This window comes from Pseudorca crassidens, chromosome 6 (assembly GCF_039906515.1).
Source record: "Pseudorca crassidens isolate mPseCra1 chromosome 6, mPseCra1.hap1, whole genome shotgun sequence".
Taxonomy (NCBI): domain Eukaryota; kingdom Metazoa; phylum Chordata; class Mammalia; order Artiodactyla; family Delphinidae; genus Pseudorca; species Pseudorca crassidens.
This window is the reverse complement of record NC_090301.1, coordinates 128380325-128450901: the sequence shown is the minus strand read 5'-3', so window position 1 is coordinate 128450901 and position 70577 is coordinate 128380325. Positions and strand designations below refer to the sequence as shown.

Below are 70577 nucleotides of genomic sequence, written 5' to 3'. Positions count from 1 at the left end.
GGAGGGAGGGAGACACAAGAGGGTAGAGATATGGGGACATATGTGTATGTATAACTGATTTACTTTGTTATAAAGCAGAAACTAAGACACCATTGTAAAGCAATTATACTCCAATAAAGATGTTAAAAATTAATTAATTAACTAATCATTTTTTTAAAAAAACCACAATGAAATATTGCCTCACACCTGTTAGGATAGTTTATTAAAATAACAAAAGACAACAAATGTTGTCAAAGATGAGGAGAAATTGGAATCCTTGAGCACTGTTTGTGGGATTTGTAAACTGATGCAGCCACAGTGGAAAACAGTATGAGGTTCCTTAAAAATTTTTAAATAGAACCACTTTATTATCCAGCCATCTCACATCTGAGTGTTTATCCAAGAGAATTGATCTGGATCTCAAAGAGATGCTTGCACTCCTGTGTTGATTACAGTGGTATTCATAATAGCCAAGATAGGGAAGCAACCCAAGTGTCCACTGAAAGATGAATGGATAAAGAAAATGCAGTCCATACATACAAGGGAATGTTATTCTGCCTAAAAAAAGAAAGAAACCTTGTTATTTGCAACAGCATGGGTAAACCTGGAGGACATTATATCACTACTAAGTGAAATAAGCCAGACACAGAAAGACAAATACTGTATGATCTCACTTATATGTGGAATCTAAAAAAGCTGAACTTGTAGAAGCAGACAGTAGAGTGGGGTAGGGGAAATGGAAGATTCCAGTGAAGGGTATCGAGTTTCAGTTATGTAAGATGAATGGGTTCTGGAGATCTAATGTAAAGCATGGTGACTATAGGTTACAACAGTGTGCAATATACTTGAAATTTGCAGAGGGTAGACCCTAAGTGTTCTTACCACACACACACACACACACACACACACAGTTACCTTGTGAGGGGATGGATGTGTTCATAAACCTGATTGTAGTGACTATTTCACAATGTGTATGTATATCACATCGACAATTTGCACACTTTAAGTATATACCAACGAAAAATGAAAAAGAAAACTGACCTATGTCACAAAAATCACTGTCTCCTTGGAGACCCATGTCTTCAGGCTTTACCCTCCTTCCCATGTTTGCATGTACTTCTCCCTCTCTCGCTGTCCCTTCACAGGTGTGAGCATGCTCCAGCTCCTTGGGCTTTGCTTCGTCTCTGGCTACCACTCGCTCTCTTTCCTTCTCACCTCACATTCTCCACTTGGTGATTTACACTCACTGCTGGTCTGAATGTTTGCATCCCCCAGATTCATATGTTGAAACCTAATCCCCAATATCATGGTCTTAGGAGGTGGGGCCTGTGGGAGGTGATTAGGTCATGAGGGTGGAGCCCTCAAGAATGGGATTAGTGCCTTTATAAAGAGACCCCAGAGAGCTCCCTCACCCCTTCTACCATGTGAGGACACAGCAAGTCAGCAGTCTGCAATCTGGAAGTGGGCTCTCGCCAGATGCCGAATCTGTTGGTGCCTTGATTTTGGGCTTCCAGACTTCAGAACTGTGAGAAGTAAATTTCTGTTTATAAGTCAAAAAAAAAGTTATTGTTTTATTTCTAGCTATGCTTTTGCCCCAATGTTTAAGATGAAAAGAAAACTCTTTAGTAACACTATCACAAGGAATACTTATTGGGGGCAATTTTACTGACTGTCAGATTTGTCATCACATTCCTTGGTAAATACAAGGCCAATATAAGTCCCTCATAAGTCTTTTCACTGACTTTTCAGATGTTCCTATAATCTATAAGATGTTTCCCCATCAGCATATACCTCCATGTTTGTTTACCACATTCAATTAATCTACTCAATTCTGAAGTTTCTATGATGAGAAAATGATGTTGCAAAACCAAATGGTTCTTGATTTTTAAAACGACTTTGCAGGAAACATGCTGTAATCCAGACAATGTTGTGCTTTTATATCAGATGAGTTCTCTAATATAACCATCTAATGACTCACATACAAAATCAAATTTCTGCATTGAAAGATCCCCTTTCTAGTCTAAATGAAATCTTGGGTAAATGGTTCTGTTCTGGGGATTTGCTGTTTAAATCTCTGCTTCTGACTCTGTTATTGTTGTTGGCTATATTGATTGTGTTCTATATCATTTATACAATCAATCTCTTTTGCCTCTCAACTTATATTCAAAACTCCAACTAAAATAATAATGTCTAAATGACTTGAAACTATTGATCATATCTATAGTTCTATATAAAATAATGGGCATGCACAATGCACATATGGGATAAAATTGGCATAAGTCCTATTGGACAACCTAGAATTGACTTTCAGTCCTTGCCAAGCATTCTACTAGACTAACCCCCTAAAAGGAAAGAAAGAACTGGGGCTTTTAAGACCTGGCATCGAGGGACATGATGGATCCAGGTCAGGTAAACAACTACCCTGGCATTGGGGGACAAAATATTTGATCACCTAATGCTTTCTATTGAAAGATTAATGACAAAAAGGGGGAAGATGATGAAATAAAATTTATATTTTAAGGCAGGACAAGAAAAAATTAAAACATAAAATTCTCCCTCTGTGTTTCTTTGGGCCTCCTCCCTCCTTCCCTAATGTGCAGTGTGTGTCTGCCTTACACATTAACTAGAGTTCCTCAAAGATGGGAGTGCCTGTTCAACTGTAAAGATCATTTTTTTTCTTTTTTCTTCTGATGCTAGAAATGTTATTTCTTAAAGGAATAGTGTTCTGCTTTCTGCCCGTGGACGCCACCAAGTAAGCATCATTAAAGTCTCCCCCCTCTACTGTTGTCATGTCTAAGTCAGAGTCTCCCAAAGAGTCCCAACAGCTGTGGAAGCTCTTCATCAGAGATTTGAGCTTTGGAACAACCAATGAGAGTCTGAGGAGCCATTTTGAGCAAAGGGGAATGCTCATAGACTGTGTGGTAATGAGGGATCCAAACACCAAGCACTCCAGAGGCTTTGGGTTTGTCACATATGCCATTGTGAAAGAGATAGACGCAGCCATGAATGCAAGGCCACACAAGGTGGAAGATGTGTGGAACCAAAGAGGGCTGTCTCAAGAGAAGACTCTCAAAGACCTGGTGCACACTTAACAGTGAAAAAGATTTTTGCTTGTGGCATTAAAGAAGACACTGAAGAACATCACCTAAGAGATTATTTTGAACATTTGGGAAAATTTGAAGTGATTGAAATCATGACAGACCAAGGCAGTGGCAAAAAGAGAGGATTTGCTTTCATAACTTTTGATGACCATGACTCTATAGACAAGATTGTCATTCAGAAATACCACACAGTGAATGGCCATGACTGTGAAGTAAGGAAAGTCCTTTCAAAGCTAGAGATGGCTAGTGCTTCATCCAGCCAAAAAGGTCAAAGTAGTTCTGGGAATTTTGGTGGTGGTCACTGAGGTGATTTTGGTGGGAATGACAACTTTGGTTGTGAAGGAGACTTCGGTGGTCAAGGTGGCTTTGGTGGCAGCTGTGATGGTGGTGGATATGGTGGCAGTGGGGATGGATATAATGGATTTGGTAATGATGGTGGTTATAGAGGAGGTGGCCCTGGTTACTCTGGAGGAAACAGAGGCTATGGAAGTTGTGGACAGGGTTATGGAAACCAGGGCAGTGGCTATGGAAGGAGCAGAAGCTATGATAGCTATAACAACGGAGGAGGCAGAGGCGGCTTTGGTGGCGATAATGGAAACAATTTTGGAGGTGGCAGAAGCTACAATGATTTTGGCAATTACAACAATCAATCTTCAAATTTTGGACCCATGAAAGGAGGAAACTTTGGAGGCAGAGGTTCTGGCCCCTATGGTGGTGGAGGCCAATAGTTTGCCAAACCACAAAACCAAGGTGGCTATTGCAGTTCCAGCAGCAGCAGCAGCTATGGGAGTGGCAGAAGATTTTAATTACTGTCAGGAAACAAAGCTTAGTAGGAGAGGAGAGCCAGAGAAGTGACAGGAAGCCACAGGTTGCAGCAGATTTGTGAACTCAGCCAATCACAGTGGTGTCAGGGCCTAGCTGATACAAAGAAGACATGTTTTAGACAATATTCATGTGTATGGGTAAAAAAACCTCAAGGACTGTATTTGTGACTAATCGTATAACAGGTTATTTTAGTTTCTGTTCTGTGGAAAGTGTAAAGAATTCCAACAAAGGGTTTTAGTGTAGGTTTTTTTTTTTTTTTTTTGCATCCATGCTGTTGATTGCTAAATGTAATAGTCTGATCATGATGCTGAATAAATGTCTTTTTTTTAAACGTGCTGTGTAAAGTTAGTCTACTCTGAAGCCATTTTGGTAAACTACTTCAAGAGTGTGAAGTTAGAATTCCTTCAGGGTGATGCCAGGTTCCATTCGAAGTTTATTTACAACGTATTTGGGTGGAGAAACCATTGTTTTCAAAAACCCTGGTGTAGTTGAACTGACAGTTACTGTGTTGTGACCTGGAGTTCACCGTTAAAATGGTCACCCAAGCAAAGTCATGGCGTTTTTAGGTTATTAATATGATTGTTGGGACTCCTATGCAATATATCTAAATTGAATTATGGTACCAGATAAACTTACAGATGGGAATGAAGCTTGTGTATCATCCATTATCATGTGAAATCAAAAAATGATTTAATACCCTCTTTAAAAAAAAAAAGGATGGTGTCCTTTCCCAGCTCTGTAAAGGGTCATGATGACTTTCTGCTCACTTTGTATGTGTTTACCTGCACTATGTATCCTTGGTGACCTTTATGTAAAATATCAGTATGCCATTTTGATATATCATCCTTTGTCTCAAAAATGTGTATGACTATGCCTTCAACTTCTAACAGGCAGAGCTTTCTGAGGATCTGCTTCCCATGTTATAATCCTTAGTTTGGCTCAAATAAAATTCTCTTTTTTCTTCTTCTTAACTTAATAGTTAATTGAATTTTCATCAACAATCTGAAGATGGAACATGCTCTGTATGTCCAAAATGGGTATTTACTAAACTGAAGTGTTTAGCAAAATTCCTAGAAGAGTCTGAAGTAATGTTAAGATCTTCATCTGAGACCCAAGGCCTCAGGTCAGTTCTCAGGGAAGCCCCTAGGTATGGAGGGAGAGTCTGCCTCTCGGGTCAAGGTAGTTGGTTCCTTCTTAGTTGTGGAATCCTGACTGGTCCTTGAATGGCTCATGTTTCATCTTATCTACCCATGGGTGATGATATTCACCTCTCAGAGTTTCTAGGAAGATTAAACAAGATGAGAAAAATCCTAGACACAGGATACCCTTGGCACATTAGTCACAACCAGTTCCCAACCTCCCCCTCCTCTCTCTTTCCCTCTCTCCTCCCCTGTCCAGGGCTGACGTCTCCACAGGACAGGATGCAGAGGTATTGGAGCTCAGCAGTCAGGGGATGGCCAGAAGTGGAGGGAAAATGTGGCCACCGCCTGCACCAGGCCTCCTGGGTCATGTGCCTGATGGGGACTGCAGGGTTTGTCTCCCCCTCCCTGCCACACCTCCTTCCTGGCCCAGACTCACCAGTCACTCACTAAACAAAGAAAGAGACGTTCAAAGGATTAAAAAGGCTAGTGTTTCTGTCCCAAATATTCCAGGTTGAGGGCCTGTGCAATCAGACTGTGGTTTTCCTCAACATCCAAAAAATTCTGTATAATGAACATAAATACAAGGAAAATTATTTCAGAACATGCTTTCTGAATATTTTTTTTGTTATGGAGCTTTTTCTATGGGCTAGATGCTTCACACATATTATCTTATTTATTATTGTAATGATACATTTTTAAATGAATTATTCCTGTTGTTAAGAGGGAAGGAGACCTTTCCCCCACCTTTCCTAGACCATTTCTGTGAGAAACTTAGTGACTGTGAATATTTTCTCTAATCTTTTGATATGTGTATAAATTTTTGTAAAGATAAGCCATTTGCCAGTTTGATAACCCAGAAATATTTTGCAGTTGACTGGGGTTCATCCCTTTTGAAATGTAAACACCTGAGAAGGTGACACCTCACTCTCCTGTCACTGTGGAGTTTAACCTAAGTGACTTTCTTGGAGCTGTAACCATCTGCTAGCAGGGAAGATTGTAACAGAAATTTATTATCCCCTTGGATAAAGGCGATTAACTAGACCAAGTTGTTCCTTGACTTCCAAGTGAGTTTAGTCAAGTCCTCTATGGGAAGGTGAGGTGTATTAACCATGAGAGTTTATGTATGTCGTGGTTAAAAATAGGGTGTCATAGAACAACTGTGGCAGTTTGGCGTATAAGTGAGTGGTATAACTGCCTTTGTTATCTCTCTTCACAGATAACCTGCAATGCACTGTACTCTGATATGCTTGTTCACTAGTAAAACTGCTTGCTTTCTTCTCTGTTTTGCAGAGAGCACTCTGTTTTGGTAGGAATTTACTTCCCCAATAATAATCATTACAGCCCTCATTTTACAGATGAGGAAACTGAGGTGAGGAGGTGAACAGGCCAGTGGGTGTCAAAGCTCAACAAGCTTCCTGAACAACAGTTCACCCAAGGCTTTCAGATGGCCTTGCTGGTTACATTGACAGCACACTTCATATTCCTATGACTGGACTTAATAAGATCTGCAGTTGGAAAAAGCCTGTGGAAGATTTACTTTGTAAATTGTGAAGTGCTACAAAAATGTCAGGCCTTCTTATGATACAGGCCATTAGGTGAACACCATGGACTTGAGAACCACTTCACCCTATATAACAAGAAGCTTCCAGGAGGATGGAGGGTCTAGCTTGGGCATTACAAATAAAATCAATAGAATGATTTTATTTAATGAGTTGTAATATCTGTATATTTGTAATTTAATGATTTGTAATAAAATCACACTAATGTAAACTTAAGTTTTCTTTTAGGTAAGTTACTAAATTTAGCTGGACTTCAGTTTTTTAATCTGAAAAAAGTAGGCAAATTCTAACCATTCTGACCAGAACTGTATTAGAGGGTTCTAGGTACTTTCACACAAAGCATTTTGTGGCAAACATTTCTGCCTCATAACTAATTGACCATAAGGCAATTTTGCCATGAAAGGTAAAATAACTGGTTGATAGTTTAGTTTCAACGGGTTGAAATCCATTAGCATTTCTTCCAGTTAATGACGTTATAAGTGGCTTTATCAAGCTGAAAGATGACAATGATCTGCCCCAAGAGTTGGTTTATTTTGAAACACACTACACTGGAGGAGAAAGAGGCCAAGGATCTTGAAGGTACAGGGTTGAACTCACATTCCCCATAGAACTTTGGAATGTCTATCAATGGACATGTGACAATATGCAAAGAACAAACACTGTAGAAGATTTCATGATGCAACACAGAGCTCAGGATGCATAAACATGCATTCTAGTGTTTGGAAACTGATGCCTCTCTTAAGGAAGGAAGACATTTTAGTGATAAAGAAAAAGTATGATGACAAATGAGAAGACAACAAATTGAAAAAATATATGTATAAAACGCTATGAACAAAAGACTTGGAAGACAAGTGCTAAGGTACAACCCACAGAATAAAATCAGTTATTTGTGCAGTATTGCCATGGATCTACACACATTTTATTTACTGCTACTTTTAAGGTGAAATTGCTTTATTTGTTATTTGGCAGAAATGTTTGTGGCAAAGATATCTACAGCAAAGACACTTACGATGAAAATACCAGACAGGGTATTAGAAATCCCAAACCTCTCAATTCTCACCTGGTGTTCTGGCAGTAGGCCACATTGTCAGAACTTCGGAAGCCATGAGAACAGAGATAAGGAGACAAAGTATCCTGACTAGTCATCATCTAGCACTTTCTAAGTAAAAATATGTTCCATGCCTTTCTGAGAATGGTCACACAGGTTGGCGTCCCGTGTGCGGCACTGGTCCCACTCCCAGAGGTCCTGATTAACTGGTCTGAAGTGCCCCTTCCTGTGGGTGTTTTTTAAACCTCTCTAGATCATTTTAACATGCATCTCCTTGCTAAGCAATGTCTGCCCCTCTTCCCAGTGGCTCCCTTCCATCAGAAGGCAATCCTCTGTGAGTTAGTGCAGAACAAACATCATTTCTAATGTGGCAAGTCCATGATTCTGAGTCAGGACATGTTCAGGGGCTGACTTAACTGAAAGTCTAAGAGAACCAGGGAGGAGACTGGGAGAGGTAGGAGATAAGACCAGCTGCTCACTGCCCAAGGTTTAGAGGCTGTAGATGAGGAGTCAGGCTTGAGGAAGTGACCAGCTTAAAAACAGGCAACTGGGGGAGCCATTGAGTGGTGGTTGAACCTAAGTCGATCTGACTCCAAAATCTTCGTGAATCCAACAATCACGCAAATAGCCTTAAAAATTGTAAAGCTCTAATGGGTCATTCGTGGGCCTTACTTCCTTGCATCGGTTCTCCCATTTTATCTTCACCACAACCCTATGAAATTGGTACTTTGCCTCCATTTTCTAGATAAGAAGATTGGAGACATTGAGATGTTAATAACGTGCCTGACAACACACAATCAAGAGCAAGCCCAGAAAGTGTGGCTCTGGAGCCATGGCATCCAGGGTGGCAGCCACCACCCACATGGGGCATTGAGATGTGCTGTAAGTGTAAAATTCTCACCAAATTTTGAAGACTTAGTACTAAAAATAAGTAAACTGTATAATTAGTGTTTATGTTGATTACATGTTTAAATGATATTTTTGATACATTGGGTTACATAAAATATATTATTAAAAGCAATCCCAGGTCTTTCTTTTTGCTTTTTTTTAATGTGGATACTAGAATATATAAAAACGTGGGTTGAATTCTGTTTTTAGTTGGGTAGTGCTGCTCTGGACCCTATCCTCCTAATCCCATAGGGCACTCAGTACAGAGGATGCTGGCATTTCTGGGCCATTTGGCTTCATCACCAAGTAACTTCATGATCTTGAGTAAGGCACTTTATACACCTGAGACTCGATTTCTTAATCTGAAAAATGGGGGAGGAAATATCCTCACCACAAGAGCTGCAAGAACAAAACATGATAACAGATATACACATGGAGGGAGCGACAGAGCCTGGCCCTGATGGAAGCCTGGCTGTGCTAGAAGCGCAGGACACGCCCTCTTCTGAACAGCACTCGGTGCAGACATCTCAGCGCAGCCAAGTGGTGAGCACATGGCCCAGGACTTATGTGCTTCCCAAACTGCTGGACACACTCTGCGAACTGTGAAATCAAGTTATTGGGATGTGACCAGCCTGAAAAAAGACATTAAGGCACTTCTCCAGTTAAGGGGAAGAATTGTTCTCAGGAACTTTTGATTTACAGTGTGTGCGTGTGTGTGTGTGTGTGTGTGTGTGTGTGTGTGTGTGTGTGTGTTGGGGGGAAGGTGAGGAAGGTAATGGACTGAGATCCAAAAACCCTTTATTACTGTGGAGAATGGAAAATAACCTTTGGAAGCCCCTGGAATTGATACGAAATAAACTTTTTACGGGGCTGGCAGAGGAGCAACACAGAGAAGAGACTGATGAGGGCTACCGGGAATGTAGGCGGAGAACTGGGAGAGGGGCTCCTGTGGGTGCAGGAGGGCAAGGGCTGCAGGGCGGGCACCAGGCGGGCCTGGACCATGTACGCTAAGGTAGCAAGGGGCAGGGGCGACTGGGGCCAGGGGCCAGCGACCAGGCCAACCCACGGAGCCTCACCACTGACCCTGAGAGCGCAGACTACATGCCCCATCTGCTCTCGCTAGCCCAACTTGTGGGGGGGCCCCGCAGGCCCCGCCCCGCAGACCCCGCCCCCTCAACGGGGCCCTCCCCCGCCGGGCCCCTGGGTTGATGGGCCTGCTGTCCTTACAACCACTCCCCGGTTACCTGAAGTCTCTTTCAGGGAGTCGGTTTGGCAATATGGTGGGAAAAGCTGCCCCAGGGCTTCGTCTCACGGGTCTCCTGGCCAGGAAGCCCTTGCCTGTGGCATGCAGGTGGCCTCCTGGGTTTCAGGCAGGTGTGGAGGGCAGGTGTTGGTGTGACACAAGACCTTATCACTTTGGAGCACTCTTTTGGAAAGATGCAGTGTACCTTAGCATATCAAAGGCTCCTGTGTTTATTTGAAAATACAACTTTTTAACAGAAAACCTCATTCCTCTTTTTCATGTGATAGCAATTGACATCTCTGGCAAGCAAATTAATGACCCCCCTAAGATGTCCCTATCTGAACCCTGGAACCTGTGAATATGTTAGTTTATACAGCAAAGAGGAAATTATCCAGGTGGGCCCAATGGAATCACAAAGGTCCTCAAATGTGTTAGAAGGAGTCAGATGGTCAGAGTCAGAGAAGGAGATGTGAGGATGGAAGCAAGGTCAGAAAGAGAGATCTGCAGATTCAGTGCTGCTGGCTTTGAAGATGCAGAAATGGAGAAATGGGCCTCAAAGCCAGAAAAGGCAAGGAAATGGCCCTCTGGAGCCTCCAGAAGGGAATACAGCCCTGCTAACACCTTGATTTAGCCTAGTGAGATCAATGTCGCACTCCTCACCTACCGAACTATAAGATAATTTGTGTTGTTTTTAACCACTAAGTTTGTGGTAATTTGTTACAGCAGCAACAAGAAACTAAAGCAACATCCTACATGAGGAAAACACTGGTCTACAGCATACTCCTGATCTACCTAATGTCTCAGTCAAAAAGGCAAACAGACGCCAGGCCTGTGTGCTTCTGAATAAAGCTGGGCCCTTGTCGCCATCACTGCTCTCTGAGCACTCACAAGCCACCATTCACAACCCACGTCTGGGATCCTGCCTTCAAGTCCCTTGGGTGCACAAAGAAAACCTAACTCATCCTGGTTAGTGCAAAGGTCACATTTCACATATAAAACAATGAGCATAGAATGTTCCAGTTGTTTAAAAAAGAGGGTTACACACACTACTTTTTTTTTTTTTTGTGGTACGCGGGCCTCTCACCATTGCGGCCTCTCCCGCTGCGGAGCACAGGCTCCGGACGCACAGGCCCAGCGGCCATGGCTCACAGGCCCAGCTGTTCCGCGGCATGTGGGATCCTCCCGGACCGGGACACGAACCCGTGTCCCCTGCATCGGCAGGCGGACTCTCAACCACTGCGCCACCAGGGAAGCCCTGCACACACTTTTGTGTGTGTGTTTTTAAGTATTTGTATAGTTTTACCAGGTACCATTTCTTTACATGATCATGTGCTCTTTTTCCTGTAAAACACAAACAACTAAGGAGAGAAAAGAAGTGCAGAATACAGTGGAGGTATGTGGATCAAGAGTGGCATACGTGAAAAGGCTTGGGGGAGTCCTCATTCAGCTGTGGGGGCCACATGAGCCAACATGGTGATCCATCTGTTATATTTCCACTGGGAGCCTCCCTTACTAAGCCATGTTGCGCTCCTTTGTTGGAAGACATGATATTCATGGTTCTGCAAAGGCACTGTGACCCACATAAGCATGGTGGTAACTGATGAAACTGCTCCCCTGGGCAGTCCACCTGGGCAAGAGAGCAGGTGTGAGAATCCAGGTGTCATGCTCTCCCATGGACACTCCCTTACAGACTGACAGTATGTCGTCTAGGCCTCCAACTTCTTACCTCAACTTGAGGAACACTGGACACTCAACCTCAAGCTAAGATGGAAAATAGGACCAGGTACAAAGCCCAATATGAAAAGTTTCTGGTAGTGAGAGTTTTTCAGCACTGGCCAAAACCACAAAAGGAAGTGTTAAAAATCCACTTCCACAGATCTCAGTAGCAATAAGATAGAGCTTTGCCTGCTGGGACTCTCAGACCTGTGTGTGAGGTGCGTCATCCCCACAGACACCCTCTACTGTGTTGTGGAACCAGCTGCTGCAGCTGTTGTGGACAGAAGGTCAGGAGCTTGTGCTCACTATTTCTACAATGTTAGCTAGCTTTACCATATCCCCGTCTTCCTCATCCTATGATGTTTTTTAACATCACTGAAAAACAAACAAAAAAAAAGGTTGTCAATGAAACAGTGTGTGCTAATGCAAACAAACAAAAAAGGTAAAAGTAATAAGTAAAATGTACTGAATGACATTTGATTAGAGCAGAGTCCTTTTATAACGATGTGTTCTCCAGGCTAACATATCCCTGGCTTTCCCTATATCCACCAACTTTATAGAGGAAAAAAGAGGGACCAGATAATGTAGAAATATGACAGGACTAGTATCCCCACTTTTAGTAGTAGTCTCTTACTTTTTCTAGATATAAAGTAGATGTGCGCAGGATGCTGGGGCAGCTGCAGCCAAATTTGGATGCTGAGACTGTCACCTAGCATCTGTGCTATCTGCTTCTAAGAGTTCCCCCAGAGTTGGTGTTTTGATCCAGGAGGTTAATTCCAAAGAATATTTATCTTAACACTTAATTTGGGGTAAGAGTCTTTATAAGGAAAGAAACAATCTTTTTCATTCTTGTGGATAAATTCTTGCTAGCCTATCATCTCTAACCCCTTGGTTTTCTGGCTGGTGTCTTCTGCTTAGAGCCCTGCCAGAGCTGGAGGCCCAGCACTTGCTCAGTGCAGCTCCTGGCCATTTGCAGCCTTGCTGACCCAGCACAGGGCTCAGAGGCAAAGCCACAAAGAGGTTGTGTCCCCGAAGTACCTCTGCTGATTAGAGGCCTATCTAAACTTAGTTTATTAAACAGAACCAATGTTCCAAGCAAAAATGTAGTTCCTCTACTCTCCTGTGTTCCCTGGCCTGTGATGTGTGTGATCCTGGAGGTGATGAGTTGATTACGGAGACTTTGATGAAAAGTATGTTATGTTAATAGTTTGGTATTAATTTTTTAAATTAATTTATTTATTTTTGGCTGTGTTGGGTCTTCGTTGCTGCTCGCAGGCTTTCTCTAGTTGCGGCGAGCGGGGGCTACTCTTCGTTGCGGTGCGCAGGCTGCTTACTGCTGCGGCTTCTCTTGTTGTGGAGCATGGGCTCCGGACACGCGGTCTTCAGTAGTTGTGGCGTATGGGCTCAGTAGTTGTGGCTCGTGGGCTCTAGAGCGTAGGCTCAGCAGTTGCGGTGTGCAGGCTTAGTTGCTCCACAGCATGTGGGATCTTCCCGGACAAGGACTCGAACCTGTGTCCCCAGCACTGGCAGGCGGATTCTTAACCATTGTGCCACCAGGGAAGTCCCAGTATTAATTTTTATATGCATTAAGAAACTATAACTAGCCCAGCAATCCCACTACTGGGCATATACCCAGAGAAAACCATAATTCAAAAAGACACATGCACCCCAATGTTCATTGCAGCACTATTTACAATAGCCAGGACGTGGAAGCAACCTAAATGCCCATCAACAGATGAATGGATAAAGAAGATGTGGCACATATATACAATGGAATATTACTCGACCATAAAAAGGAACGAAATTGGGTCATTTGTAGAGACGTGGATGGACCTAGAGACTGTCATACAGAGTGAATTAGTCAGAAAGAGAAAAACAAATATCATATATTAATGCATATATGTGGAATCTAGAAAAATGGTACAGATGAACTGGTTTTCAGGGCAGAAATAGAGACACAGATGTAGAGAACAAACGTATGGACACCAAGGGGGGAAAGTGGTGGTGGGGTGGAGGTGGTGTGATGAATTGGGAGATTGGGATTGACACATATACACTAATATGTATAAAATTGATAACTAATAAGAACCTGCTGTATAAAAAAATAAAATAAAATTTAAATATAAGAAAAAATATAACTAGCAAAATATTACTATTATAGAAAGAATGATTAGATTCAAAGTCAAATCAGAGAAAAATGTTAAGAAAAATAGAATTAAAACATAGATAGCCATGACAAACACAACGAGTTATAGGCCAGTGACTAATGCTGGGAAATGCAGGGTGTATGTATGTGTGGCAGGGCGTGGTCTTTTGCAAGTCTCGCACAGGCCAGTCCATCAGATAGCACATAGCGAGCTAGCTCTTTCACTCCGAGGCCCCTGCTTCCACCCTCTCCAGCTCCCTACACTTTATCTCTTGATTTGTTTAGTTTAGGGTTTTTCATTAGAAGAACCTCCTGCAGTTTTACCTCTCTTACACACCACTATTTTCAGTTTTCCATATTCCCTTCCAGGAAGAGGCCACTTAAATGAGGCTATTTGCATGCATATTTTTCCATGGTTGTTGTTATCATGCAGATAGTTTGCATATGGTTTTATTTCGTTCAATATTATATCAGACGCATTCTCCATGTTGCATATAGTTTTCATTTTTAAGGGTTAGTTGTTTCCATTTTTTTAAACTAAATATTATTGGCCACATAGCTCTTGCCTTCTACTGAAATTTTAGGGGTTTGGGGGAATAAATTCAGGTAAGTGGCAAAAATGGGTCAGAGCATATAAATTTTTATCAAATCTTAATTGTCCACACCCACTAACCTTGAGGCTTCTTAGCCCATAAAAATGATGATCACTTTGTTCTTATATGCAAAAAAACGTTTTCAAAGAAAAGGATAAAAAAACACTCGGCAGAAAGACGACAAAGGATATGAATGTTATCTCAGAGAAGAAGAAATACATTTGGCTATAGGCATATGATAAATTCTCAACCTCATTGATCATTAAAAATTTGCAAATTCAAGCAAAAAAAAAAAAAACCTAGCAAGGTCTGAAAAGCTTGAGGAAGGTAAGCTTGGAGAAACAGCCACTTTCATTAAATTTCTGCAGACATGTCAACTGACAAGATTTTAGGGGAGGATAATTTGACAATCGCTGCTGAAACTTAAAATGTGTATGCCTTCTGACCCAGCAATTCTACTTCTAAGACAAGATCTTGCAGACTCACAAAAGTACACAAAGGTAAATTAGCAACTGTATCTGCGTCAATATAAGTTTTAATAATGAAAACTGGAAGGACTTTAAGTCTCCACCCATAGGAGACCTAGTTGAATAAATCAGGGTACAAGTACTTCAAAAGCACTGCCACTGACAGGAGGAGGGGTCTGCAAGTGTAGTACAGACATTTGCCAGGGTCAAACCCAGGAGAGGCCGCTGGTGCATGTAATGTGAGCACAGTTGAGCCCATTTGTATTAGCATGGGGAGAGGGAAGCTTGCATGATTCTTCACTTTATATGCTTCATATTATTTGAATTATGTATAAAAAGAACATAATACTTTTGAAATATAAAACATTAAAGAAAAAAGGAAGCCTCTTAAGAACAATCAATAACATATATATTTTTTTAATGTATTTAGGAGTCACTTGGAAAATTATTGATGAAGGGACCACAGTATTTTCTTTCTCATTAGAACTTGCCAGTGAGCACATTCTTTTTCCCTTAGTGAGGCCTCTAGTGACCAAAGTATTAGCCTAGTTATGAGAAAACTAGCATTCTGCTGCTCTCACTGAATAAGTCACTGGATTCCACACTGTGCTAGAAGCTGGCTGAAAAATTAAAAAATCTTGTCATTTATGGATAAGAAAAATTGCAACACAAAGAATGCGGCTGACTGCCAGAGGGCATTGAGAAGGCAGTCTGGGAATGCTGGCCAGCGCTGGGTCCAGGGTTTCTCTAGCCTTATTCTCCACTGCAGGGAAACAGGACCTGTGTGCCAGACCCAACTTTATGTGCATGGTAGCCTCCAAGCTCTGGCCACTGTCTACAGAGGTTAGATGCAAGCCCACGTGCAAACATTGCTGTGTCCCCTGTCCTGAGACCCTTTGCTACACCTCTGACTGACTCCACCTAGATCCGGGCCTGCCAAAGGCCAGCCTCCAGAGCAGTGCTGCTGTCCAGTATCACTTCTGACCATGATGGAATGTTCTGGACCTGCATTCAACAGGCTACCACAAACCACAGATGCTTACTGAGCACCTGAAATGTGGGTAGTGCAACTGAGGGACTAGGTTTTTGGTTTCTTTCTTACTTTTAATAAACATGCTTTAAAATAGCCACGCGTGGTTACTGGCTACTGTATTGGATAAGTGACGCTCTAGAAGTGCACTGGGGGTGCACTTCTAGGGTCTGCTTTGAGAACTCTGACAAATCCAACAACACCATGTTGGATTGCGGTTAGCTGGACCAAGTAAATCAATTATCAGGGAATTCTGTATGCAGTACAAGAAGGAAGAATAGAAAGCAAAGAATTAATGGGAGAAACAGAAGAGAGGAATGAGAGAGTGCCTGTTTTTGAAGTGTGGCAAAATCATGGGGCCCCCAGGTTTTGTGGTTACATCTGAATGGCCATGGTCAGTGCCCCAGGCCTATGTGAAGTCTGGTTTTGCAGCCACCAAGAAGGGTCTTTGCTGCTTCCGGCCTCTCAGCATAAACTGTCAGAACTAGAGCTCATGTCTGTGCCTTGCAATGGGATCAGCCTAACCAGCACTCTCTGTACCTAGATATGCAACCCAAAATGTTATTGGATAGTTTGGTAAAAAGAGTCATTACCTCCCATATGATGGCTTATAAATCTTGATGTGCATAGAATGGATTTGCACAAAATGAAGAATAGCTTAGTTTCTCCATGATCCCGTCTGGTGTAGAGTGGGGATGATGTTTGCAATAACAACAATAGGGGGCGGTAGAGGAGTGACCAGCTCTACCAGTCAGCTCTTGTTTCTCCCTTGGGTTCCTGTACCATCTGTGGTATGCATCAATATTTCCCAAAATGAGCAACGAAGGGGACCATTTTCAAGGCAGGTACTCTTGAAAACAACTGAGAATTCATGCAGGGACCCCATTTGAGATGAGACTTCTCCAATTTGAGAGTAGAATTGTAAGCCAATTTCAGTTTACATATTTTTTCACATTTAAAAAATGCACCCATTCTTATTCATTTGTTTTGGTCACATGTGTAACTTACAAATATAGTCGTAAGGTAGATGATAGGTATATAGGTAGCCATTTTCTACCTTTATAATTTTTTTAATGTTTAATTTTTTAATATTTGTTAAATTTATATTTGTTAATGGTGGGAAAGAGAGCTGCCAATTCTTTTCCCCAAATTTGTAATCAGTTCTCTAAACATTAATCTATTCCTTTTTTTCCACCCATATAAGACACCTCCTTCAACATTTACCATATTCCCAGATGTACATAGGCTTTTTCTAGATCTAAGATTTTTGTTCCATTGCTCCATCTATCTCTGCCAATTTAATTGATATAGTTTTCAAAATTCCTCAAATTCTCCTAGTTCATTTTCTCTCCCAGATGAATATTAGTATCAGTTTGTCAAGTTTAATTTTAAAATCCTTTAGGTAATTTGATTGGTGATGTAGCATTTTCTAAGCCTACAAAGAAAACAATATGGTGGGAAGCTAAAGGTCACCATGGATCTTGCCTCCTCCTCTCCTACCAACCACCATTTCCACACAGCCTCCTGCTGACCCTGACACACCACACATCGCTAGCAGAGAACAGCACTCCTCACGCAGAGCACATCCTGTTTCTACTCACCCTGTGTTCCACAGGAGGACATCAGGGCCCCGCTGTGACGCCAGGCCAGCCCCTGCATGTCATGGCTGCTGTGGTCTTTCTTGCTGCCTTTTAACCCAAGGAGTCCACTTTTGGGGATCGATCCTAAGCAAATACATATTCATGCAAGTGAACATGTATGTACACCTCAACATTATTAATAGAGAAAATACCCCCTAAACATAGGCACAGTAAAGATGTCCTGTGAAGCAAATATATGCCACTAGCCATGCTGGGCAGACCAAGTATGGACCAGCCGGTGGAGTGCTCAGCCATAAGTGGCCACTGTCATATGGACCTTGGTGCTGCCCTCATAGTGATGTCTACAAAGACTGCAGATGGCCTGGAGACACTTCAAGAATAATGTTAAATAGAAAAGTGAGGCATACAGCTATAGGTATAAATATATAAACATATATAATCATATCAACAATGTAAAAGGAACTTATTTATTCATTCAATAAATATTTCTTGAGTATTGACTCTCTAGGGGAGGGATCCACTCCTAGTCCATCTTTTCCTCGGTGACTTATGGTGATATTAAATGGAGATGGCACAGAATGTCCTTAAGGAGAGGCTAGCTAAGCTCCTGGACAAGGCTTTGTGAGGTGTCACCACCAGCTGTTCAGGTCCAGAAACTGGATTTTTTTCCCCAGGTACCCAAAATTGATGAGGCTTCTGAGGACCAAATAATGATGGTAAACTCATAAGTCAATAATTGCCAAGATGGCTTGTGTATCACTTTCTTCATTGCTAATGGGGACTGAATTCTCCAAAAAGTGGAGAACTCAGTGATTCCTCAGGAGATTTCTGGTCCCAGAATAACCTAACTCAGCCTTGGAAGAGACCTGGCTGACCCTGAATTGGAGCCAAATGAGTGTCATGGAGGAAAGCCACGCAGGCCCCAGTGGAAGAGAGATCAAGCCCCGTGGCAGGGCTCCTGATCTAAAAGATCCACTTTGAGGGGGCTGCAAACAGACCATGTCCTATCAGGTAACACATTGTGTGTTTTACCTCTGCTGTGTAAAGCAAATCATCCAAACTTAGAAACGTAAACAGTAACACTCCCCATCTCAGTTTCCCTGAGTCAGGAATCTGGGTGTAGCATTGCTGGCTCCTCCAGGACAAAGTGGCTCCAGTGGCTCAGGCCACAACCTTGGGTCTGGGTCCATACATCATCTACGATGTATATTTTATACTTTGCATACTTATTTCCAGCAAAGCCTTTCCGTGACTAGACATCGAAGCACCGGAAGTTTCAACGCTAGCTTTTAAAGTCTGAGTATTCAAATAATTCCTGACCCGCCCAGTGGATTCGATGAGATCCGACCATGCACGTGGCAGGTTAGCACCCTGGCCGCAGTCTGGCCAGGGGGGTCGGTGTGGGTGGGCTGAGTGGGCTCTCCCAGCACCCTGCACAGCACTCCCTTCCTCCCAAGCCTCGCTCAGACGGTAGAGCGTCTTGCTCCTGGAGGGTGCCTAGTGCTTGAGGCCTGTATCTCTTAGTGCCAAAACCCTGTCTTACAGTCCAGAGGCCAGACTGGGGCAGAGGCTGAGCACAGTCACTCCCCCCACCCCTCCATGCACCACTGCCTCACGCCCCGCGCTCTTCCCTTCACACATCTGAGGCGCTGGCCCTGTGAGTGTGAACGTGGGGACAAGACTCAGCGTGGCCAAAGGCGCTGAAGCCAATTCTATTCCTTAACCTAGAGTACACCCCGTGGAACCAGAAACAAGGCTGGCAACTCTGACACTGGAAGCCTCCCGCCTCTGCTCTGCTCTCCCTCAGCCAGGACTCAGGTGCAGCCTCGCTGGGCGTACTGCAAGAGGCCGCCAAGGATGTGGGCTTGTTTCCTGCCCACATGCTGGGAACATCTTCCCTGGTCATCCTCAAAACACATACGAATTGCAGTATAAATGAGACTGATTAATCAGTCAGTCCTGCTAGGCCTAGACCCACAGGACAATACCTCCTGCTCTTTCTGCCCTGAGGGGCAAAGATGCTCTGTGAAAAATGCACTCTGCCTCTATCAGTGTCAGCTGCCAGGAACTCAACTCATGAACCTGATTGCCTACAAGCGACCATCCCGAGTAAGGCAACCAGGCTCCTTTCCAGACTGCAACTGCACTCCCATTGCTGTGCCCTCATCCTCGTTCACATCCACTGATGCCTGTCTCCCAAATGATGTCTTTGTCACCTCTACCTGCCTCCTTCTCTCCCAGTTCCCTCATCCAGAAAACATGGTTGTTGCTAGTTCGAACATACCATGATTTTTTATCTTTCCCTTCCCCAAACACCATGCCCTCAATTCCACATTAGAGCTAAAATTACCAATTCATCTTAGAATCACAAAACTCAGTTGCTTAAAAGAAAATAACACGGGTCTCTTTGAAAAACTGAACATATCAAGAAACTTAGAATTTGGGGAAAATGCAGAAATAGCTGCCCACAAAGGTATGGCATGGCCTCAGAAGGACGCTGTGCAGGAGCTCTGTAGGTTTTAGCTTCCCCTCTGAAACAGGAAAGGGGGGCACGGGTGACGGCTGATCCAGTGCACACCTGAGTCTCCCCAGTGGGCCGCCAGCTCACACAGACAAGTCTGCCTTTCATGATACTTCCAGGAGAGTGTTTTATTCGGCTGCTTTTAGCAATCACATAGCACTGTCCCAGAGAGTGACCCCCTTCACGGCCAGACCCTCCCCACACCTCAACTCCAGAGAAAACCATTTTTAGTTAACTTTTGAGAATACATCCAGAGAGTAGACTCCTAGTGAACTGGTTTGTTAAAGGGTAGGCATTATCTAATAATTATTGAAAACAGTTACCTCAATATATTTTCCTGTTGGCAATATATGAAAGGACCAGTTCACATGTTATGGGGTCCCTGTGGTGCCGTTTCAATGACCAGCTTTCACTGGTAATTAACTTAGCCCACAAGTAACTGAACTCAGTGAGTATAGCTCAGCCCAGGTGTCATTTCCTCAGGAGTCCCTTCCTGACCCACCCCTCCTTTCTCATTTTTTACTGGACCAAGATACACTCACCCTTGCTCCCCTGCATTGTTTATTGTACTTTTCATACAGAATGGAAAGTGCTTCCTTGTCTTTCTCCTCCCCTCCTCCCTCTGTCCTGTGGACACTGTAGAGGTTTCCCCCACATAGGACCCATGTTAGTGTCCCTTTCCTCACATCTAAATACATCTGTCATATTTGGGGGAAACAAAAATATGGCTGAGTATTCTCTCCTAAGCTGGGATGTATTGATCATGAAGATTTCTTCCACCCCCCAGAACAAATCCAAACTGAGAAACAAGAAGCCAGCTAGAATATTCAAAGCAATTGTTTCCGATGTGTTTTTTCCAATACCACCAAACAATTCTGCAATTCTCAGCCGACACTGATTAGGTGTCCCACAAATTAAGCTCAATTCTGACATCAACCTGCAGATGGCATCAGACCCCACAGGTTAAGGGCTCAGTCTTACCGAGACTGCCCCCCGCACTTGAAATGCCAATCGCAAGTCCAGGCTGTTACCCGTGCTTCTGACCAACCGGCGATCAGCTGGAGGTTCCCCAAACCCCCTACTTGGGCTCAATTAATTTGCTAGAGTGGCTCACAGAACTCAGGGAAACAGTTTACTTACTAGATTACTGATTTATTACAAAGGATACGAAAGGATAGGAATAAACAGCCAAAACAAAGAGATACATAGGGTGAGATCTGAAAGGGTCCTGAACACAGGAGCTTCTGTCCCTGTGGAGTTTGAGGTGTGCCACTCTCCCAGCATGGGGATGCATTCTGGGTAACCAGTCTGGAAGCTCTCCAAAGCCAGAAGTTCAGGGATTTTTATGGAGGCTTCATTATGTGGGCATAATTGGTTATATCATTGACCACTAACGATTGAACTCAATTTCCAGTCACCCCCTATCCCCCCACACCGCCTTCCCAGGTGAGAGGTTGGTGCTGAATGTCCCAACCCTCTAATCATCTGATTGGTTTCCATGGCAACCAGCCTCCAACCTTAGTTACCTAGGGGTTTTCCAAAAGTCACCTCATTAATCTAAACTCAGGTGTAGTAGAAAGGGGCTTGCTATGAATAACATGACACCTATTTCACCCTTATGGCCCTGAAGCACTTTCAGGAACTGAGGGCAAAAGACCAAATGTTATAATAAAAGGTGCTTCCCTTGCTCTTATTGCTTAGGAAATTCCAAGAGTTTGGGGAGCTGGGAGCCAGAAACAATAGAGAAGTCCAAAATAAATATCTATTACAAATCACAATGTCACATTGTTGATAATTTTGATGTTCCTTGATTTTAAAGCATCCAGTGTACACGTGACAATGCAAACTTGAACCATTTTTTGGTAGCTGTAGAGCTGCTGATCCCACACTCTCACTGGGGCCCTTGACCTATTCCAAGGTCAGGGTGGAGAAAGTTCAACTTTAGGTTTTTAGGCAGGACTACACTGTAGAGTTCTTCCTCACCAACAGCTCTTATTAAATTCAGTAAATATTTATTGACCCCAAACTCTGCTAAACATGTGGGGGAACCCAAAGACTTTTAAAACCGGGGTCTTGCTCACCACAATAAGTTTAACAAGATAAAGTAAAATTCCTATGTCTGCCACTCGGAAAAAAGTCATGGTAGTCAGCCTGTTAACGTTGTCAGTAGTCATCAGTCCCCAGATAGCCAGCCAGATAGATAGACTCCTTGGAGAAGTCATCCTCAGAAGGAAGGCTGCAGGGCCATAGGTTTGCTTGAGACCTGTGGAATCCATTGAAATCCCTTTTCAAGTGCATTTTGTATTTATGTTTGGACACTCTTCTTAGCTCTTAAAGCCTATGAAATTGATCAGAATGCTGGTGTGGCTTTACAAACACTTGTCTTTCTCATATTTTCTTAGGGATTCATGTCCCCTGGACCAGTTTGTACATTTTAAAAGAAATGTGCCGTAAAGTAAGCAAATAAAACAATTCCCACTTACTACACTGACCAATGAACAATAGCTGCCTAGTGATTTCTTCCATGACTTTCACTGAGGCTGCTATTGGCATTCTGCAAGCTTTCCAACAAGGCCAGTTTGCAGGAACATGATTGAGCAATTCCACTTACTGAATAGAAATCCACACTTACTGAGCACTGCTCTGTGCAGGGTATGCTCCAAACACGTAGGCAGCAAAGAGGAGCAAGACACATCCCTGACACACAGAACTGTCCTGCATCCCCAGGATCCTGCCAGCCCAGGGAGGGATATGACAAGGGCTGACACCAGGTGCTCTGGGGAATAGAAGCCGAGGGGTAGGGTGAGAGAATGCTCCATCCTTCACTGGGCAGGTGAAATGGGAGCTGGGTCCTGTGGGATGAGAGAAACTGTGACTGAAGGAGGAGAGTAGGGAGCCCTGGGGAGACAGTGCATTTTGCCGGAAGTGCTGGCTTTGCGTGTGAGGGTGAGTAGAAGGTGAGAAGAGGAAGTGGGACCGGGCCCAGGCCAGCCCAGTTATGAGAGGCTTTTAGACTCTCAGCAGCTCCAGACCTCAGCAACCCCCTTCTATGTTAAGATTTGAGAAGTTCGCTGAGGACCCAAGGGCTAAACAGAAATTCTTCACCTCTTTCTTTTGGCTGCATGAGATCAGATATCCACTGCCCAAAGTCTGGCAGCATCTTTTAGTACCATGTTTTGCTTCTGAAGGTAATGAGATACATGTGCATAGGGGGTGACTGAAAAGAGCATTGAATTAAGAGTTAGGAAACCAAAACAAAGTTTCCAACACTGTGTAAAACACCTCTGCACCACTGGGATTAAAAACAACACATGTAGCCACAGATAGGGCCTCGTTTTTTTTCTCAGAGACGTCACAATCTAAAATAAGAAACAAACACCTTATATAGAGAAGAAGTCAAGTCAGAAGATGTTGAACACAGAAAGGAGGGAGGAATCACCGCAGGGTGTGTGGAGGAGGTGTCACCTGATACCACCCTACTTATACACTGACCACAGTGCATCCCTGTTTCATGGGTGCTGGCGGAAGACATGAGACTACAGATGAGAGACCAAGGGGCCCCCATCATGCTTGCATCCCCTGACCCCACATCCCACTGAGGCATGTGAGAGACAGGTACCACTCACACAAAGGGCTGTATCCCAGCTGAGGAACACTGAGCTCAGAGGGAGCCATTGCCTCCCTGAAATTTTCCTGCTGCAAACATAGCTCTGAGAAGGGCTATTCTTGGCACACCCAATATATGAGTTTCCTGTGGCTGCCATAACACATGATCATAAACCGGTGGTTTAAAACAACGGGTCTGGGGTCCAGAGGTCTTTACTGGAGGTGTCAGCAGGGCTGGTTTCTTCTGGAGGCTCCATGGGAGAATCTGTTCCAGGCCTCTCTGCCAGCTCCTGGTGTTTTCTTTGGTGTTGCTTGGCTTGTAGATGCCTCAGTTCAATCTGTCTCCATCTTCAGTAGCCTTTTCTCTCTGTCTCTGTGTCTCAAATCTCCCTCCCCTTTCTCTTGTAAGGACATCAGCCAGTGGGTTTAGGGCGCATCCTAAATCCAGGATGATCTCAGGGCACTTAACTTAATTACACCTGCAAAGACCCTTTTTCCAAATAAGGTCACCTTCACACATTCCCAGAGTTAGGATTTAGACATCTGGGACAGGGGAGGGGCAATATTCAACTCACAGCTAGCAAAGATGTTCAGGAAAGGAAGAGGCCCACAGAGGATGGCTCTCCCAATGCTGAGTACCTTCTCAACAAGAGGAGGGCTGTGTGTCAGCCTGAGGCAGTCACTAACATGGAAAGGCTAAGGGCACATTTGAAACAAAGTGTGATATTTTCCTAGAAATTGGGAAGCCTAGGAATAGTGTGACATAAATTAACTTGCACACCTACTGAGTGCTACACACTGTTCTAGGAACCAGGCATAGAGCTGTTAACAAAACAAAAATTCCTGTCCTCATGGAGTTTACATTCTGGTCAGGAGAGACAGATAGAAAACAACAAAAAGAGGTAAATTTTCTAAAATACTAGAAGTGGAATGTGAGAGAAAATCTTCCCTGGCAAAGAGAATAGCCAGTGCAAACACCTGAGACAGGAGTGCGCTTGTGAACAGACAAGGAAGGAGGCCAGTGGTGAATCCATGAAACCTCTGAGGGTGGCCCTTCCTTGCGAGCTATCAGGTTAGCTGCCCCAGTTTCATCTATATGTGACATCAGACCTCTGAATCAGAGAAACATCTTATCACTCGCAGTAAAAACAGCAGCCTGAATAAGCATCTTGAGTCAGTTTCCCACGCCCCTGCTCCCCACAAGGGGATGCCGGTGTCATCTGTGCATGCCAGGGGTTTGCATCACAGGACAGAAACCCTGAACTAAGGAGGCTTTGAGATTTTATCAAGAGGGCTGCTGCTGACCTGCCCATCCTCTCCCCCAAAAAGAACTCATTCACTGTCCTGTGATGTAAGTATCTTTGGGAAAGAGAGAAAAGGGTCTCTCAGCATATTACACTGGGATACATATATATTACCCAAGGAAAGAGGACTTCCCTCCTGGACAGCTGGGTGGAAGGTGGCAGGGTGGGGATTCACTCCAAGGCACTTTTTCTCCCCAAGGATGTGGGCAGGTGGAGGCAGGAAGGCCAGCCCTCACTCAGAACAGGGCATAACTGTGCTGGATGTGGGACCCTGGGGCACCACAGCAGTGCCAGTAGGACCTGAGCCCACCATACACAAATACCTAAGCGTGGAAGGTCTGAGAACGTGAAAGGAAGGCAGAGTGGTGGGTGGGAGCACCTGGCCCCCAGACAGTCAGTCCTCTGTCAAGTTTCTTGTGCTTTTTTTCAATCATACTTTTTGCATATCCAAGGAAAACATATCTATATATAAAAATATACAAGTATTTTTTTCTTTTTTTAATGTAAGTTAAATTGCATACGCTTTTCTTTATTTTAAAAAAAATTATCGAGATTCGTTCAAGATGGCGGAGTAGAAGGACATGCTCTCACTCCCTCTATCACAACTAAATGCTGAACATTCATCGACAGGAAGACACTGGAACTCACCAAAAAAGCTACCCCACATCCAAAGACAAAGGAGAAGCCACAATGAGACGGTAGGAGGGGCGCAATCACAATAAGATCAAATCCCATAACTGCTGGGTGGGTGACTCACAAACTGAAGGACACTTATACCACAGAAGTCCACCGACTGGAGTGAAGGTTCTGAGCCCCATGTCAGGCTTCTCAACCTGGGGGTCCGGCAACGGGAGGAGGAATTCCTAGAGAATCAGACTTTGAAGCTTGTGGGATTTGATTGCAGGACTTCAACAGGACTGGGGGAAACAGAGACTCCACTCTTGGAGGGCACACACAAAGTAGTGAGTGCATTGGGACCAAGGGGAAGGAGGAGTGACCACACAGGACACTGAACCAGACCTACCTGCTAGTGCTGGAGGGTCTCCTGTAGAGGCGGAGGTGGCTGTGTCTCACCATGAGGACAAGGACAGTGGCAGCAGAAGTTCTGGGAAGTACTCCTTGGTGTGAGCCCTCCCAGAGTCTGCCATTAGCTCCACCAAAGAGCTGGAGTAGGCTCCAGTGTTGCGTTGCCTCAGGCCAAACAACCAACAGGGAGGGAACCCAGCCCCACCCATCAGCAGATAAATGGATTAAACTTTTACTGAGCTCTGCCCACGAGAGCAGCAGTCAGCTCTACCCACCACCAGTCCCTCCCATCAGGAAACTTGCACAAGTCTCTTAGACATCCTCATCCACCAGAGGGCAGACAGCAGAAGCAAGAAGAACTACAATCCTGCAGCCTGTGGAACAAAAAACACATTCACAGAAAGATAGACAAGATGAAAAGGAAGAGGGCTATGTACCAGATGAAGGAACAAGATAAAACCCAGGAAAAACAACTAAATGAAGTGGAGATAGGAAACTTTCCAGGAAAAGAATAAAGAATAATGATAATGAAGATGACCCAGGACCTCGGAAAACGAATAGAGGCAAAGATCGAGAAGATGCAAGAAATGTTTAACAAAGACCTAGAAGAATTAAAGAACAAACAAACAGAGATGAACAATACAATAACTGAAATGAAAAATACACTAAAAGGACTCAATAGCAGAATAACTGAGGCAGAAGAACGGATAAGTGACCTGGAAGACAGAATGGTGGACTTCACTACTGTGGAAAAGAATAAAGAAAAAAGAATGAAAAGAAATGAAGACAGACTAAGAGACCTCTGGGACAATATTAAACGCAACAACACTCGCATTATAGGGGTCCCAGAAGCAGAAGAGAGAGAGAAAGGACCCGAGAAAATATTTGAAGAGATTATAGTCGAAAACTTCCCTAACATGGGAAAGGAAATAGCCACTCAAGTCCAGGAAGCGCAGAGAGTCCCATACAGGACAAACCCAAGGAGAAACACACCAATACACATAATAATCAAACTGGCAAAAATTAAAGACAAAGAAAAATTATTGAAAGCAGCAAGGGAAAAATGACAAATGACATATGACAAATGACATAACCCATAAGGTTAAGAGCTGATTTCTCAGCAGAAACCCTACAAGCCAGAATGGAGTTGCATGACATATTTAAAGTGATGAAGGAGAAAAACCTGCAACCAAGATTACTCTACCCAGCAAGGATCTCATTCAGATTTGATGGAGAAATTAAAAGCTTTACAGACAAGCAAAAGCTAAGAGAATTCAGCACCACCAAACCAGCTCTACAACAAATGCTAAAGGAACTTCTCTAAGTGGAAAACACAAGAGAAGAAAAGGACCTACAAAAACAAACCTGAAACAATTAAGAAAATGGTAACAGGAACATACATATCAATAATTACCTTAAACATGAATGGATTAAATGCTCCAATCAAAAGACACAGGCTCACTGAATGGATACAAAAACAAGACCCATATATATGCTGTCTACAAGAGACCCACTTCAGACCTAGGGACACATACAGACTGAAAGTGAGGGGATGGAAAAAGATATTCCATGCAAATGGAAATCAAAAGAAAGCTGGAGTAGCAATACTCATAGCTGATAAAATACACTTTAAAATAATGTTACAAGAGACAAGGAAGGACACTACATAATGATCAAGGGATCAATCCAAGAAGAAGATATAACAATTACAAATATGTATGCACCCAACAGAGGAGCACCACAATACATAAGGCAACTGCTAACAGCTATAAAAGAGGAAATCGACAGTAACACAATAATAGTGGGGGACTTTAACACCTCACTTACACCAATGGACAGATCATCCAAAATGAAAATTAATAAGGAAACAGAAGCTTTAAATGACATAATAGACCAGATAGATTTAATTGATATTTATAGAACATTCCATCCAAAAACAGCAGATTACACTTTCTTCTCAAGTGCGCATGGAACATTCTGCAGGATAGATCACATCCTGGGTCACAAATCAAGCCTCAGTAAATTTAAGAAAATTGAAATCATATCAAGCATCTTTCCTGACCACAACGCTATGAGATTAGAAGTGAATTACAGGGAAAAAAATGTAAGAAAGACAAACACATGGAAGCTAAACAATATGTTACTAAATAACCAAGAGATAACTGAAGAAATCAAAGAGGAAATCAAAAAATACGTAGAGACAAATGACAATGAAAACACGATGATCCAAAACCTATGGAATGCAGCAAAAGCAGAACTAAGAGGGAAGTTTATAGCAATACAATCGTACCTCATGAAACAACAAACATCTCAAATAAACAATCTAACCTTACACCTAAAGGAACTAGAGAAAGAAGAACAAACAAAACTCAAAGTTAGAAGAAGGAAAGAAATCATAAAGATCAGAGCAGAAATAAATGAAATAGAAACAAAGAAAACAATAGCAAAGATCAATAAAACTAAAAGCTGGTTCTTTGAGAAGATAAACAAAATTGATAAACCATTAGCCAGACTCATCAAGAAAAGGAGGGAGAGGACTCAAATCAATAAAATTAGAAATGAAAAAGGAGAAGTTACAACAGACACTGCAGAAATACAAAGCATCCTAAGAGACTACTACAAGCAACTCTATGCCAATGAAATGGACAACGTGGAAGAAATGGACAAATTCTTAGAAAGATATAACCTTCCAAGACTGAACCAGGAAGAAATAGAAAATATGCACAGACCAATCACAAGTAAAGAAATTGAAACTGTGATTAAAAATCTTCCAACAGGGCTTCCCTGGTGGCGCAGTGGTTGAGAGTCCGCCTGCCGATGCAGGGGACACGGGTTCATGCCCCAGTCCAGGAAGATCCCACATGCCGTGGAGTGGCTGGGCCCGTGAGCCATGGCCGCTGAGCCTGCGTGTCCGGAGCCTGTGCTCCACAACGGGAGAGGCCACAACAGTGAGAGGCCCGCGTACCGCAAAAAAAAAAGAAAAAAACTAACTAAAAATAGAATTACCATATGACCCAGCAATCCCACTACTGGGCATATACCCAGAGAAAACCATAATTCAAAAAGACACATGCACCCCAGTGGTCAGTGCAGCACTATTTACAATAGCCAGGTCGTGGAAGCAACCTAAGTGCCCATCGACAGACGAATGGATAAAGAAGATGTGGCACATATATACTATGGAATATTACTCAGCCATAAAAAGGAACAAAACTGGGTCATTTGTAGAGACATGGATGGATCTAGAGACTGTCATACAGAGTGAAGTAAGTCAGAAAGAGAAAAACAAATATCGTATATCAATGCATATATGTGGAACCTAGATAAATGGTACAAATGAACTGGTTTGCAGGGCAGAAACTGAGACACAGATGTAGAGAACAAATGTATGGGCACCAAGGGGGGAAAACGGCAGGGGTGTGTGTGTGTGTGTGTGTGTGTGTGTGTGTGATGAACTGGGAGATTGGGATTGACATATATATACTAACATGTATAAAATAGATAACTAATAAGAACCTGCTGTCTAAAAAATAAATAAAATAAAATTCAAAAAATATATATTTATTTATTTTTTAGCTGCTTTGGGTTTTCATTGCTGTGCACAGGCTTTTTCTCTAGTTGCGGTGAGTGGGGTCTACTCTTCGTTCTGGTGCACGGGCTTCTCATTTTGGTGGCTTCTCTTGTTGCGGAGCACCAGCTCTAGATGCACAGGCTTCAGTAGTTATGGTGCGTGGGATCAGCAGTTGTGGCTCGCGGGCTCTAGAGCGCAGGCTCAGCAGTTGTGGTGCACGAGCTTAGTTGCTCCATGGCATGTGGGATCTTCCTGGACCAGGGATTGAACCCATGTCCCTTGCATTGGCAGGGGGATTCTTAACCACTGTGCCACCAGGTAAGTCCCTTTTTTTTCATTTTTCCATGTGATTTGGAGATTCGTCCACACCAGTGCATAGAGGAGTTCTTCCTTTTTTAAACAGCTGCATAAGATTCCATCACAGCATTTATTTAACCAGGACCCCAGGGAGAACATTTAAAATGTTTCCAGGACTTCTCTGGTGGCACAGTGGTTAAGAATCCACCTGCCAATGCAGGGGACATGGGTTCGAGCCCTGGTCTGGGAAGATCCCATCTGCCAAGGAGCAACTAAGCTCGTGTGCCACAACTACTGAGCCCACATGCCACAACTACTAAGGCCCGCACGCCTAGAGCCTGAAAAGAAGCCACCGCAATGAGAAGCCTGCGCACCACAACGAAAAGTAGCCCCCACTCGCCGCAACTAGAGAAAGCTCGCACAGAAATAAAGACACAATGCATCCATTAATTAATTAATTAATTGATTTAATTTAATGTTTCCAGTCTTCTGCTACTACAGTGAATAACATGGTGTAACATGGGTTAATATTTTACATTTAAATCTTTGATGCATTTGGAATTTATCTTGCTGTAAGGTATATGGCTCAAACTTCTTTTTTCCTAAATGACTACTTATCATCTCAATAACCTATGTTGAATAAAACATTTTTCTGCCCACTGATTTAAAATGCAACAGTAATCAAAGACTGGAGCCACTAGATTTTAAGCAGGAGAATGTATAATTAAATTTGCTTTCATTTATTTTTGTCTTGGGTAAAGGGTGCTTTATTGTTTTGTTTTTTGTGGTTTTTTTGTTTGTCTGGTTGGCTTTCAGGTTTTTTTTCTGGAATCTTAGTTCCCCCACCAGGGGTCAAACCTGTGCCCACTGCAGTGGAAGCATGGAGTCCTATCCTCTGGACAACCAGGGAAGTCCCATGTCTTAGTTAGAGCTTTTGATATAATTATTTCAACTATACGGAATTCTGTTTTATTCTGGGGATAAGCCCTGAAAAAATAAGAAATCTTCCTTTCTATGTCCATTGTAAAAATCCAGATTCACAGTCATATATGTGGCAACGCTATGATAAATATAACTTTATTGTCCCATTTTATAGACTGGAAAACTGAAGCAGTGAAAATTAAGAAAGTTGCTCAATATCACACTAGTAAGTGACTGAGTCCAAGCTATTCACCATTATGATACAGACCTGCTTAAAGAAACATCAAATGATGGAAAGTTGCCTCTTCCTTCTACCATTAGCCCCCTCTACTCTGAGACACTACTGCTTTTCCCCTCTGGTCTCCGGAGTGCAATGACTTAATATTTCTGGCTTTCAGGTTGGTTTACACTCTCAATGACACCTCCAGCCTCCTCTGCTATCAGCAGCCCCGGGGCCTCCTTCCTGCCTCTTTCCATCAAGATCTGCTCCAACTTTCACCTGTTTCCCATTGAACTGGGGAATCTCTAGTTTCTCTGCAATTCCTGGTTTCTGCTGGTCGAACTGCTTCTTGTGCAGAGACTTTACATACTTGAAAAATTAAGTCACTGTCACCAAGCACTTTGTGGTCAGGGAAGGCAAGTTTCACCCTCCTTCTACCAACATTCAAAGGGCAAATGATTTGTCTCAGGACCTGTATTGAATGCAGGGCCCTGGAGCTAATTATGGCCAAACACTTATTGAGCAGATGGTAGGCTCTTTATATTCTCTTTCACTGAATTCTCACAGTAACTGTGTGAGGGATGTGGCCTGGCTGAGCAGGTGGAGGCCTTGGTGGTCCACGCTCGTCACAGACACAGGCCAGCTTTCCAACAGCCTGGAGAAGGCACTGTGTTGGGGAGGAATGACTGGGAGTCCTCCTAGATAAACCTGACATTGTCAGACAGACACTGCCAGAAGGAAGATCACGTCGGGAGGGAGGCTTACAGAGCAGGATCAGGATTTTGAAGCATCAAGTGTAAATTTACTCATCTTTTTGTCTACCTGGCGTTCCATCTCATTTGAAGGTTATATGGCTAGGTGGCCCAGTGTCTGTCTGTCCAGCTGGAGATCTGTGTGGCTCACTGAGTATCTACCTGTCTAGATGGGGTCTGGCTGGCTGCTTTCTGGCTGGGGGTCTGCATGTCTGTCCAGTCATGGGTTTGTCTGAGGATCTTTTCAAGTTAGGAGTCAGTCTGTCCGGAGTTTATTTTTCCAGCTGAGTCTACTTGGAGGTTTACCAGTCTATCAGTATGAGGTCAGTCCACGTGACTGTGAGGCTAGAGGGCTGTCTTGCTGGCTGCAGATTTGTCTGCCAAGCTGGTGGTCTGTGTGCATCTGCTGTCCAGCTCAAGGGCTGGAGGCTTGTCTGGCTAGAAGCCTGTGTGAACAGCTAGGGGTCTGACTTGTTGGGGTCCAGTCATCTGTCCAGATGGGGGTCTACGCGTTCATCTGGTTTGGGGGTCTGTTCATCCAACTTGGGATCTAGCTGGCCAGTTGGCTTGGGGTCCATTTATTTCTCTGGCTGAGGATGGTGTGTCATTGTGGCTAGGAATCTATCTGTCCGACTAGGAGTCCACCCATCCAATGGGGTCCTATGTATCTGAGGGCTAGGAGCCCATCTGGCTAGCAGGGATTCCATCTACCTGAAGATTTGCAGTGTGTGTCCAACTGGCAGATGGTCTGGGTAGTGGAGGATCTGTCTGGCTCATGATGCTTTTTCTATATGAGGGTCCATCTGCCTATGTGACCAGTTGACTGCCTGAGTGTCCACCTGGGTGTCTTCCCAGCAGAAGATATATCAATTTCTCTGCCAAAATGGGGGGTCTGCCCACCTGTCTGCCTAGTTGGAAGTCTGGCTGGCTGGGTGGGGTGTCTGTGCAATCAAGGGTCCGTGTGGCTAGTATCTGCCTGGCTGGAGTCCAGTTGGCTAGTTGGGAGTCTGTGTGACCAGGTCTGTCAGGCTGTCTGCCCACATGGGAGTGGGTCTGTGTAGCTGGGAGGTCTGTCTAGCTGAGAGGACATCTGTGTCTATTCAGCTGGGTATCTCTTTACATCTGCCTGGGAGTCTGTCTAGCCAAGGGTTTATCTGGCTGATGTCCGTCTAGCTGCTTAGCTTGGGGGAAGTGGTCTGTCTTTTGGGTGGTCTGTTTTGCATGGAGTGGTCTGTTAGGCTGTCAGTGGGTCACTCTCTCTGGCTGGAGGTCCACCCATGGACTGTCCCTCTGAAGGTCTGGCTGTCTAAGGGAATTGCTATATGCCTGTCCAGGTTGGGATTCCATCTGTCTGCCTGCCCATCTGGGGATCTTTTCACCTGCCTGAAATCAGTCTGCTTGGCTGTTGTTATGCCTGGCTTCCATCTGTCTGAATGGTGGAGGTCAACGGGGGTCCATCCATCTCCCTGTGTTATAAGCTGAGTGTCTGAGTGAGGGAGGCTCAGATACTGAGATGAACCAGTCCTTCAAGTGGTGAAGGGGACAGTCTCCAGAAGCGTATCTGTCCATCCTTCCCTTCACAGCCGGGAGCCCTGCCCAGACTCTTGGGGTTGAATTTATTCTTGAATATGCTCAGTGTAACCTCACCAGCCATTGTCAACCAACTACCTCCCCAAGCCTCACGCCTTGAACGTTATGATCACTGAGGCAAAGCCCCCATATTTTCCACACTGAGAAACTTTTATTTTGATTCAGCCCAGCAACCCCATTCCCAGCACGTCACAGAGTAGAGCACGGCCCTCAGCAGTCCAGGAACCCACGTGGACCAGGCACCCAACAGGCAGGCAAGGGCGCTGCACTCACACGCGGGTCCACTCGGCAGGCGGGTCCCGGGGTCCTTTAGGCCTTCCAATGCGCAGGTTGAAGCCTGGAAAAGGAAGGGCACCGTAGGGATCACGGAGAAGCTGAGGTGCAGAGAGGTAGGCAACTCGTGGAAAGTCACCCCCAAGCCTCCAGGCCCTCACGGTTTGCTGCTGACACATCCACAGGACTCCGAGGGCGTGTGTTTTCCTAACACCATCTTAAAGCCCCAAATGCCTGGGATTCAGTTAAAACTGTAGAGTCCCAGCGACCCAGGCTGTCTGACTTACCTAGCCCACCAGTCTGAGCTCCATCTACCACGTCCTCGTAGGCGCCAGGCCCTGCTGGGCTTTGGTCAACAGGAACTGCGGGCAGAAAACCACCTAACAGATCGGCTCAGGCCGCCCCTCGAAGTTCCGGAGAGCCACTCGGAGGCAAATGCGCATCCTCCCAGGCCAGAGAAGGCAGGCTGGGGGCCGGGCGCCGGGGCCCAGCAGGAGGGTGCGTGGCCAGGGGCGTGACCAAATCGGAGACCTCCGCCCAGACTAGGTGGTCGGGCCAGAGACCGCGGTTTGGCCCGGGACGCTTCCGGGCGTGACCAGAGGACGGGCGGTTGTCCCAGAGGCGTGGCCGGGGAAGCCAGGACGTCAGCCTCCGGGGCGTGACCGGGCCGGACTCGGTGGAGGGGGGGTGGGGGTCCTCGTGGCCTCCAGACCCTCCAGACCGCAGCCACAGGGGGTCGGGAGACGGAGCAGGTCGGGGCCAGCCCTCCCCAGCCCCGCGCCCGGGCCGCGTCGACTTACCGCGGCCGGGCAGCGGCCCGCGCCCGTCCTCCGCGTGCGCCTGGGGCCGCCGGGCGCGCGGCGTCACCTGGCTGTAGAGGGGCGTCTCCTCCGCGCCGCGCGCCCGCGCGCCCGCCCCTGTCCCGGTGCCCGCGGGGGCCGCGCGCTTCTGCACCACAGCGTACGTGTCGGCCATGGCGAGGCCCGGGGACCCGGGTACCGAGATGCTCCTGCGGGTGGGGAGGAAGTGAAGCGGCGGCGCCGAGGCTGGGGAGGGAGGGGGCAGCGCGCTCGGCGCGCAAACCACCGGCTTCCTTCCCGCCCGAGGCGGCGCGCAGTTACAGAGCGAGGAGGTGGAGGTGGTAGCGCCTCTGGGGAAAGGGGTCTCGTTTCTGTGTCCCTAGCGCCCAGCAGGTTGGGTGGATGAAGGAAGGAAGGGGCCAGCCTGGCAGGTGAATGGGGCAAGATATTGGTATTGAGGATTGGTCATTTCTGTGTAGTTGTCTGTTGAATAAATGAATGAGGAAGTGACATCTAAAGAGAAGCAAGGGAGAGTCTCAAAATGGAGGGCTGGTCTCAGGGACCAAGGGCTGAAGTCTCTGCTGCACCCGACATGAGGCCTTACAGTTGGGTGGCCTCAAAAAATATCTGCTGCATTAACGAGTGGAAAAGCGAGGAGAGAACTAACATCGGGAGCTAGCCTGAGGGGCAGAGGCAATGGATCTCTGGGATTAAAGAATCATCTTGTGGAGGGTTCCCAGAGGTCAGCTGCAAGAAAGGGCCAGTGAATATTTGGTGAACTGAACGGCAAGGAAGGGGCTGGTGTTTCAAGGGTGAGGAAAGGGCCAGCCTCCAAGGACGAGAAAGTGAAAATGGAAGACTGAGGGGAGGGGGCTGGGTACCTGAGGACCCCGCCGGATGGGCGGGCTGTGGCAGGAAGGGTGTGGGAAGTCCGGAGGGAGAAGGCATCATCGTAGAGTGGGGCACAATTCTGGGGAAAGGCAGGAGGGAAAGGCATGAGGCTTCGGAGGACGCTATCCAGGCTCCTAGTGGTGCGAGGTCACTGTGGGCTCTGTGGGGGAAGCTTAAGAGGGGACAGTGATAAGGGAGCAAGGAGGAGGACAAAGGTAGATATCATAGTGCGTCAGTCCCTGCTCCCGGAGGGAGTCCAAGGGCTGGATGCTGGCGCTGGTGGTGGCCATAGACCTCTGCTCTGGGTCCTGGTCTCTGAGGACTGGAAGGGGCCTTGGTACCTCCTTGAGGTTCTGGTAGTGAGGGCTGGCATTTTGGAGCGCTGAGAGGAACATCTGAGCCACTGTGTGGCACAGGAACCTGTACTGCTCCTGAAGGGGTGGGGGAGGGAAGAGGGGTCATCGAGAAGGAAAGACCAGAACAGGAGGGATATGTCCTTGGAACGAGGAGACCCGGCTCCCACCTCTGTCTGTATGGCTGCAGGCCGCTGCCTCCGAATCTCGAGGACCACACTGAAGAGGCTGAAGTTAGGTGGGATCATCTAGGGCAGAGAGATGGGCACTTGAGCAGGACCTCATAGGCACAGGACCCACACTGCGCTGTATGCCCTCTTCATACCTGGGTCAGAAGCAGCTGTCTCACATAATCCAGGGTGCACAGGACACCTGTTCGCCCACAGCCCGCGCTGACAAGTGAGAATCAGAGTGAGCTGGGTCAGGGCCTGCCTGCAACCCCTTTTAAAGGGGGCATTTGGGGCTGGGGGTGAGGGCCTTAATGGAGTGTCCCCTGCAGCACTTTTTGATTCCCAGGATCCCAGATTATAATTTGAAAGGAAAACCTTTCTAATTGCTTATATTTGTTGAGCATCAACTGTGTACTTACTCCCTAGCAGTCTGTGCTCAATAAATACTAACCATTTCAGCTGCAACTTGAGCAAGTGTGGCCTCAGGTTTCTTGAAACAGGCACTCAGACTGTAAGACTGGCTCCAAGCCCTGCACTATCCTCCCTGTCCCCTCTCCACCACCATCCCCTCTGTCTCGCCAGACCCCCATAAAGCCCATTTTCCTAAACCTGCAGTGGACACAGAGGGGGCTGGGGCCAGATCCCTGGAGGCGCCGGGCTTCCTCCACCATGGCGAGCACGTGGTCGGGATTGGTAGGGACCCCTCTGTCTGGCCAGGACATATACTGCAGCTGGTACACAGAGCGGGATTCCTGAAACATAGGAAATGAGGGGCAAAGAATAAAAAAAGAAAGAAATGCATTTATTGAGCCCCTGTTACATGTCAGCCCTAGTTCTCTACATCCTCCGTTTAAATGCAACAGATAATAACTGAAGAGATGGGTACTATTGTTAATGCACATTTTACAGATGAGAAAACAGAGACAGGAAACAGCTCTCCCTATGTAGGAGTCTCCTCCTCCCCTTTCAGTACCTTCTGGAAGGTGACCTGAAGAGTCCTGAGCGTAATGTCTGCATTCAGCCATGTCTCCCTTGTCTGTGGATATGGGGCATGTGAGAAGAGGGCAGAGAACAAAGATCACAGGTGCCAAAAGACATATTTACAAAAAACAAAGCATTTCTGATTAAAAATCAAATACAGGGAGTTCCCTGGTGGCCTAGTGGTTAGAATTCTGGGCTTTCACTGCCATGGCCTGGGTTCAATCCCTGGTCAGGGAACTGAGATCCTGCAAGCCACGCAGCATGGCCCCCCCAAAAAAAACAAAAGAAAAATCAAATACAAACAACATATTTTTAAAAATTAATTTAGCCCGAATATCTCCCATGGCTTTTGTGAAGGAAACATTTCACAAAGGGGAGAAAGAGGAACTATGATTAAATATCCAACAAGCTCATTTACAGTGAAACAAAGAAACGTCTTTTGTTCTAAAACAAGTTTCATTGTATTTATTCAATACCAATTGTATTTATGACTTATGAGAGATTTTCCTGAGTTCTTTTGAAAGGGTAAGGGAAATAAGAATTTTAAGAACCTAACCAGGCACATGAACATTTACAGAGATAACCATGATAGTAGTTAAAATGCAAAAACAGTATATAATGAGTTCTGACTATTTGCAATGCTAATACCAGAGCGCTCCCTGCAGTGTGAGTGGGACTGTGGGAAAACCGTTCAGGCCCAGCCCAAAAGCTTTCCACTCAGAATCATCTGTGAAATCTTCCACAACATCCGAGACTTCATAAAGTGCTGTTCCCACCTCTGCCCCAGCTCACCAGAGTGATGCAGAAAAGCCCAATCTGCAGTGGCTCCTGTTCTTGGGCCCAATAACGCTCACACTTTTTCTGCAAAAGGCACGGGGAAAAGGGCAGAGAGTGAAGAGGGGGAGTCTGCCTCAAAGTTCAGATCAACACGTGCACACCCCGCATGGGACAGCTCAGGTTGCTGGTGGAAGCACAGACAACTGAAACTTCAAAGGAGGCCAGGCAGCAGAACCTCATCAGAGTAAACACAGACAGACTCAATGGAGATGTGAGCTTCTGACTGTGCAGGAGGAAGACAGTCCAGAATATTCTACTTCTGTAAGCAACTGAAAACCTGGACAAAATATATGAGCCACTATTTTCAGACACTGGTCCACAGCCTTGCAGGACTGTGATCACTGAACAACGGGAAACACATGAGTCAAACCTTATGACCTCCCCAGCTTACTGCCAAGAGGCAGTAACCAGGCTGCAGAACCTGGAGAGTTTGATGAGCCCACTGAGTTGAGGAACCAGAGATCTTGGCTCGGGGAGGCCAAGGCAGAGGTCTTGAGAGAACAGCACTATGCAAACAAAAGCAAAGAACTCCAGAAGTCTGCATAGGGGTCCCCTTAAGTCTTTAGCTGAATAATGATCTGGGCACATATGACACGAAACCCCATGAAGCTAGGAAGGAATAACTTCCCTTGAAGGAATAATAGCTAGGGAACTATAAGATGAACATTTCCTAGGGCTCACAGTGGGACAGAAATAATTTACATTTCCTCCAGCCACAGTGGAGAGACCTGAGTGATTAGAAAGGGCATTCAATAGGGAACCTGAAGGATCAAACATTGAAAGTAGAAGAACTTAGTTCTAGAATAAAGGCTTCTCTAGACTCGCCCTACAAAAGCTTAGAAACAAACCTTAAAATGATCAAATATCTAAAAGTAACTTAACTGCCTTCCACAAAAAGTCCAACACTTTTTAAAGGAAGGTAAAAAATCCAAAATTTACTTTTGTAAAATTTAAAATATTGAGCATCCAATAAAAATTTACTAGACATACAAAGAAGCAAGAAAATATGACTTATACCCAGGAGAAAAAGCAGCAGAAAAAGACCCAATAGAGATGAGGAAACAAGCAGACAAAGACTTTGAAACAGCCTTTGTAAATATTATAAATATGTTCAAAAATGAAAAGGGAACCACAAAAGGGATGAAAGTGAAATAAAAGATATTAAAAAGACCTAAATGGAACTTCTAGAGAGGAAAAATAAAATATATGAAATAAAAAATTCACTGTCTAAGACCCATGAAAAGATGTTCAACATCAGTAATTATTAGAGAAATGCAAATCAAAACTACAATGAGGTACCGCCTCACACTGGTCAGAATGGCCATCATGAAAATGTCTACAAATAACAAATGCTGGAGAGGGTGTGGAGAAAAGAGAACCTCCCACATTGCTGGTGGGAATGTAAATTGATGCAGCCACTATGGAAAACAGTATGGAGGTTCCTCAAAAAACTAAAAATAGAGTTACCATATGATCCAGCAATCTCACTCCTGGGCATACATCCGGACAAAGCTATAATTTGAAGAGATACATGCACCCCTGTGTTCATAGCAGCACTACTCAAAATAGCTAAGACATGGAAACAACCTAAATGTCTATCGACAGATGAATGGGTAAAGAAGATGAGGTATATATATACAATATACTCAGCCATAAAAAAGAATGAAATAATGCCATTTGCAGCAACATGGATGGACCTAGAGATTATCACACTAAGGGAAGTAAGTCAGAAAGAGAAAGACAAATACCATAGGATATCACTAAATATCTAACATATGACACAAATAAATTTATCTACAAAACAGAAACAGACTCACAGAGATACAGAACAGACTTGTAGTTGCTGTGGGCAAGGGGGTGGGGAGGGATGGACTGGAAGTTTGGGATTAGCAAATGCAAACTATTATATATAGAATGGATAAACAACAAGGTCCTACTGTATAGCACAGGGAACTGTATTCAATATCCTGTGATAAACCATAATGGAAAAGAATATGAAAAAAAATTCACTCTCTAATAGCAGATTAGACACCAGAAGATCAGTGAACACAAAGGCATAGCAATAGAAACTATTCAAAATGAAAAAGAGAGAGAAAAACTGGGGAAAAAAACTAAGAGAGAGAATCAGATACCTGTGGAAATATATATCAAGTGGCCTAATGTATGTGTACCTGGAGTCCAGAAGGAGAGGAGAGGGGAGAATAGAAGCTATTTTTGAATAAACAATAGCTGGAAAATTTTCCAAATTTGATGAAACTATGAACCCACAGATCCAAGAAGGTCAATGAACCAGAGGGAGAATAATCATAAAGAAAGCCACACCAAGGTAGCTCATGATCAAATTGCTGAAAAACAATGATAAAGAAAAAAATCTTAAAAGCATCACACATAAAAAAGACACATTACATACTGAGGAATAAGGATGACAGCAGAATTTTGTTAGAAACTCTGCAAGCCAGAGAGCAATGCTGTGACACCCTAAAAATGCTGAAATTAAAAAAACTTTCAGACAAAAGCTGAGAGACTTTGTCACAAGCAAAACTGCACTATGAGAAATATTATAGTAAGCTTTTCATACAAAAGGAACCAGGTGGAATACAGACCCACACAAAGGGATGAAAAGTAAAGAAAAAGGTAAATATGTAGCTAAATGTAAAAGGTATTTCTCATTTTTAACATCTTTAAAAGATAATCTAGTGAATTTTACCAAAAAAGGAGGAATTAATAGGAATCCTTCACAAACTTTTCCAAAAAATTGAAGGAACATTTGCCAACATATTTTGAGACCAGTATTATTCTGCTACCAAAACCAGACAGATATCACAAGAAAAGAAAACTACTAAGCAGCGTCTCAAGAATATAGACAGAAGAATCCTCAACACAATATTAACAAAGGATTTTACACAGGATCAGGTGGGATTAATCCCGGGAACACATATATGAAAATCAATACATGAAGGTCAATCAATATCATATACCATAATAATAGAAAATGAAACAAAAACACATGATCAACTTAATAGATGCAGAAAAAAAATCTGAACAAAATCCAATACATTTTCATATAAAAATATGAAAGGAACTAGACATAGAAAGGAAATTCCCCATCTTGATTTAAAAAGCAAAACCAACAACAACAAAAAATATCTACCAAAACCTACAGCTAACCTAATACTTAATGGTGAAAGACTGAATGTTTTGTGCTTAAGATCAGGAACAAGACAAGAATGTTTGCACTTTTTTGTACTGGAAGTTGTAGACAGTGCAATTAGGAAAAAAGAAATGAAGGAAGGAAAGGAGGGAAGGTAGGAGGGAGGAAGCAAGAGAGAGAAAAAAGAAAAGGAAAGGAAAGGAAAGAAAAGAAAAAAAAAAAGATAGGGAGAGAAAGAAGAAGAAAGAAAGGAAGGGAGGTTACCCAGATTGGAAAGGAAGAAGCAAAAGTATGTCAACTTGCAGATAGCATGATATTATATATAGAAAACCCTAAAGAATGCGCGCGCGCACACACACACACACACACACACACACACACACTATTAGAACTAATAAGCGAGTTCGGCAAGGTTGCAGGATACAAAGTCAATATAGAAAAATCAACTGTATTTTCATATTTAAAAAACTATTATTTGCAATACCTCCCACCCACCCCCAGAATTGATAGATTCAATGAAATCCTTATCAGAATCCTAGAAGGCTTTTTGAAGATATGGGCAAGCTGATCTTAACATTAATATATAAACAATATGTTAACATTAATAAATGTGTTATGGATTCCCAAGACTGCCCTCAGTTTTGATGACTCAATAGGAGGGCTCACAGGACTCAGCATAGAGTTGTACTTGTGGCTACAATTTATCGCAATGAAAGGTTACAGGATAAAACAGCAAAGGGAGAAGGCGCACAGGGTGAAGTCTGCAGGAAACAGGGTGCCAGCTTCCAAGGTTCTTCTCCCAGTGGAGTCACATAGAATGTGCTTAATTCCTCCAGAATGAGTTGTGACCACACATGTGAAATGTCCACAGGGACATTTAGGAATTCAGTGCCCAGGGTTTTTACTGGGGGACTCTATGTGGTAGGTAGGCACCTCTGACTAGCATGTGACAAAACTTCAGACTCCCAGAGGGAAAGCAGATGTTCACATAAACCTACTGTCACATAGACACGTTGTTTGTATAAACAGTTTAGGCATGGTGAGCCACTCTTATTAGAAATCCAATTTCCAGTCAAGAGCCAACCTTGCAGGAAGTTCTTTTTAAGCATAATCATTTATGCCTGATATGTTAACTCTTTTCTGCATGGCAAGTGACCCAGAATAGCCAAAACAATCTTGCAAAAAGAAGAACAAATTTGGAGGACTCACACTTCCTGATTTCAAAACTTACCACAAACCTACAATACCGAGTAGTACTGGCACAAAGATAGACATGTCGATCAATGGAATAGAATTGAGAGTCCAGAAATAAACCTTTACGTGTACACTCAATTGATTTTCAACAAAGTACCAAGACCATTCAATGGGGAAAGCACAGTCTTTTTAACAAATGGTGCTAGGACAACTGGGTATCTATAAACAAAAGAATGAATTTGGACCGCTGTCTTACACCATATACAAAAATTAACTCAAAATGAATCAGAGACCTAAACATAAGAGAGAAAACTATAAAACACTTAGAAGAAAACATAGGAGTAAATCTTTTTGACCTTTCGTTAGACAATGACTTGTTAGATACAACATCAAAAGCACATCAAAACAATAGATTGGAAGTCTTCAAAATTAAAAATTGTTTGTGCTTCAAAGGACACTATAAAGAAAATGAAAAGACACACCCACACAATGGAAAAAAATATTTCTAAATCATATACTGATAAGGGACTTGTATTCAGAAGAATTCTTACAACCCAATAATAAAAAGACAAATAACCCAATTAAAAAATGGGCAAAGGACCGAAACAAATTTTCTCCAAAGAAGACATACAAATGGAAAAATAAGCACATGAAAAGATGTTTGGTAAATGTAAACCACAAATCCACCTCATTAGGCAAATGCAAACCAAAACTGCAATGAGATACCACTTCCCATCCATTAGGATGGCTAATAAAAACAAAAGTGAAAACAGAAAATAACATGTCTTGGTGAGTGTTTGGAAAAATGGAACACTTGTGCATTGCTGGTGAGAATATAAGGTGGTCCAGCCACTGTGGAAAGCAACAACAACAAAATTAAACACAGAATTGCCATATGATCCAGTAATTAATTCTACTACCCAAAAGAATTGAAAACAAGGACTCAAAACAGATACTTATGTACTAATGTTCATAGCAGCACTATCACAGTAACCAAAAGGTAGAAACAACCCAAATGTCCATCAATAGGTGAATGGATAAACAAAATGTGGTACATACATACAATGAAATGTTATTCAGCCTTAAAAAGAATGAAATTCTGATACACTCTACAACATGGATGAACCTTGAAAACCTGATAAATGAAATAAGTCAGACACAAAAGAACAAGTATTGTATGACTCCACTGATATGAGGTACCTAGAAGAGGCAAATTAATAGAGACAGAAAGTAGAATAAAGGCTACCAACAGCTGCAGGAAGGGGAAATGGGAAGAAACTGTTAAATGGATACAGAGTTTCTGTCTGGGATGATGAACAAGTTCTGGAATTGGACAGTGGTAACGGTTTGCAACACTGTGAGTGTACTTAATGTTCCCAAATTGTACACTTGAGATCATTAAAATGGCAAAATTTATGTTATGTATAGTTTACCACAACTGAAAAAAAAAAAAGACCCAATGAGTACAACTTCACATCAAACAGGATAGCAAAAATGAAAAAGACAGACAATAACAAGTGTTGGTAAGAATGTGGAGAAATTGGAACCTTCATACATTGCTGGTTGAAATGTAAAATGATATAGCCACTGTGGAAAACAGTTTGGTAGTTCCTCAAAATGTTAAAAATAGAGTTTACCATATGACCCAGCAATTCCACTTCTAGGTATATATCCAAGAGAAATGAAAACATACTTCTACACAAAAACTTTCACATGAATGTTTATAGCAGCAATATTCATAATCACCAAAAAGTGGAAACAGCTCAAATTCTATGAAGTGATTAATGGATATATAAAATGTGGTAGATCCATTCAATGGAGTGTTATTCAGCAATAAGAATGGGTGAAGTATTGATACATGCTACAATATACATTAGCCTTAAAATACAACCTTAGTGAAAGAAGCCAGTCATGAAAGACAACATATCATATGATTCCAGTTATAGGAAAAGTCCAGAGTGGGCAAATCTACAGAGACTAAAAATAGATTAGTAGTTGCCTAGGGTGGAGTTTGGTAGGAAATGCAGCATGACTGCTAATAGATACAAGGCTTCTTTATGGGGTGATGAAAAGGTTCTGAAATTCATTGTGGTGATGACTGTATAACTCAGGAATATATTAACAACAATTGAATTGCACACTTTAGATGGATGAATTGTATCTCAATAAAGTTGTTTTTTTTAAAGATAATCTGTAGGAAAAATAATAGCAGTGTGTTGTGTAGTATATTTTAAATTTGGGATCAAACCTAGGGCAACAATAGCTTGAAGCATGGAAAGAGAAAATTGAAATATGCTATTGTAAAGTTCTCACATTTTACATGAAATGATATAATATTATTTGAATATAGACTGTGATAAGTACACATTCCACTAAGAACACAAGCACATAATACAAAGAGGTATAACTAATAAGTGAATAATGACTGTGAAACAGAGTCATAAAAATTCGCAGTAAAAAAGAAGACAGAAAATAAGAAAGGAACAAAGAACTGATGGAACAAATAGAAAACAAATAGCAAAATCATAGATTTAGACACATTATTGGCACATTAAAGACTAAATACTCCAATTAAAGGCAGAGATTGTCAGACTGGATAAAAAAGTAAGTACCCACAATGTGCCAGCTATAACAAACACAGTTTAAAAATAAAAATGGGGAATTCCCTGGAAGTCCAGTGGTTAGGACTCTGCACTTCCATTGCAGGGGGCATGGGTTCAATCCCTGCTCAGGGAAATAAGAGGCTGCAAGCCCCGTGGTGCAGCCAAAAAAATAAATAAAATAAATAAAAATGAACACAGATAAAAAGTAAAAGAATTAAAATAGAGATATCATGCACACTCTAATCTAAAGAGGTTTAAATGGCTATATTAATATCAAAGTACACTTTAGAGAAAGGGATATTACCCTTTTCCTTTTAGAGATAAAAGGGACATTACATATTGAAAACAGGATTGATTCATCAGGAAGGCATAATCCTAACTGTATAAGCACTCAATTATAGAGTTGTAAAATATCTGAAGCAAAAACTGACAGAACTGAAAGGAGAAGTAGATAAATCTAAAATCAGAGTTAGAGATTTCAACACTCCTCTTTCAGCAAATAATAGGACAAGTAGATGAAAAAAAGTAAGAATAGGGACTTCCCTGGTAGTCCAGTGGTTAAGACTCTGCCCTTCCACTGCAGGGGGCACCCTTCCAGTGCAGTGGGCACAGGTTCGGTCCCTGGTCAGGGGAACTATGATCCCACATGCCACATGGCCAAAAAGAAAAAAAAAAAGGTAAGAATAACAAGATTTGAATAATACTATTGAGAAACTTGTCCTAATTCACAGTTATAGAACAGCTGGAAGTTTCAACACTCCTCTCTTGGCAATTGATGGAACATTTAGAGAAAAGAAATCAGTAAGGATATAGAAGATACAGTAAAGATATAGAAGATATTAAAGTGTCTTTCAAAAAGACACAATCAATTTGACCTGATATTTATAGAACACTCCACTCAACAAAGCAGAATACACATTCTTTTCAAGTGCACACAAAACATGTACCAAGATAGATCACATTCATGGCCACAAAACAAGTTTCAGTACATTTGAATCATATAAAGTTGTTCTTTGACCACAATGGAACTGAAAATTAATAACAGGAAGATATATGGAAAAGCCCCCAAATATTTGGAATTTAAGCACAGCCATGGTCAAATACCATTGGTCAAAGAAGAAATCACAAGGGAAAGTAGAAAATATTTTGAGCTAACTGAAAAAAAAGACACTACATACCAGTTTGTGAGATGTAGCTAGAGCACTGCATAGAAAAAAATGAATGATATTAAATACTTATATGTGGGGACTTCCCTGGTGGTCCAGTGGTTAAGAATCCATTTTGCAATGCAGGGGATGCCGGTTTGATCCCTGGTCGGGGAACTAAAATCCCACATACCACAGGGCAACTAAGCCCACGTGCCGCAACTAGAGAGCCCATGTACTGCAACTAGAGAGCCCATGTGCCACAACTACAGCCCACGCACTTTGGAGCCCGTGAGCCACAGCTACAGAGCCCACATGCTCCAGAGCCCGCATGCCGCAACTAGTGAGCCTGCGCACCACAACTAGAGAGAAGCTTGCGCACCGCAACTAAGAGCCCACGCACCGCAACAAAAAGATCCCCAATGCCGCAACTAAGACCCCATGCAGCCAAAAAGTAAATAAATATTTTTTAAAATACTTATATGTGAAAAAAATCGCAAAGTCTATTATCTAAGATTAAGGAACTAGAAAAAAAAAAAGAGCAAGTTAAACCTAAACCAGAAGGAAGGAAATGATAAAGGGAAGAAATTAATGAAATAAACATTAAAAAAATAGAGAAAATGAATAAAACTCAAAGCTGCTTCTTTGAAAAAATAATAAAATTGATAAGCCTCTAGCCCAGAGATTGGCTAACTTTCTATAAATGGCCAGATAATAATAGTTTAGACTTTGTGAGCCATACAATGTACTTAACTTGCAACTACTGAACTTGGCCATTGTAGCATGAAAGCAGGTATACACACTATGTAAACAAATGAGTGTGGCTATGTTCTTATACATTTTTATTTACAAAAACAGGTAGCAGGACAGATTTAGTACAACAACTAAAGTTTTCTTGTCTTTATTCTTGCCAGACCAATGTAGGAGAGAGAGACAGACAGATGACCAACTATCAAAATTAGGAATGAAGAAGGTACATCACTACAGATTGTACAGACTCCATGATCAGCCAGCCATCCCGGGGCAGTACTTACCCCACCCCCAGCCCTGTCCATGGAGCACGCCAGGATGCAGAAACCATGTGCCTTCAATGTTGACATACATTCTTTGAGTAACTAATTTATGCTAATGGGCAAAACAAAGATCCCTGCCCTCATGGAACTTTTCTTCTTATCAGGAAGACAGAATAAACAATATACATAACACATTTGTAGATTATCTTGTATGTTAGAAGTTGGTAAGAACTGTGAAGAAAAAAATGAAAATAGGACAAGGGAAGGAGAGTGAGAGTGCTTGGAGTTCCAAATGGGTGAGATCCAGGAAGATCTCATTGAGGAAGTAGCATTTGAGCCAAGACCTGAAGGTGGTGATGGAGCAGGCCAAGGGGAAAATGTCCCAGGCAGTGGGAACAAAGCATAGGACCCGAGGCAGAACAAAGGCCAGGGTGGTTGGAGTGGAGTGAATAAAGGGGAGAAAGGTGGAAAGAGAGATCAGAGCTGTACTGGGGAAGCCACAGTTATAGGGCCTTATGGTCTATGGTATGGAATGGGGCGGGAAGATCAGCAGGAGAGGGGTTGAGCCCCATGAATAAAAGGTAAAAGATCAACAAAAAAATTAAAGATAGTAATAGTGGGCTTAGCAGAGGTACAGTGAGGGTCACACCAAGAACTGGGCCATTGAGTCATGGCATCAGGGAAGAGGAGCTAGCAAGATTTCTCCTGTCTCCTCTCTGCACAAGGATATGCATTCTAGGGGCTGAGGACACCTACCTGCCCATTTTCAATCTCCTGACAGGCCATCAGGATCACCTAGACAAGAGGGGTAAGGGGAAAGGGAGGAGATTTGGTTTAGAGGGTGTGGTTATCAGGGCCAAGGGAGGACCCAGAATGTTGGACATACCTCACACCCCCCCAAAGCTGACCTTGACCCCAAACTCCCAGATCAGGCGCCAGAAGTCTAGCAAGGTGTGAGGCAGGGGTCCTTGCGTGGCGATGTAGGCCTGGCTTCCATCTGTGCCCTGGTAAAGGCTAAGTTCACTATGGAGATCCCGCTGTCCCCTCCACCACCTCTGCCCCTTCCCTAACGCCCAGCCTGACCCTGATGAAGTTGCCATTGATGTAGTCTCCATGTCCCTCTTCCTGGAGCAGGGAAAGGATCACTCGTGTCTTATCGTCTGCCAGCGGGAGAGGTGAGAAACGTGGAGTTTGTGGGTGACAGGGGCCTTGACGGCCTCCCAGATGAAAGCCAGCAGGGGACAGCATACCTAGCAGGGATCCCATCGAGGTGCACTCGCAGACTGCTGGAGAGAAATGCAGCCACAGCAAGGCCCTGGGAGGGAGAGTTCTGGGGGCCCAGTGGTGGCACGGGGATCCGGGCTAACACCTGCACTGCCTCGGGGTGTGGGCATGCAAAGCAGCACCGACTCCCTCCAGAAGGTCCCCACTCCCACCCCCAACTTACATGGCAGCACATCTTTGTAGCGGTTCTTCCTCACATTTTCTGGTCGACTGCCGGCCTCAGTGGAACACACGCTGTCTGTCTTCCAGGAGGCTGAGCGGGCCCGGATGTCCTGGTGGGAGGACAGAAAGAAGACCCGGGAGAGGGAGGAGAGAGCAAGAGAGGAGCCAGGTTAGGGTCCTGGGACACTGAGACTCTCACAGGGATACACAGCACGTGGCCTGTGAGAGGTGAGTGCAGTGCCCAGATAGCACAGGGCCTGCTAATTATGATTCCATAATAGTAGCGACTCAGAGTGCCTTCTCTGTGCCAGGCTCTGTGTGAGGGCATTGAACCACCTGCAAGGTCCCTCCAAAGTGGGTACTATTATTGACGTCCCCATCATGCCGGTGAGAAAGCTGAGGCACCACATGTTTGAGTGACTTGCTGAAAGTCCCACCCAGGAAGTGGCACAGTGAGTGAGTGAGTATTGAACTCAGACCTCTGAGCATCTACCCCCTGTACACTCAATGTGTATTTACATTGTATTGTGAACAATAATTGTAATATATTATGCATTTAAAATAACAAACATGGTGATACACAATATATAAGACAATATACAATGCATATGAATTATAATGAATAACACTACTTATGTAACTAGATACTATAGGTGCTTTACTACTGTTCCATTATTATAATTAGTGAATAGCATTACCATCATCAAGTATTCATAATCATGATGATAATAAGTAACACCTACCAAGCCCCCTGATGAGTGCAAGCCAGCATTCTAAGTGTTCTTATGCCCATCAAGTCATTTACATCCTCGTGGACACACTAGTGTAGTGGGTACCACTATTAATATTTTTACTATATAGATGAGGAAACCAAGGCCTAGAGAGGCCCAAAGACTCCTGTGAGTACAGGAGGCTGCCTGCAGGAGGGTGGCCTCCAGCAGCTGGCACTGCTTACTGTCCCAGACTGGACCCAGACCCGGATGGACATGATGTCATGTACTACCTGGATATTATGTTTACATTTATTATGTACATTTTCATATTGAATAAATTATATATTTTGCATTTATTATGCATTTCTTATATATGATTTTTATATTTGTGTAAATTTAGATTTATCTTAAACTTCTTTTATCTATTTATTACATATTTTATTACTTAGGAACTTCAATAACTGCTTATTTGATAAATTATAATTCTATGTTGTATTTATGTGTATTCTACTGTTTTAAGAAGTTAACTAATGTTATTGTGTAAATTATAGTTTACAATCATATTTATACATATTCACTATATATTTTCTATTTATTAATAAAATTATTTCATAAATGTTTGTTATCTATTTTTATTATACTCAACGATATATAGTCATTTATTAGATACATACATATATTTACCAAACTTATTTCTAAATTTGAGATGTCACCATATATTGTATTTGCATAGCACGTTTCCATGTTATTATATTTAAAATACCTCAGTACATGTAGATGCGATGCCTACGACGCTGCTGCGTTAGCATTCTTTACATACAGCTTGCACTACCCCATTGTAAAGTTTAGAATATTTATAACTAGTGACAAAGGCGCCTACAAAGTGAGAGCTCAAGATGTGCTAAGCGCTTTTTACCCACACCGGTTGTTTTAATCCTCAGGCCAGTTGAGTCATCAATGTCCGCATTTCACCCAAGGAGAAACTGAGGCCAGAGGGACCGGATAAAGCGCCACAGGCCACAGCGCCTATTAGAGCCGGCGTCCACACACTCGCCGCAGCGGGGCCTCTTGGTTCCTCTTTCCCCAGCCCCTTCCTCCCCAGGACCACAGGAGTGACTGCCTGGTCGCCTGGAGCGGCCGGGCGTCGCGTGTCCAGCGCAGGTGAGCGCCTGCCCTGCTCAGCAACCGGACGATTCTGGGAGCGCGGCAAGGGCGCAGGGACCCGAGGGCGTGTGCGGCCCCGCCCGACCCGGCCGTGGACATAGCCCTCTGGGACCTACTGGCAGAGGGTGAAGACAGACAGGGAGAGAGGGCGACAGAGAGAGGTGCTGGGGAGAGAAAAACAGAGAGATCTCGAGGCGAGGAGATGCCCCTGGAGGCCGAGAGAGAGACAGAGAGACAGAGAGAGACAGAGAGAGAGACAGAGAGAGAGAGGCAAAGCGCAGCAGGGCGCACAGGAGAACAGACGTCTGGACCATCCTGGGCAAGGAGCCGAAGCGCGGCGCGCTGCCGGCCAACTCGGCCACTCACGCTGAACTCGTAGGCGAGGACCGCCCCCTCTCGGACTCCCCGTGCCTCCAGTTGCTCCAAGAAGCTCCTCGCCGCGTCCAAGCTGCAGCTCATGGCGCTGCCGGCTAGCGATACCCAGTCCACCTGTGGCGCTCCGCGCTCCCACCTAGTGTAGACTCCGTGGGAGGCTGCCGAGGCCCCGCCTCAGATCTCGCCAGCCAATGGAAGTGCGCAGCGGCGGACAGGGCGCTCCCCTCGGCCAATGACACTCAGAGCCCGCCCCAGCCTCGCCTACAGGCTCCCGGACCGGGGCGGCTGCCTGAGCGCTTGGTTCACCCGGGGTGGGCCAGGGACGTGGATCCTGCTCTGGCTCTTCCCTTTTTTATGGCCTCCGCGTGAGCTGGCTGAGTCCGCACGGTCCCATGGCCACTTCCTCTCTCTTGGACCCGGGGTCCGCGCCTGGGCAGGGCGGATGGCTTCATGCCCTCGCCCGGCCTCCCCGGCTCTGTCTTCTGGGAGCTAGGCTGTGTCCGGATCCGAGCCGGGGTGGCGTGGCAGCTGTGAGTAAAGACGGTCGCCGAGACCGAGCTGCAACTCCTGCCTGGGGGACCCCGGGTGGGGACCATCCCGCGCTTTGCGCTTCGGCGGGGTCCGAGGGAGGTCGGGGGAGGTAGCCGCGGGGGAAAATGACACCCGGGCACCTGGGCTGTGAGAAAGACTGAATCCGTGTATTTCCTGAGGCTCCTTCTTTTTCTGGGTCGGGCTAGGATGAACTGGGGGCGCCAGCATCCAGTCCTAATTTGAGGATTTCAACCCGCATAAACCTTCTGGGAAACTGAGAATCGAGGCTCTGGGAGTGGGTTCCAAGGGACTAGGTGTTCTCAGTGCTTTTAAGGGGCTTATTTTCTTTCGTCCCTTGTCTTCAGAAAATGTGGAGAAGACTGGAGGACAGCTGCTGTCCCAGCTCCCAGGGCTACCAAGGGGAGGCTGGAGAGAGCAGAGAGAAGCCTACGGCCCCTGCCAAGGATTGGCCAGTGTAGATGGGCTAGCCCATCCTTCACCTCGGGGGTGAGGAATGTGGACCTAATTCATCAGAGTTAAGTCAAGAACAGGCAAACTGTTTCTTAAAGGGCTTGGGTCTCTGGTCCTTGTCCCAGCTACTCAGTTCCGCTATGCAGGGTGAAAGCAACCATAGGCAACATGTAAAGGAATGAGCATGGCTTTGTCCCAAACTTCGTGGACTTTAAATTTTAATTTCATGTGTCACGATTTGTGTGTGTGTTTCCTGCAGGCTGTGGGTTGCTGACCCCAGTTTAAGTGACTGAGAGGTCAAAAAGCCAGTTAGTGGGGATGTTTCACTTATTGAGGGGTCAGTAGGAGTCACTGTTGACTCAGTGTTTATCACTGTCATCTTTGAGAATTCAAAGGTGGTCAGCAGTGATCACTGAGGATGGACATTGATAGTGAATTCATTGGAGGCCAGTGAGAGTTCCTTGGATGTTCATGGAGACTGTCAGTAGACGTCAATGGCAGTCACTGGGAGGTCAGTGAGAGACTGAAAGTAACTGAGGAGCCATTGGGACTTGGAATGTTAGTTTACTAAATAACTGAGGGGTCAAAAGAGTCAGGGAAGGTCATTGAGGACCCCTAACCAGGGCTCAATAGTGAATGTCAGTGGAATCACTGAGATTTCTTGGATGGTCATGGGTTCTTGGAGACTCAGGGTGGCAGGATACAGAAGTATCAGTGAACTTTGAGAAAATATGGAGGCCCACTGGAGGAGTCACAGAGACTCAAGTCCCTGAGTAATCATGGATACTAATGGCAGTCATTTGGGTATAGTGGATACCAGAGTAAAGGGGGAACAGCCACTGTGGGATCAAGAAAGGGCTTTATGGACCCTGCTGGTAGTGAATGTCATTGGATGTCAATGATCACTGGAAACCAGTGCTACCTGGGGAGCAGAGGCAACATTGAGGGTCAGTGAGCCATCCATATCACCTATGGTGATGACTGGGAGGCAGGGCAACTAACCCGCAACTGGGTTCTGGCACTCTGGGATCTTCTGTTCCACTAGGGGCGGAGGGTCTATTTGTCTGACAGGGTGGGGTGTATATGTCTATCTGTCCCCCTGGCTTAGGAGACATCTGTCTATCCTGAGGACCCACCTGCCTTTCTCATAGGCTGGGTCCTACTGGCAAAGAGTAAGTCTGTCAAGCTGAAGGTCTGGCTGGCTAGTTGACTGGGTAGTGGAATGTCTTTCCATTGAGTTAATGGTCTCTCTGTACAATTGTGGGGCTCTGTCTAACCTTGAGGAATTCTGTCTTTTGGTTGGCTGGAAGTGGGGTGGGAGGGGTGTCCATGTGTCTGGACACAGGTCTTTCTGGATGCCTGGCTGAGCACCTTCCCACCTGTCCAATAATCTGTCCATTTGTCTGGCTGTCCTGCTGTAGTCTCTCTCTCCCTGGGACTCTATCTAGAAGTCTGTCTTGCCAGGGATCTATGTGTCTGTTTGCCTGCCTGTTTGGGAATCTTTCTGCCTATCTGGCCTGTGAACAGAGTGGCTGAGACTTTAGTCCACCTGCCATGCTTCCACCAGGGTTGGGTGTCTGTCTTTCTAGCTGCACGTCCACCTCCTACTACACACCCTCCTCTTGTTTAACCGGACCACCATCCTGACACTGAGCATCCCTCCATGTCTCTCCAACATCCAAATTCTCCTGGTTTTCCCTCTGCTCAGCTCAGGCTGGGTGTAGGGGATGGAAAGACCCCCCGAGACCTCCACCAGCAGCCCTGGCTCACCCCTCTCCATTGTCCCAGAGAACTGCAAGCTGTGTTCCTGCAGTGGGACTCACTGCTGCTGCTGGCCCTCTTGCGCACCCTACTGGCGGCAGTCCCAAGCAGTGGGAGCAGCTGGCACTGTCCTGAAGATCCTGAGCACCCCAGCGCCCACATGCCACATGCCAGTCTGCCACCTGCTTCCCAGCTCAGAGTGCTAGGCCACCCAACAGAGCCAAGTGGACAGGGTGCTGGAAGGTACTCGGAGAAGCTTTTGCAATACTGTGAAGAACCCAGCCTGCGCTGATGTTGCAAAGGGGAAATAGTAACTTTTAAAACAGTGGAGAAACCTGGCCGACACCACCCTCACCTAGAAGGCCTATGCGGAGATAGTCTGAGACTACTGACATCCCTATTGAACAGTTCTTCTGACTTCCTTTTTTGCTAGGCCACAAAAGGGAACAAAAAATTTGAAAAAATTCTCCCACTGCTCCACTCTTACAAACTTTTGGATTGGGTGTGGGCTGACCTGTTGGCCCACCTAAAAGTCTGGCATTTGGCAAAAAAGGAAAAATGCCAGTCTCTCCAGTTACAAGTGGCAGCTTGCATCCACCAGTGATTGGAGGTAGCTGCCTTTGGGAGGGCTTTTGTTCCAGACTCTGGAAGCTCCACAAGACAAACCAATTTCCTAACAGAATAAATTACAAAGAAAAAAAATTAAAAGGAGAGAATTCTATAGGATAAAAGAGACTTAGAACTTACACACAGATGCTCATAACAGCATTATCAAAATAGCCCAAAAGTGAAAAACAAACCAAATTTCATAAACTGATGGATAAATAAGGTATACACACGCAATAGAATACTGTTTAGCAATAAAAAAAGGAATGAAGTACTGACACATGCTACAACATGGATAAATTTTGAAAACAATGCTAAGTAACACCACATATCGTATGATTCCGTTCCAAGTTGAAGCTCATACTGCTCGCCGCACAACAGGCCAATAATCGAGAGACGAGTTGTTGGGACAAGAAATAAGACTTTATTTGGAAAGCCAGCAAACCGAGAAGATGGTGGGCTCATGCCCCAAAGAAACATCTTGCCTGAGTTAGAATTCAGGCTCCTTTTATACTAAAAGAGGAGGAAGTAAAATCAAACACTTCCTGGTTCCCATCAGCCTCTGGAGAGGATGTGTTAATTTCTTCTTCCCTGCAGTCATTTACAGGTGGACCTGGTCAGGATGTTTCCTGTAGGTTAAACAAAGGTATTTTAGCTCATTACCTGGGAAGCAGGGTTCCCAGAGATGAGCCATTATGTATAACTCAAGCTTATAGGCAACATCCCTTTAGTGATTAGCTTGTAATAGAATACAAAAGGTTCTTTCCTATTACAGTTCCTATGGAATGTCCAGAATAGGCAAGTCTATAGAAACCAAAAGTAGATTAGTGGCTACAAGGGGCTGGGGGCTGGGAGTTGGGAGACGGTTGGAGAGGAATGGGAAGTGACAGCTAAAGAGTACGGAGTTTCTTTTAGGAGGGACAAAAATGCTCTAAAATTAGACTGTGGTGATGGTTGTACAACCCTGTGAATATGATAAAAAAATATTTAATTGTACACTTTAAACAGGTGAACTGTGTGGGACATGTGCATTATATCTCAATAAAGCTGTTTTTAAAAAGACAAGAGACTTGTCTATCATTTGCAATGAATGGACCCAAGTTGGATCCTAGTTCAAACAAACATAACGTAATCAGGGAAAACTGAACATTAATATGTAGAATTCGGAATAATTGTTGATTTTTTAGGTGCGACAGTGGTATTATTATTCCTGTTGAGTCTTATCTTTCAGAGATATATGGAAATATTTATGGATGAAATGATATGGTGTCTGGGATTTGCTTCAAAATAAACGAATGGAGTGGATAAAGGGAGTGGGTGGGGCTATGAAGGAAACCAGACTGGTCAACATTGAGATGAGCTCATGGACTCACTGTACAGTCCTCTCAGCTCTTATGTTTGGAATTCTCCACAATTAAAAGACTTAAAACAATCAATCAACATAGAGGTGAACAACTGTTTCTATAAAGAGCTAACAGGTCACAGAGAATACACATACACTAATAGTCAATGAGTATTTGAAGATGCATAACCTCTGTCATAAATAAAGAAATGCAAATTCAACTGAGGACCCATTTTGCACCTAGAGCTCGGGCAAGATGCAAAGTCTGACAGTTCACAGTGCCTACAAGGACACAGGAAACACTCAGATCTGATGATAGTGGCTGGGAGAGACAGCCTCCTGGAGGACAGTTCTGCAGCATCTATAATCATTTTCAAGACACGATTCCACTTGCAGTAGTTAACTCATCAGATATACTCGCATAAATATGCACAGAGGTATGTTCAATGTTCTTGAAGCAACGTTTGTGGTAGTAAAAATAGGAAACAACTTGAGTGTGCGACCATCAAAGAGTGGTGAATCCACACATACCAGACATCCTAGATAACCTAGAAATATCCTTGGTAATCCAGGGAGAGCCTAAGGAGATCCTTAAAGGGAAAGATGGTCATTATAAAGCTTTCCACTGCTAGTGAGTCCAAGTGCACTGAGTTCTCTGAGGAACTTTAATTACACTCAAAGGAGGCCACAATGAAGTGAATAAATGGTTTGCCTCTTGTTTATTTTCTGTCTGTCTCTGGCTGAGAGCTGGCCCCAGCGCCAAGCCCTGCTCTAAGTGAGACTTCCGTGCTCACATTATTATCCCCACTCCCAGATGATGAAGTCACAGGCCCCCGACTCCTGAGTGACAGAGAGCAGCACCAAATCTCCCAGGGTAGCACCAAACCCTCTGTGGCCCAGGGGCAAGAAAGCACATCAGGCCTGCCTTGTCCTAGGCACGATGTCACCACCAGGCCTGAGAATGTCCCAGAGCTATCAGGTCCCCAGCTGAGGGGACCCCGCATCCTTCACGCTCAGCCTGACAGCCCTGTCCTAGCCACTCAGAGGCTAGCAGGGTGCTGTGGCAAGCAGACTTTATTCTGACCTCTCCCCAGCTCCCGGGTCCAGGTCCACATCCTGACTGGTGAGTGGGCTCACTCAGCACTCAGGAAGACCCTCTTGCGCGCGGTGTTGGTGTAGGGGTGCCAGCGCCACTCCACGTCTGCTGTGGCCTCCTGCTCCAGCGTGCCCAGACGGATCATGTACACTGGCGAAGGGGGATGAGATATGGTCACTTACACAGCCAGCATGCCCCTCACCAGATATGGGATAAAGCCGCAAACTCACACTTCAGCTCAAAGCGAGGCCCAACCTCGGTCAGCTCCACATTGCGGTGGTCTGTCTTCTTGTACACATGGTGCCTGGGGCAAGGGGGGCAGGGCAGGAGTGAGGGGAGGCAGGGAGCAGCTTCGGGGTCAACAACAAACAGCACAGGGACACAAAGGTCAAGACCCCATTCGGGCCCAGCCCACTGACCCACCGGAAGGAGATGTAGTCGTCCTGGTTGGCGAAGGTGATGACCCGGCGGCTGTCATCTTTGGGCACAGGGAACAGGTAGCGGAGTATGTCAGAGACCTGGGGCAGAAGGAAGAAAAGTGGCAAATGCCCAGCCTGGCACTCCAGGCCCCCAGTCCTCACCCCACGGCCTCAGACTCACCCGCTTACCCAGGCGGGAGGAGAAGCCATGCATAATCAGGTGAGGCTTGGCCTCCGACGCGGTGCCCAGGTCGGGGATGTCATGCCGCATGACCACGTTGCACAGCGTGAAGTATGCGGTTGGGCCAAAGGGCAGGTGGCTGACAATGAGCCCCACTGGCAGGGCCAGGTAAGCCGTCAGAGACCCTCTGCTCCCAGCCAGCCATCATGGCAGCACCCTGCTCCCTCCCTTCAGTCTTACCAGGTGTGCCTCGATGCTCATGGACAACCAGCAGGTCAGTGACCCCGTTGGCTTTGCAGGCTCGCACCAGTGCCCCTACCTCATGCCGGCCACGGTTCATGCGCTGGGCGCCTGGGAACACCAACTTTAGCTCCTGCATATGAACTCCCTCTGGTTAGGACTGGGGCTCCTGGGGCCTGAGCATCTCCCACTAACTCCCACCTACTGGTACCTTTGCAAACATCTTGAGGCGGGAACTGGGATCTCGGGAAGTAGTGATCATGATCTTGGGATCCTCAACCCCTGCCCATCGATACTCATCATCCATGTGGCTGGTCACACCTGTTAGGAGTGTGAGGCGCAAGAACATGACATTGTCTAGAGAAGTGAAATGCTAACTTGGGGTGGCCAAATCCACCTAGAACAGCACTGACGATACCTTCAAGGATGGAAAGGCTCTCTACCTGCTCTGGGCCAACAGGGTGGCCCCCAGCCACACTGGCTACAAACACAAGTGTGACCAAGGAACTGAATCTTTATATTTGATTTAATTTTAGTTCATTGAAGCTGTAGTAATCACATGGAGCTAGTAGCTACCACGTTAGCACAAGTCCAGATTCTGTTAAGGCCAAAGGTATCAGGCTCCATTCTCTCATAACAAATATTTATAATGTTTGTGATTCCTTTCATATTTGTTGAATGATGCAGTGAATGAGACACCTGAGTGCCAATGAAGTGCTGACAGCTGAGGACACAGCAATGAACAAAATGGACACTGTTCTGCCCCAGCAGAGCCCACCGTCCTAGTAAGGGAGACAATCAACAGACAAAGCAATGCAGAAAGTGGGGTAATACTGTGTCATGTAAATGGAATTGGAAGCACTCAGGGAGAGGTCCCCTGAGGTGTCATCTGTACAGAGCCACGAGGGCACCTGGGGGACAGTTTCAGGAGTGGGAGCTGCACAACCTTTCTTCAAGGTGTCTGAGGAATGACATGGAAGCCAGTGGGCTCAGCGGCAGGGAGTGAGGCTGGCTCACAGGGTCAGGGAAGGTCACCTTCGCCGCCGGCATCGTCAAACTCCAGGGAACCCTGTAAGGCCAGAGCCTCCCTGCGTAACTCGGTGGGAATCAGGCGGTTCTCTGCAGAGGGAAGACAGAGGGGCTAGTGAGACACATGCATGGAGCCTTCAGTTTATACAACACTGAACAAACTTGATGGAAAAATACCCCTTTTACTCCTTTCTGAGCAGAGAGGTGATACATAACTGGTGGAGAAGGATGAAACTATTTTTGGCTACATGCCAACCTGCTAACAGTGGTTATAGGAGATTTCATTTACTATGGTTCCTGAGTCTCAAGACTTGAAGGGTTTCTAAAATACTTAATCACAAGTATGCACTCCCTTCGTAGTTAGAAAAAAACTAACAATTAATTTTTAAAGAATAAATGGAAACTGCTCTTTCTATACAAAGGTGGACCAGAAACCCTGAAACCCTCTTACAATAAAATCATTAATCGTGATGCTCTGGGTCAGAGGTTTCCTCTGTGAACTAATGCTAGACTTGGCAGAGGAGCTAGGCTGTGGGCATGCCCACTTTGGAGCATGCCCTTGAACCCAGCAGGTCCCTCCAACATGTCCTGGACTAACTCTTGCACATGGAAGAGAATGTTCACAGCAGCAGGCCTGCCCCAAACTAAAAATAAGCTCAACACCACCCACAGGGAAACGGATGAAGACTCCATGGAATATTAACCTGCAGGAGCCCCACCTACACTCAATGGATCTTAGAAACAACACTGAACCAAAACAGAAAGCTGCAAAAGAATACACGCAACCTAATACTACCTTTACAACTAAAAATCGACCCATATGATTTAAGAATACAAACAAGCATGATAATCCTCAAAAAGAACAGCAAGGAAATGGTTCATTTTTAATCAATATTCAATACTGCGTTTATCTAAATTGGGGGAAATATTTCTGAATTTAAATATATTGATCATTTTTCATTTCTTAACACGGGCAGATAGGTCACAGGTGTTTAACTTTATGCTTGACATAAGTACTACATACACATACCTCATATACTTTATATGTCTAAAACCTAAGAAAATCAAAGTGAATCTAAAATAGAGATATGGAGTTGATGTACTATCAGATAGGAAACAGAGCTCCACCAACATGAGAACCAACAAAATACAGATAAATACGGCATTTCCAATCAGGCATGTGTGACAGGCTCTTCATTAGTACGGCAAATGGAAAGCGGGGAAAATATTGCAAAGTTAAATTCCTAATTTACAACGCAAATAAAAGTCAGTTCTACACGAGTGAACAGTTTTAAAATACAAGGGAGCCATAACATAACTAAAAGACAATAAGATATTCTTCTTATCTTGTAGTGAAAAAAAGTAGCAAGAATAAAAACGACAGAGGGGAAATAAATATAGGACCACGTGAAATGTTTAAATTTGGGAAGACCTAGACACTGTAAATAAAATCACTACGCAAGTTGTAAAATCTGGATACTGCAGCATAAATGACAAGTAATTCACACCATCATGCAAGCGACATTTGCAACCCATCAGGAAGATCCAACAGGAAAGGAAAATGACCAGTAAATACTTGAAAAGACACTCACCATACTAACACAAGTAAATGCTAATTAAAAGCGTTTGACACCACTGGCCTTTTTCCCGTTGGGTTTTAACAGGAAAGCCCAAGGGTCTTTACCGTGACTGCGGGGCGGGGACAGACTTACCCTCGAGCGCACGCCGAACCTTGTCCTTCCTCTCCTGGGCTGTTCGCCGAGCCTCCTCACAGGCCTTGCGATACAGGTACTCGCGGCGAAGGCGGGCCTCGCGGCGCAGCTGGGAAGCAGCAGATCCGCTCAGGCAAACCTTTTTCGCCGCGAAAGACCGGGCCCGGGAAACACCCGCCCCGAGCCCACAGGCCACATCCCCAGCCACCGCGAGCCCCCGAACTCCAAAACAGGAGCTTAAACATCCCTCCTACCATCGTGGGCGCAACTTCCACGTGAGTCCAGGAGTTCTCTTCTGGCGCCGCCGGCACCACGCAGTCGTCCCTTCCGCCCTCAACCGAGAAGGCCGCTAGAGGCCTCACTAGACTCTGCTGCTGCCGAGAATGCCCAAAGTTAAAATGGCTGGGAGTCGCAAGGCGATTGGCCAGCCCGAAGCTGGAGCAACCACTAGGCGGGGGGGGGGGGGGGGGGGGTGGTCAAGGTGCTGTCACGTGGCTTAGAACGGCCGTTAATAAAGGCGTCGGTCATGGTTTCACTACCTAACGTGCGGAACGCGATGTTAATTAGAAGACGACGAACAGCTAAAATAATCATAATTGTAGGCTCGAAACAGTGCAGCAACTGTAAAAGCTGCACAGCGATTGACCGGATGATCGCCTAAGCGGCCGGTTCTAGAATTGAATTTAAAGCCGCTCCTCCCTTAAAATGGTTGCCGAACAGCTATGCCTCCTTCCATCGCCACTGCGACAGACGTACTTTAAAAAACGGCCGATTCCAAAAGCGATTCGGAGACACCCACAGCTCTCGCCGACTGTCCGGGTGCCTGATCCCCTTCCGGTGCTCGCGTGACGAGGCGCTAATCACCTCCCCGGGCCGCTGCTCTGAGGGTGCTTATTCTGAAAGGAACTCAGCGAGTCGCCTCCACCCAGTGGGCATCTCGGCCCAAGGTTGGGAACGCCCCCTCGGGGGACGGACCTCACGCGCCTATTGGCTGTCCTTCTGGCACGGCGGACGCTGATTGGGCGACCTGGGGAGCCGGCTACTGACTCTGTGTGGAGCCCATGGCGGCGCGGGACCCTCGAGCCGAGTTGGACTCCCTTCTCCTGCAGCTGCTCGGGGACCTGGAGGAACTGGAGGCGAAGCGGGCGGCGCTGAACGCCCGGGTGGAGGAGGTGAGAGCCTGGGGCGGGCGGGCCGGCACGTGAAGGTTACTGAGTTTCACCGCTCTCCTCTCTCTTCCCAGGGCTGGCTCTCGCTCTCCAAAGCTCGCTACGCCATGGGTGCGAAGTCGGTAGGGCCTCTGCAGTATGCCTCCCGCATGGAGCCCCAGGTCCGCGTCTGCACCAGGTGAGGTCCCTTTCACGCTGCAGCGGGTGGGCAGGCAGGGGCCAGGTCGGGGCCGCCAAAGGTCTAGCCTCCCTTCTCGTTCTTTAGCGAGACCCAGGACGGACCCCAGAAGTTCTGGATGGTGAGAGGCGGCACCCAGACTCCAGAGGAGGTGGGACCCCGCGAGGCAGGTGGGTCCCCCCGCCCCTTCTTCCCGTAGGGCCCCTTCCGATGTCAAAGACAAAAGGCATGGGACAACAGGGGAGATGATTTTATTTAGGCTGTTAACGATAGAGAGAGCACCCCAGACCTGAAGATCAGAATGTAGAATGTCTCAGCAGAGTGGTTTTTTGCTTTAGACTTTTACAGGCAGAGAGAGAAAGTTATAGGTGAGGTCCTTTACAGTTGGGATTGTTTTGCAATCAGAGGAAGTCTCAGCTGCGCAGAAGATATTTTTGTCTAGCTAGTTTCAGCGGGACAAGCTTCTAATCTCAGTTAATCATTCGTGAGACAAAGAACAGGGAGTTGAAGGGTCTGTCTGGCCTTTCAGCATGTTCAGGCGAAATGGGAAAAGTCAGTGTGTGGCTTTTTCACGGGTAAACAAGGGGTGTCATTTGCTGGTTTTATGATAGTCAAGAGAAAGAGTGGACAGATTCACATGAACCACAAGGGGAAGGGTGGTTCTTTGTAGTAAGCTGTTTTCCAGAACATAAAAGGTTGAGAGGATTTTCCAACTATCGGTATTTTCTAGGATCATGAGCTCAAATGAAGTTTAACATTGTGTCACTGAGAAAACAAAGGCCAGGTAACAATCCCCCCAACCTCCAGCCTTTCTTTTTACAGTTCTTCGCAGGCGCAAGGGTCTCACGAGGACCCCAGAGCCAGACCCCTCCCCAGCTCCCCAGGACCCTCTGAACTGGTTTGGAATCCTGGTTCCTCACAGTCTACGGCAAGCTCAAGCCAGCTTCCGGGAGGGTGAGTGGACCCCCTATCTACAGGGAGCACTTGAGCACTAATGCCAAGGCTGGGATTAGTCTGCAAAGGGCTTTGCAGGTTTTCTCCATTGCAGACTTTTGTTGCACACCTTCTGTTTTTTCAAAAAGCGTTTATTCGCTGTTGGCAGAGTTCCAGGTTCATATTAGGTGCTGGCAGTAAACAAAAGGGACAGACAGCTTCATGGGATGTTTATTTTATTGAGGGCAAAAAAACAACATGCAAACAAATAAGTAGGCCCTAAATATAATACCAGGTAATGAGACTTGCTATGAAAAAATAAGGTAGAGTATGGAGTGGGCTGGGGAAGCTGTTTTTTGAATGGTAGCCTGGAAAGGCCTCTGAAGAGATGAAGGAGAGAGCTTTGGTGATCTGGGGGGACAGTGTTCTAGGTGCAGGGACCAGCCAGGGCAGAGCTCTGAGGCAAGGTTGTATCTGGAATAGCAGAGAGGAGGCCAGTGGTCTAGTGGAGGGGGGCGGGGGGAGGGCAGTGGAGGATCGGGTAAGTGGTGGAAAGCTGCATGTTTTTTCAAGTAAAAGCCACAGGATTTGCTGACAGATCAACTGGGCAGTAAGGGAAGGAGTGGAGTGAAGGATGAGCCCACAGTTTCTAGCCAGAATGCTTAAAAGGGTGGATACCCTCACCTGAGTGGGAGGGCTGCAGAGCAGCAACAGCCGAGGGGAAGTCAGGAGTGGTGTGGGGGTGTTCCTGGTACTGTGTGGTGGAGATTCTGATCAGATGGTTGGCCACATGCATCTGGAGTTTGGAAGAGGACTGGGCTGGAGAGAGAGGTTTGGGAACCCACTGCATAACACTGGTTTTAAATTCCCAAGTTGCTAACAGACACAGCATTAAGGTTGAAATGAGATAAGATCAGCAGAGGTCCTGGGAATGTGGACAGGAAGTAAGAGAAAAAAGAAGGGAAGAAACCAGTTGAGGAGACTTAAAAGCAACAGTGAGGCAGGAGCAACACCAAGAGGGTAAGATGTGCCCTGGAGGGAGGTGATCAGGTGTGTGGCCAGCTCTGCTGCCAGGCAGTTAGGCTGAAGACAGGACTGGCCAGTGGACTGGGTGGTGTGGATGGCCCAGAGGACTTGACAGCAGCTGCTCCAGGAGAAGCATCAGGTGAAAGCAACGTAGAGGTGGATCCAGAGTGTGGACCAATCTTGGGGGCAGAGAAAACAGGTAGAAGGAGAGAGGACAAGAGCAGTGAGGGGCTATGATAATGGAGAAAACAAGGAAGGAAATAAGGGCATGAGACTATATTATGATCTGTGAATTTTTAGTTCTTGGTGGGTGATATAAGGGGGTCAAGGAAGTATCCTGAGGAGGTGACATTTTAGCAACGACCTGAAGGACATGAGGGTATGGGTCCAGTGAGGTTCTCGAGGAGCCAATGCAAGGCTATACCTGGAATGTTTTAGGAAGAGTGTGAAGGCCAGAGAGGCCTGGGGATGTCCAGAGCCCCCTGAGTCATTTGTCACCACAGATACCATGGTGACAGTCTCTCCTCTTCTTCTAGGTCTGCAGCTGGCTGCAGACATGGCCAACCTTCAGATCCGCATTGACTGGGGTCGAAGCCAGCTCCAGGGGCTGCAGGAGAAACTCAAGCAGCTGGAGCCCGGGGCTCCCTGACCTGCCACCACAAAAGCAAGGCAGTGAGCACAGCTGTTCTTCGATGTGGCTGCATTATCTCAGGCCTTCTTCCTTCACAGATTGCCCCCCACCCCAGCTATTCCTCCCTCCTTAATACTTCTCTGGTCTGCATGTTTCCAACTTTGTTAGGTGGGGAAGTTTGAAGGGACAAAGTGAGTAATGTTGAAAGCCACTACTCTGAAACCACTTCTAGACTTCTGTTGTCTCAGGATGTATTCATGTGGGGCAGGCACAAACACCTGTTAGGCTAGTTCGTATCACTGAACAACTGTAACAACCTGATGCATAAATCAGCTGTGGTTTTTCATTAAAGGATGAAATATTGAACAGTTAATGGCAGGGAAGGACAAGAAGTAGGTGCTTCGGTTTCACTAGATCCTTAAAAGTGATTTTGGTGGAGGAATAAACCATACACAGCTAACAGATGAGGACAGAATGATTCCTCATCGATAAAACACACACACACCCAAGTAGATGGGCAGCGCTTGGCAGGTTTTAAGCCAGAAAGTAAAAAGGATCGGACCTAGATTTTCAAGGGAAATCTTTCAAGAGACCATTCAGGTTTTTAAAAACTTGCCTTTATCTTTCCAAGAGTGAGTCTTTTAATTTGTTGAAGGGCCAGGAACTCTGTGTCAATTCATATTCCTACTGGCTTGTTGATATTTTTAGCAGTTTCTAGGAGCTAATTGTTATGTTTGGTGGATGTTAGTTTTTTGTTCATAATATGAGATGTAAATTTTTTTTCCCAGTTTGTCTTTTAATTTTGCTTATGGTGGTTTTAAAAAAAAAACAAAGCAAACTTTTTATTATAAAATAAAACACATTACATTAAACTGCACAGACCAAATGAATAGCTCAAAGAGCAAGGTGAAAACTATCATGAGCATCTCTCAGCTCTTGTGTTTTTAAGTCAGTTTTCTTAGTACAGTTGAATTTATCACTCAGCTATTTTATGATTTCCTGCTTTGGGATTGTAGTTGATGTGACGGTAAGGGAATTCGCCAGTGTTTTCCTCAAGAACTTTTGTGTTTTCAGGTGAGGTACAGGGTGAGTCCTGCACTCAACTTCCTATTTTCTACCACAGATCCACATACAGGGGACCACCCTTATCGCTGATTTGTGATGCCACCTTTTTCTTTCGATTAATCCCAATGTTGTATACCTGTACCATGTTCTGGCGGTTCCATTCGGTTTCATTGATCTTAATGTCAGACACAGGAACCACACTGTTTTAATTCTTGAGCCTTTAATACATACTTTAACCGCTGTAAGCGCACATTTTCTGGTTGGAGGGAATTTTTTTTTTTGGCCGGGCCGGGGCTGGGCGGGGCACTACGTTGAGCTTGAGTTGTCTGTGAAACAGCCTAATCAAAGCACTGAAAAGGAAACGATGTGACCGGAGGAAAAAAGGGCATCCCTCCATCCACACAAAAGGTTGAATTTCAGGCCAAAAGCTGTTACCAACGAAGTGCCAACCTGTGAGATCTTCAAGCTTAAATGAGTTAAAGATAACACCCCGTTTTTGTTTTTTGAGGAAAAGATTTTTCACGGGGAACCCGGTATTGGGGCGGGGGGAGAAGAGGTGTCTTTTGTTTTAGATGTCAGTTGACATCGAAGGACAAGCACTAGCCCTCCGTTATTTACTGTTGAAGTTGGGTTTCGGTGGCGGCGCGGCCAAGGTCCCAGCGAGGTGTGCTAGTGCGGACGGTGACAACGACTAGCGCCACCCTCGCTTCGGTTCTTGGGAACACTTCCGGGAGGAGGAGTTCCCGCTCCTGGGAGGGGCCCGGATGTGCCGGCCGGCGCTGCGTAGGCGGGCGGGTCCGTGAAGTCCGGGCTCGCGCAGCCGCAGTCAACACAGATTTCTACCAGCCGGGGCAAGGCCTGAGGTGCGCAGATGTGGTTTGGTGGTGCTGACGACAAGCTGACGCAAATAATATATGTCGCATCGAGGAAGATAGACTTTCGGAAGTTCCCATATGGTCTAGCGGTTAGGATTCCTGGTTTTCACCCAGGCGGCCCGGGTTCGACTCCCGGTATGGGAACGTTGAGTTGTTTTTCTTACTTACTCTTTCAACTTGCCACAGTTTGGTTTTTTTCCACTAGCACACGTCACGTCAAATTAAGTGTCTCTCTGCATTTAAACCTGGAGAAATTGAGGCCCGGGAAGCTCTGGGCCCCATCCGTCAGCGTATTAATCGGAAGTGTCGATTTTGCATCACGTCATTGACTAGTTCTACCAGTGAGTTACATTCGGTACCATATCCACTACAGGTGTGAGTAATAGTAGTAGTTACAGGTTAAATGTTTACTCCAGTATGTATTAGACCACCGCCGTGAAGGGCGCCCCGGGCCCGGCCCCTCCCTCGAGGGCGGCGCCGCCGCAGCCTGGCTCCCGGGCCTGCGGGGAGGGTGGGGCCGCTGCTGCGGAGCTGTGTCCGCGGAGGGGCGAGCGGCAGGCTGCGGAGGGGACCGGAGCGTTCCCCGATAGTTTTAGCTCTCTTTGTCCCGGCGGCCGCTGTGTTTGCCCTGTGGTCCAGTGGTTAGGGGTCCTGGGTTCTCACGGGGGCAACGCGGGCTTGCGGGCCGCGCCCGCACGCCACGCCCTCTGCATCCCAGCCCGGGCACACTTCCCTTCGAAAGGGGAGCCAAAGCCACAAACATGAGTCAGAAAACGCCTTCCTCCGTTTTCCATCCCTTTACCCTGTCGGATCAGTTAATCCAGGGAGCTTACGCGCAGGCCCGAGGCCCTGTCCCCAGTAGCGCACCACCACACGCGTGTATTCATTCACACTTCTGCGCGGGGGGGGGGGGCGGGGATTATCCTATAATCATATTAATTTTAAGCGTGGAAGTTACAGTAGGTTACAGTGGTTTCTGATCTGGCATGCAGAGAGCTTGGAAGCCATTTCTGTCCTCACAATAAGGAAAAAGCTGAGAAAACAACAGTTTAGCCACTCGTCTTGGATCATGAGGAAATTGAGGTCGCGGGGCCAACTGCTGCCTCGAAAACTGGAGAGAAGAGTGAGGACAGAGAGCCAGGCCTCACCAGCCTCAGAAGCGGCTGCCAGAGTCAGCAACTTGTAGGAAAACTTGGAGGCTCACTGAGCGTCACACTTGTGGGTTTTACTCCAGGAGCCCTACCAGGTGCTCCGGGTCAGGACTGGAGAAAAAGCCCCCGGTGCTTCTCGCAAGGGGAGGGGGAAAGGAACCGTTCGGAAACGAACCAGCGCAGCCTGTCCTCCTTAACAAAGGCCCATCCTCAGGGAAACTGTTACCAGAGCATACCCAACTTGGGGGAAGGGAGATACTGAACTCCAGCCCTCTCTCGTCGTAAAGGGAGGAACAGAAGCTCAGAAACACTTGTGAAGGTCACAGCCCAGGGGCAGATGCTCAGTAAAAGACTAAGCCCTAACCATAGGATTCTAGACACTTCCCCTCCGCCCAGCTCTTACCACCACATAACTAAAGCTCCTGCGTTACAGTAATAGGGGACTATAGCCGAAGGAACTGCTAGGCTCAGAATCTGTGTAAGAGGTCTAATGGGAAAGCCAAAGACAACACAAGACACAAAAATAAGAACACTGGAGGAAATTTTAGCCTCTGACACCTACAACTAGAGCAAACAATAAATACAGCCTGGTTCCTAGCCAGAAAAATACAAAAGCTCACACTAAAAGCCTATTTACCTCAGTTCTTTCTACCTGATACATCATGTGTAGCTCTTAACAAAAATTTAAAAGACAGATGATAAAACAGGGACCGTTTCTATGCCCTTGAGCCCCTGAAATTATTCAGACTAGCCAATCCTATATCCCGTTGCCCTGCCTCTGCCTCTTGACTTCCCCTTGGTCATTCTTTGTGTCCCATGCCTCCACATGCGTCCCTACTCCCTCTCTTGGGAATGTTGAGCACAATAAACTATGTTTTCAGTGGCAATTGTCTCCTGATCTGTTGGCCTTACAATACCTAAGTAATAATAATAAAACATTGAAACAATTGGTCCAGCAAGCAGAATGGCTTGATCTCAGACCGAATGACTGATCTTGACTTTCTAACAGGTCTTCCAGATAGCAGCAGCACGCACGCTGCTGGCTGGCATGTTGTTGCTGTAGCCAAAGCTGCTTTTTTTTTTTTTTTTTTTTTTTTGCGGTACGCGGGCCTCTCACTGTTGCGGCCTCTCTCGTTGCAGAGCACAGGCTCCGGACGCGCAGGCTCAGCGTCCATGGCTCGCGGAGCGCCGTGGCTCACGGGCCCAGCCGCTCCGCGGCATGTGGGGTCTTCCCAGTCCAGGGCACGAACCCGTGTCCCCTGCATCGGCAGGCGGACTCCCAACCACTGCGCCACCAGGGAAGCCCTAAAAAAAATTTTTATTGAGATAAAATATACTTCATAAAATTTACCATCATAACCATTTTTTTTTCTGTTTTAAAAAATTTATTGAGGGGCTTCCCTGGTGGCACAGTGGTTGGGAGTCCGCCTGCCGATGCAGGGAACGCAGGTTCGTGCCCCGATCCGGGAGGATCCCGCATGCTGCGAAGCGGCTGGGCCCGTGAGCCATGGCCGCTGGGCCTGCGCATCCAGAGCCTGCGCTCCGCAACGGGAGAGGCCGCAGCGGTGAGAGGCCCTTGTACCGCAAAAAAAAAAAAAAAAAATTTACTGAAATATAGTTGATTTTAAATGTTGTGTTAGTTTCTGGTGTACAGCAAAGTGATTCAGTTATACATATATAAAATATTTTAAAATATTTATTTATATTTTATTTGGCCGTGTGAGGTTTTAGTTGTGGCATGCGGGATCTTCGTTGTGGCGTGCAGGATCTTTAGCTGCGGCATGCTAACTCTTAGTTGCGGCAGGTGGGATCTAGTTCCCTGATTAGGGATTGAACCTGGGCCCCCTGCATTGGGAGTGCAGAGTCTTAGACATTGGACCACCAGGGAAGTCCCTAGTTATACATATATATATTATAATAGTTTGCATCTGCTAATCCCAAACTCCCAATCCATCCCTCCCCCACCCCCCTTCTGCTTGGCAAACATGTCTGTTCTGAGTCTATTTCTGTTTTGTAGACAAGTTCATTTATGTCATATTTTAGATTCCATATATAAGTGATATCACATGGTATTTGTCTTTCTCTTTCTGACTTACTTCACTTAGTATGATAATCTCTGGGTCCATCCATGTTGCTGCAAATGGCCTTATTTCATTCTTTTTTATGGCTGAGTAGTATTCCATTGTGTGTGTGTGTGTGTGTGTGTGTGTGTGTGTGTGTATGCCACATCTTCTTTATCCATTCATCTGTCAATGAACGGTTAGGTTGTTTCCATGTCTTGGCTATTGTAAATAGTGCTGCTATGAACATAGGGGTGCATGTATCTTTTCAAATTAGAGTTTGGACTTGTCCAGATATATGCCCAAGAGTGGGATTGCTGGATCACATGGTAACTCTATTTTTAGTTTTTTGAGGAACCTCCATACTGTTTTCCATAGGGGCTGCACCAGTTTACATTCCCACCAACAGTGCAGGAGGGTTCACTTTTCTCCAACACCCTCTCCAGCATTTGTTATTTGTAGACTTTTTAATGATGGCCATGCTGACCAGTGTGAGGTGGTACCTCATGGTAGTTTTGATTTGCATGTCTCTAATAATTAGCGATGTTGAGCATCTTTTCATGTGCCTGTTGGCCATCTGTATGTCTTCTTTGGAGAAATGTCTAGTTAGGTCTTCTGCCCATTTTTTGATTGAGTTGTTTGGTTTTATGTTATTGAGTTGTATGAGCTGTTTGTATATTTTGGAAATTAAGCCCTTGTCAGTCACATTGTTTGCAAATATTTTTCTCCCAATCTGTAGGTTGTCTTTTCATTTTGTTTATGGTTTCCTTTGCTGTGCAAAAACTTATAAGTTTGATTAGGTCCCATTTGTTTATTTCTGCTTTTATTTCTACTGCCTTCATAGACTGACCTAAGAAAACATTGGTATGATTTATGTCAAAGAGTGTTTTGCCTGTGTTCAGTTCCCTCAGCTTGGGTCTTTGCTTGAGTGGAAAGGACAGATGCCAGGATCCTAATGATCTTTCTAGCCCTAACAGCCTGTAATTCCAGTTAAATAAAAAGGAAGGAAATCATTTTGGCCCCCCTCTCAATGTTAATTTTTTTTAATAATTAGCAGGAAATCTTCAGGACCAGTCCCCAGAACTGGTGGGCTTGTCTTCTGTGGAGGTTTGGCGCTGTTCTGGGTGGGCCAGAACTTTCAGCCCAGCCTATGCTCCTAGAGAATGTATGCCGGGCTCAAGAGAATGAGATTAAGTGGGCAGTGAAGTTAGCTGGATCCTCTATAGAGGCATAGCAAACTCCTGGAGGGTGGCCCTTGGCACCTCAAAATCCTTACCAGACCTTGGTCCAGCATCTGGAAACTCTTGTTTCCAATTTTTTTCAAAATTCAAAACTTTTTCTCCCTGTTTTCTACTAGCCTCTGAAATTTCTAAAGTAGAATTTGGACCCAGCTGGGGGGAAAATTTTTTTTTTAAGGTACATCTACATCTTGCTTACCCAGAAATAACTTTTCACTTTCATTTCTACTCATCAGAAATATGGTTAAAAAAGAAAGTTCTGAATATGTTTGGAGAGGAGTGAGCAGTTTGGGGTGGAGGCATATTTTGGGTCAGCATGACCCAGGGGTCCCTGCATCTGAGAGTCCTACTTCATTACTGGAGAGACCAGCCAAATACTCATAGAACAATTAGAGAATGACCAAGTGCTAAACAGGCTTCCAGAGCAAGAGAAAGGCCTGGACTGGACAGAGTTCACAGAGCTCCTTAGGTTTCAATAAGCCTCAAAGGGGAGTGAGAGTTCAGGCAGAGAAGGTTCTTGAAGAACAGCCTCTCAGAACACTGTGCAAGGACAGGTCGACAAGATAACCCAAGTTATGTAAGGTCTGGGGTTGCTCATTCCTTCATCA

At 45.2% G+C, this 70577-nt stretch overlaps 3 protein-coding genes, 1 non-coding gene and 1 pseudogene across 7 annotated transcripts; 3 read left to right on the top strand and 2 right to left on the bottom strand.

Annotated features, from left to right (window-relative positions):
* The first annotated feature begins 2756 nt into the window (after window positions 1-2756).
* LOC137225935 (heterogeneous nuclear ribonucleoprotein A1 pseudogene) lies at window positions 2757-3886 on the top strand (annotated as a pseudogene).
* A 29391-nt stretch (window positions 3887-33277) lies between these two features.
* Window positions 33278-50378, bottom strand: PTPN18 (protein tyrosine phosphatase non-receptor type 18). Its single transcript, XM_067742343.1, has 15 exons — window positions 50247-50378; window positions 48005-48113; window positions 47641-47717; window positions 47466-47561; window positions 47314-47352; window positions 37407-37475; window positions 36607-36669; window positions 36243-36385; window positions 35789-35855; window positions 35634-35711; window positions 35452-35541; window positions 35101-35189; window positions 34220-34428; window positions 33707-33781; window positions 33278-33483 (listed from the first exon to the last, which is right to left on the bottom strand). Exons 1-15 carry the CDS (start codon window positions 50337-50339, stop codon window positions 33416-33418), a joined length of 1365 nt encoding a protein of 454 aa, XP_067598444.1. The 5' UTR covers window positions 50340-50378; the 3' UTR covers window positions 33278-33415.
* A 3647-nt stretch (window positions 50379-54025) lies between these two features.
* On the bottom strand, window positions 54026-60544 carry IMP4 (IMP U3 small nucleolar ribonucleoprotein 4). Of its 3 annotated transcripts, XM_067742339.1 has the most exons (11): window positions 60400-60537; window positions 59898-60014; window positions 59644-59752; window positions 57938-58021; window positions 57114-57223; window positions 56903-57035; window positions 56663-56817; window positions 56486-56580; window positions 56293-56366; window positions 56051-56212; window positions 54026-54253 (listed from the first exon to the last, which is right to left on the bottom strand). In XM_067742339.1, exons 2-10 carry the CDS (start codon window positions 59898-59900, stop codon window positions 56100-56102), a joined length of 876 nt encoding a protein of 291 aa, XP_067598440.1. In that variant the 5' UTR covers window positions 59901-60014; window positions 60400-60537; the 3' UTR covers window positions 54026-54253; window positions 56051-56099. The 3 variants fall into 3 exon arrangements, 2 of the variants coding, with proteins under 2 accessions (XP_067598440.1, XP_067598441.1); XR_010944512.1 differs by lacking the exon at window positions 56293-56366 and having other exon boundaries at window positions 60400-60542; XM_067742340.1 differs by lacking the exons at window positions 54026-54253; window positions 56293-56366 and having other exon boundaries at window positions 56050-56212; window positions 60400-60544.
* A 29-nt stretch (window positions 60545-60573) lies between these two features.
* Window positions 60574-64897, top strand: CCDC115 (coiled-coil domain containing 115). Of its 2 annotated transcripts, none has more exons than XM_067742342.1 (5): window positions 60574-60815; window positions 60887-60990; window positions 61078-61160; window positions 61813-61944; window positions 63486-64897. In XM_067742342.1, exons 1-5 carry the CDS (start codon window positions 60705-60707, stop codon window positions 63596-63598), a joined length of 543 nt encoding a protein of 180 aa, XP_067598443.1. In that variant the 5' UTR covers window positions 60574-60704; the 3' UTR covers window positions 63599-64897. The 2 variants fall into 2 exon arrangements, with proteins under 2 accessions (XP_067598443.1, XP_067598442.1); XM_067742341.1 differs by having other exon boundaries at window positions 61798-61944.
* Window positions 64898-65592: 695 nt separating this feature from the next.
* On the top strand, window positions 65593-65664 carry TRNAE-UUC (transfer RNA glutamic acid (anticodon UUC)). The gene has a single exon. It is a non-coding gene; the product is annotated as a tRNA-Glu (tRNA).
* Window positions 65665-70577: the final 4913 nt, after the last annotated feature.

Excerpts from the sequence above, each read along its gene's own strand:
- PTPN18 (XM_067742343.1), bottom strand. The coding sequence starts at position 50,339 with ATGAGCTGCAGCTTGGACGCGGCGAGGAGCTTCTTGGAGCAACTGGAG. Across the intron at positions 35,712-35,788 it reads GACAGCTGCTTCTGACCCAG|ATGATCCCACCTAACTTCAG; the intron begins GTATGAAGAGGG and ends TCTCTGCCCTAG. Across the intron at positions 35,190-35,451 it reads ACTACCAGAACCTCAAGGAG|AATTGTGCCCCACTCTACGA; the intron begins GTACCAAGGCCC and ends GCCTTTCCCCAG.
- IMP4 (XM_067742339.1), bottom strand. Across the intron at positions 57,224-57,937 it reads TGACGATGCCGGCGGCGAAG|GTGTGACCAGCCACATGGAT; the intron begins GTGACCTTCCCT and ends CACTCCTAACAG. Across the intron at positions 56,213-56,292 it reads GCCTCGCTTTGAGCTGAAGT|TGTACATGATCCGTCTGGGC; the intron begins GTGAGTTTGCGG and ends CCCCTTCGCCAG.
- CCDC115 (XM_067742341.1), top strand. The coding sequence starts at position 60,705 with ATGGCGGCGCGGGACCCTCGAGCCGAGTTGGACTCCCTTCTCCTGCAG. Across the intron at positions 60,991-61,077 it reads CAGGTCCGCGTCTGCACCAG|CGAGACCCAGGACGGACCCC; the intron begins GTGAGGTCCCTT and ends CTCGTTCTTTAG. Across the intron at positions 61,945-63,485 it reads TCAAGCCAGCTTCCGGGAGG|GTCTGCAGCTGGCTGCAGAC; the intron begins GTGAGTGGACCC and ends CTCTTCTTCTAG.